We start from the raw sequence: 71,872 nt of genomic DNA, 5'->3' as shown, positions 1-71,872 counted from the left end.
TACAACTCACTTGCTATTCTTTGAATGAAAAGATGGAAATGATGCTATAAAAAAGGAAGTAACATTGCCTTGCCAAGACTAGAACCATCTGATGAGAATTTTTTTCCTCACAGTAAATAAAACTACCAGACACATTGGTTCACTTTCTCTGTTCCTCATTGTCTTCAGCCTTTTTGAGAAAGGACACTTATGGTGTCACCACCATAAATGGCACCATCAGCAAACAATCAAGCTGTTTGAAAACCCATTTTGTGATAGCGCTGCCAGCTCCAGTATTCACTGACTGCATATGCAGAAAAACTGTAAGCACTTCTGATCTGACTATGAGATAGAAAAATCATTCCTGTTACTTTGCAGCATGCAGCCAGAGGAGCAAGTATATTTTCAACAGCTCCTCCCAGCCATCAGAAGTGAAAAATAGAAATTATCATTAAGATCTTTTTGTCTGCTCTCCTTCAAAAGGTCAGGGAAAGATGAGCAATATGAGCTCCTTTCTGCTAAGCACAATAGGAAAGGATCCCGTCTCATAAAAAGAACAGCTGACCACAACCTAAGTTAGACACAGTAGAATTGCTAAACCATTCAAAGTGAGCGGTGGGTTGGTTTGTAATTTTTTCCACTTCCTTATTGTAACTCAAGATACAAAAAAGAACACAGTTAAAAGCAAATCTCCTAATCAAGCCATAGACCATTAACTCAACTGCCTAACTATTAATACTACTGTACACAAAACATGGCCGTGAGAAATATAACAGGTTCTGATTCCCCTGCTACATCAGGTCTCTTGGAGAGAAAGGGTCTACATGCCCAGATCAAGCTGTGGGATGATCAGAGTTGTTCTTTTTCCCTGAATCAGCACTGAGAGGGCAAACAACAGTTTTCTGCCAGCCTATGAGAGCATTCTTGTAAATACAGCAGATACACTGAAGCCATTCATACACTTGGTATGGCACCGCAAGCCAAAACTCATGGTTAAGACAGCAGCCTTGTCCTTTGGCTTAACTGAAAGGAAAGTTGTCAGAAGTTATAAAAAAAAGCCATAGAAAATGTGACAAAGACTTGCAATGTACTACTGGAAAAAACATTAGAAACAAAAGCAGTTAAATAAATACATAGTCTTTTTTCTTCCCCAAAATTATTGCCTTAAAATACTGAAGTATGAAAAATCCAGATTGTAAGTGAAGATAGCTCATAACACTACACTGTGCTTCAAGGGCAAAAACCTACAATAACTGTTTGTAGATGATAAACACATGATTTGATCTAGCAGCTCCCAGAAGAGGAATCAGGGTGATTTAGAAGGCCAGGGCAAGGACAAAAAAAAAAAAAAATCAACCCTTTGTTTTACCGAAAGGATGTCTCATTCAGAGTAGTTGTATCAGATTAAAACATCCGTCATCATACTCATATTTCAATCACAGACGGTTTCTCCCCCTTATGAACAATATACAGACTGTGCAAGAGGATGATGAGACACAATGGCCAGGCTAAAGGAATAAAACTTTGTCATGAAAAAAATCCCATATTTTTCAGGTAATACCTAAGCAAAAGCAAAGATTTCCCCAACACCACCACTCTTTTCTCACTTGATCTTGCTTCTGTTGGGTATTTAACACACTTCAAGTCAGGTCACTTTGACTGATGCCCTAACATTTCGAGTGACTGTCTCCCGGTATTCTCCCACGCTGTGAAGTCCCATCTAAATATAAACAGAGCAGTTTCTTTAAAAGCACCAATCTGCCCCTCAGCACACCACATCCCCACACACCCTTCTCCCCCCCACCCCACCCCTTCACTACATCTCACGTCTACAAGAGACACACACAGAAGCAAAGAGGAAGGCCAGCAGCCCGGAGTTTAACTCAGAACCACTGATGTAATCTCCCCAGTAGCACTCTGCCCAAGAACATCGTAACTTCAGCTGCCGCCACTCCTGGGTCAGCACCGATAAGCTAATGTGAAATGAAGCAATCCATTTCACAATGTAAACAGTTGTTTGGCTACACGGGGAACAATATAAACAAATGGATCTATTTATAAACCATCATTCATACTTGTTGTAGAACAGAGAATAATATGTTCCAGGGCAGAAATGACAGCATTTCCAAGAACACAGTGGAAATTCAAACAGCTTGTATCTTCTTCTACCAGCCTGCCCCATTGACACTCCCTGTCCCCGTTCTTTAGAAGCAATGAAAACAGTGATACATGGCCTGATTTTTCAGGAATAAGGTACCCCTGATTTAAAACGACACTGGGGATCCAGGGTGTGTGTGCGGGGTGAGGGGGCAACCTCATTATCATACATATGGTTTCTTCCAACGTCTCAAAAAAGTCAACAGTAGCATCTCTTAAGCGCAGTGAGGGAAGAAAAAAACAATACAAGCATGAAAAAACCCGAGCCCTACTCCTACTTTTTCCACCCTTGCAACACAAACAAACCAATTTCTCCCCAAACTGCACACTACACTTGTGTCTGAGAGCACTGGCAGTGGATGTCAATCCACACACCCCCTTTATTTCTTATTTTTACCCCCGCGAAGAGTGGCTATTGCACTCCCAGGCACTGAGCTGTTCCAAGCAGCTTTAGCTCATTTATGGAAATCACAGAGCAGAAAGCACGCGAGCCTAAGTAACCGTGTTCGTTACAAGCCCGACAACACCCACTGGAAGCCGCACCGCCGGCAGCACCCTTTCCCCCGAGGCAGCCGGGGACCTGCCGTACCCCCCTCACGGCCGGGTACCGCTCCCGAAACCGAGCCCCCCCGCCTCGTACAGAAACGCCAGCCCGCTGGCGAAGGGACGCCCACCGCAGCGGCTGGCGCAGGATGCCGGGGCAGCCGCCGGGCGCAGCCAGCCTTCGGCAGCAGAAGTAACGTTGTTGCTGCCCTTACAGCACCCCGCGGGGGAGGCCCGCAGCCTCCTCCGGGCGCGGGCGGCTGCCGCCCGGCGCGGGAAGCGGCAGGCAGAGCCCTTTACGTAAGGGGATGTGGGTGCCTCGCGCGGCCCGGCGCCGCCTCCCGCTGCCCCACCGCCGCGGCGGGGAGCGGGGACACCGCCTAACCCCCCCCCCGGGGGGCTCAGCGGAGGTACCCCCGCCTCCCGGGCGCGCCTCTCCTCATGCGCCCGGCTCCCCCCCGCCCGCTGCCCAGGACGCCTTACCCTGCCGCTCCAGCCTCTGCCGGCACGGGGCGGCCCGCGGAAGGTGCGCGGCACCCCGCGCTATCCCGCGGAGCCGCGGCAGGGCGCCGCCGCCCGAGGCATCGTCTCCACCCCCCGCGGCGCCGTCAGCCGCGGAGCCGAAGTGTGCGCGGCGGGCGCCGCTCCCGGGCTTTTCTCCGGCGGGGGCGGAGGAGGAGGGTGGGGTGAGGGAGGCCGGGCGGGGGCGGGGGCGGGGGCGCCCGCAGCTAGGCGGGCGCCATTAACCGCCGCGCTGCCGCCGCCGCCGCCGCCACCCGCTTTGAAGCGGCCGCCCCGCTCCGCCGCGCCAGGCACAGCGGCGCCCCCTGGTGGCGGCAGCAGGCGCCTCCCCGCCCGGCGGGCGCGGGGATCCCGGGATTTCCCACTTGGCAGCGGCGGGCGTGTTCCCTGCGCTCATCCGAGCAGCGGCGGCGGCCTCCGTGGGCGTGCCGCGCTGCCGGTTTTCCCGTGTTTTATTATTTTTTCCTTAAGGAATCGCATCTCGGGTTGCCCTAGTGCGACGCCCCCCGGCCCCGCAGGTGGTTCAGCGGCAGGAGAGGAACAACGGGGGACTGACATTACAAAGGAGGGCACAAGGGTTTGCCTTGCTTGCAAGGAAGGGAAGAAGGGGAATGCGAGGAACCCGTGATGGTCGTGGCAAGCACCGTTTAGCAAAAACAGCTGCTTTCCTGTTGTGGGTTTCGGTAGGGAGCAACGACCGGCTTTCTTCCCTAACGCACGGAGACACCAAAGGAAAAACACGGGGCCGGAGAGACGAATAGGAGCTGCCTGGTCGGTGCAGTAACAGGCAGCTGGCGCCCTTGCCCGAGCCGTGCCAGGGGTGGCACAACGCAGCAGCCCTGGGGGGCACCTTGCGGAGGTCGAGGGGCCGGGGAAGGCAGGCGGGAGGCGTAAAGCATCCCGCTGGAGCTCGGCTCCTGGGCACCTTCGCTCCGCTAGAATATGCTGGAAAAACGCTGGCAAAGGCCAGGGGAAAAAAAAAAAGCAAAGCCTCCCCCCACACACAACCAGTTCCTGTGAAAAGCTCCGTTTCAGGTTGTCTAGTACAAGAGTTTATACTGCAGCCTGAAGATGAGGAGACGAGCTTGAGAAGCCGCTTGTCTTTACTCCCCTGAACTGACTAGCTTTTCTCTCTCATTTACCGTAACAGAAGAGATCTTTTTTCCTCCTCAGATATCTATGGATAGTTGTCTCTCTCATAATGGCTGTCATCTGAACAGCACAAGGTATTTTAACTGTTTTCTCCCAACAAAGCCCAGTCCACTCAAGCATGTAACAAATGCTTCATCACAAGGAGAATCATCGCTATTGTTCTCCATTTTGGCCTAGATGCTGCCCTTGGCAGCGTGCGAGCAGACCCCTGTGCTAAATACAGACCTCACCCAGAATTACCGATCTCTCGTGAACACAGTCACACATTCTGCCATTATGGTTCTGGGTTATATTTTAAAAAAAGAAACTACAGGCAAAATTAAGAAAATAGAAACATTTATTGCAATGTGCAACATACTTATGTGAAATATTTAGCACTAATTATGTGACAGTATCATTTAAAAATTCATCATTTGTAACATTCAAATATATTAAGCATACTTCACACTGAAAAAGAGGGCATCTTAAAATGCATCTTAAATGACAGTTTTAATCATTACCCAAGGTATATTCATGATGATTTTAACTGAAGTAACTCATTCTCCCAAACGCTCATTCTGTACAATTTTTACAAATATGAACAGTTGCGTAACGCTAGTAAACTACAGCCTAAGTTCCTTCCCAGCATCTGTAGCAAGTGCTTAGCTGCAGTACTATGAGGTTACACATGAAAATACAGTTAAGCGTATCTGTGTTTGCAGGACTTAAATTTAAATCCTGACTCTTCAGGGTCACAATGTGCATGTAATCTCTAAGCCTGCAAGTAGCCCTATTGAATTCAGTATTATTTTTCTAGTCTCATGCTGAAAGTTAGACCCAACTACAGAATGAAAGGCTGAAGTCCATTTTTGGTCCAACGTGAACTGTGTTCATATATTAAAAAAAATAAACTAGGTTAATCAAGCTGTAACCAAAAATTTTTTGAGATTTTACACAAAAATTAATTTTGCATATAAAAATACCAATAGCTATTCTTTAACTACAATGATCGTCTGTCCAACTGTGTTACGTCAAATTCTTCATTTGCAATGTACATGACTGGCATTTTCTTTGGAAAAGAGTATCACACACTTTTTCTTAATTATGTATGGTAGCAAGAGGTGATGTAAAATCCTTAAGATTTTAAGAAGATAAGAACTTAGAACCTTCTGGTAGGAGCCATCTTCAATGTCTTTAAATTATTTACTGGATTTTCACATTTTCAGCTCCAGTTTGTTTATCCTGCAGCTTCCTCCATAGGCATAGAGGATCACTTGCAGCAAAAGAATAGCCATTTACAGAGTAAAATGCAAAGCAAAGAATAGCAGGATTTCTGGATCTGAATGGGAGTTTGTGCACCTCACATCTGCGTGCTGTGATACAGCTGGCATTTTCTCCAGAAGCAGCAAGCTGGTAGATTTAGTGGTACACTGATGCACTAAATCTTTCCCCATGCTGGGACTGAGCCAGCAGCAAAGGAAAACGCTTCTTTTCTATCATGCAGTGTAGATGCTGAGGAAGAGGCTAGGTTTAACATTTGAGCAATGGGAACGCAGAGGAAGTCAAACCCCAGAGTTACATAAATTTGCGCTGCCCATAGTTGCTACTCAGGCAGAACTCCAACTGAGGTCAGCAAAACAGCTGCCAAAAGACTGGGGGGGTTAATGTGTGTGGGCCACATTTTAAATGTCACTTAGTATTAACGCAAGAAAAAAAAATACTGAAATTTAGGTCTCTAGGAATTGTTGTGATTGCAAAATGCAAAATACAAAAAGACAAAAGAGCACCACTGAGACAGTATATTTACAGTTAGGATAGTAAAAATCGAAACTGAGGGAATTATAAACGGAAACATTTTCACAGTGTATTCAGAGATACACCTTCCTTTATTCAGAAGTAGCAGCTGCTACTTATGCGCTTTCCCCTTCAACTTTGAAGATGCATTTCTCTTGAAAAACTCTTTAAAAAAATCAATTTGCATTATCAGAAAAAGGAAAGAAAGTGTAATTTTCTCTACATGGTACGTTTAATGCATACTGGCTCCCAACGGCTGCAAATATTTAAATGTGTGAGACAGGCCAGGCATTGAGTTCAGTGGACAGTAAGAATGAGTAGTGCCAGCTCACTTCTGCTTTGTGCAATGCTTATCCCTGTGTCCTTCTTACAGAGCTTCGAGCGGATGGGACTAGTTAAATTTGGAAAACTGTAATTATAAAGCCATAAAAATTGCCAGAAAACCAACACCAAGGGCAGCATATTAGATTACGAGCTTTGCAGGGGTTTTTGACTTTTCTCTATTTTATGTTGATGCTGCCAGCTCTTAAAATCAAAGACAGCTATCACAAAACCCAGATAGTTTCACTTAATACCTGCATGTTTGTAACCAGTGAGTAAGAATGATTACTGAGCCAAGCAACCTTTAAAACAAGGTTACATGATATATGAACTTTGTGTTCCATGGCTCAGCAAAATACGAATCATGAGAATAACACAGCCAGTATGCAACAGAAGATACATGTTAGGCATGCTACACAGTAGTTAATTAATAGCATTAATTAATTTCAGAAGGAATCTTCATCAGAACTGTATGTACAGGGAGAGAAAAAAAAATTAAAAATATTAAATCAATATTTGCAGAGAAAAGGAAAATGAAGGAAGTTATGAATAAAATGCTAACATTGTTTTCACTCTAAATATTTGTTAGAACTAAGGTCATTGCCAATGTGAAATAAGAAGTTGCTCGTCATTGGGTAAAATGCACTTTTATGTTTTAGGAAAAATACAGTATTTTTTCATGACTGAAAATACGTTTTCACAGAAAATTGCATCCCCCAACATTTTTGCAAATATCGTGTGTGTGTATGGAGGAGAGGGAGAAGAATAACAGATGCTTTTACAGTTAAGTCTAAAAGAATGAAAATTGCCAATTTTTTCATCTTGATTTCCTTTTGAATATATATTACAGATAACGATTCCTAGATTCTGCCCCTCTGTTACCCCTGCAAAAGGCAGGGGCTGCTTCCAAAGGCCTGCCAGCTGGCCCTCTTGTCATCGAGTGCGGAACTGCAATCCACCTTCCCGCATGAACGAGGCAGAATACGTTCCCCGGTAAGAGTTTCCACTTACCCATCATTAGAGCTGTTTATAAAGAATTAGAGATTGGGGTGGGTTTTGGTTTATTCTCTGGCATGCACACTTATGTATTATCTTAAAACTGTTTCCTGTGTGACATTACCTTCACAGTTTGCCCTTAAGTCCTTCATACAATGGACTAGAAAGTCAATTTCAGAGATCTATTTATATGAAAGCTCTGTGCCTACTTGGTAATGTTCAACCAAGCAATAGATAAGAACATAATCTACACTCTAAAAACATTTAACACATTCACATGTAGAGTTATACTGAACATCAATCTGTATAATACACCAAGTGTAGTGAAAAGCATTAGAGACACATCTACATGCACATATATACACAGCCATTTTCTTTACATAATGCACCTGCCCTAACTCAGTGTATTGAGTTACCAGTCCAGTTTCATGTCTGCTTTACTCCACACATACTTTCCTCCTCTTTTTAGGAACATCTTCTCATCAAATCCACTGAATTTTATAGCTGCTTCTACCCCAACATCTAGGATGGACCTGGAAGGCTCTTTCCGTCCATTTCTACAGTTTAGAAAACGCATCTGGAACATCAATAGATAAGACATTAAAAAGTCAATTTGTAAAAGCTTAATTTTTCTACAGAATTAAACAATTTGCACTGCAATCCCAAAAAAGCTTATGTAAGTGCATGAACAGTTTCACTGTAGGCCTTAGAAGGCTCAGAAACTCACAGTTAGACACACTGACACATCTTAGCAGGAACAAAGCCATACCATAATTCATGAGGATTAAATGTTTGCTCTTCAGTTATATGTAAACTAAGTAGGCTCTTTGAAACTTAACTTTCAGGACAAGCTCTGTATTTTTAAATTAAAGAAAAACAGCAAAGACATCCTGCAAAGATACACATCTTCACTTTAAGATTCAGGATGCAACAATCATGCATACAACCTGATGGCAACTCCTCCTTACGCCATACTTGAATTTAAGTTCTTGATATGTTTGGTGGGAAAAAAATTACATCTATTCTTTGTACTACATGGTAAAATTATTTTATAGAATGCACAGTAAATAGAACCCGTTATCACTGTTGTATACATACATATATTAGCATACAAATACCAAGTATCAAACAAAGACTTACGTATTCATCCAGAATGAGGTATGAATCCCTCATCTGTAATAGATCAAAAGAAAAAACTAAATTAATATACAAACCAAAATTCCATTCTAGTGAAAAATCAAGGACAAAACAAACAACTAGTCCTTCAAAGCCTGATCCAAATCTTTGAAACAGGTAGTGTCTTCCCACTATTTCAGTGAGCTTGGATCAAATTGATAGAAATAAACAACAGGATTGTTATCATGACTTAATGCATGAATAAACCAGTAATTCTTTGAATATGACCTCTCAAGTGCCTAACTGAAATGTGGGTGCCCAACTGGATGAAGGTGTTTTAAATAATATCCAAGTTTTCTATTAACTTCTACATCAGCAGAACTTACACTGTTTTGCATACTGGAGTGATTATGTCATTTTCCAAACAAATGACATGACCACTTAAGCTGGGGTCTTTAATTATCACTCCAGCAGGCAAAGGTGTTCTCCCAGCTCAAAGGTAATCTCCCAGCTCAAAAAGCTCTCAGGTCTCCACCAGGAAATAGGCCAACAGCTGAAATAAGACATGTTTGCTCAGCTAACTGGGCATCTCCTGTATGACCCTCCCTGAAATTCTCCAGGTAGCTGAGGCTTGCTGCTATGTAGAACGGGAAATCTGTTTGATCAATTTGGTGCCCATCTTTCAGACAGGTTTAACAGAAATCAGAAAGAGTCTTCTAGAACCAAACCTACAGAGGGAAGTCTACTCTTTTTTTGTAGGACTTCTTACATGGAAAAAAATGTAGAAACAGTTCTGGGTTCTCATCTAAATACCTTCTCTGACGAGTGCTCTCTCCCACTGAATGCCTTAAACACTAGACTGCGCTTCTATGTCTTCACAGTAGAAGCAACCAAGTCTGCTCACTTGAGCTCTCTATACATTAAAAAATAAACTGTAAATGGAGAATATTAATCTGTGGAGAAGAAAAGGAAGGTGAGATGGGAGATTTAAGGCATTCCTGAACTTGGTTCAACTTAGTATCTCCTCACTTAGTTCATAAACTTTCTTAACAGGGAGTCTTCTAACTCTCCTCATGCCATGTACAGGGTCTGTAAGCATCTTACAAAACATCCGGAGCTCTACCCTTAGGCCCTTTAGTGCAGCTACATAAGCTGGATGGCAGCTCATCAAGTTAACTGCTGGGCTCTGCAGTAGCACAAGGAGTCTTGTGAATAAAGAGCCTGAATGTGCAGTCCAAAGGAGTTCAGAGAGACAATGTTAAAAATGCAACTTTATTGTGGGAGGGGATACCTAGTAAGATGTGTCAGGCAAAAATACTAGTTCTTGTTCCTCAATACCCAATATAATTCTGACTGGGATGGTATCTTACTTCGTGTAGGTCGATGACAGTGCCAAGCCGTCATGGTGAATCTCTATTAGGAAACTAGGCTTAGCGTATAAAGTGCGTTTACATTAACATTCAACATTTTCAGGATCTCGTGCCTTGGTAAGGAAGAGATATTCAATTCCAAAGGGCTCAGTTGTTGTTTAGAGTTCACCAATCAGCTGTGGAAAACTCAGTTTCTCCAGCTTCTCTGCTGGTACTTTATACATCCATCTCACTGAGCAGAGACCCACACAATGCTGTGAGAGAACTCCTGCTGGTTTCCACAGGATTGGGATCAATGAGTTTTTACTCTTCTGTTAATAACTTTGTGCTCAATAAAAAGCCTTAAAGAAAATTAAAAACCTTGCCTTCCACCATAACAAAACCAGTTGCTGACAAAGTTGTACTGTACCTCTTCTAAGACAATGCTAATAGGGAAAGTGTTAATTGCCATGAAAGCTTCTAGTTCGTTTCCATCTTTACAACTTTATTTCAAAATAAAGTTACAAAAGGTCAGTTTCAATTTTACCTTCTGATTAGATTCTGGTACCAAACAGGAGACATCTTTGTGGCGACCCAGGAATTGTTCAAACTCTTCATCGCTGATAACAAACTTCTCTGCTTCTCTCAGGGCATCCTCACCACTGTTCTCCCCTTCGATGAGCAGGCACTGAAACACCTGAAGACAAAAGGCGCCTAGTTAAGATTTGATGTTTTCACTTGCCTTGAGTATAAGAGACTGTCACCATGGCAAAAACCTTCAGTTGTCTCAGTAGAGATGTCTTTAATTTTTCTGTCAGTGGAGCCACACTGACACAAATTATGATAGGTGAATACTATATGAAGGGCACGGTGCAGATTTATTTTTAGCAAATTAACATTACATAGTTCTAAATGTAATTATACAGTCATGGTTCCTGACCAGGTTTCCACAGAAATCTTAACTGCCTTGGTCTTGCTAGGGGCACAGATAATAAAAGCTCAAATTAACTTTTGATTGAACCTCAAATAGTATGGCTGTATTATAAATGCCAGTAAATACCATGTAAAATGCAGACTATCAAGTCAATCTGTATTTTTTAAGATTTTAACATGATTAGTGACTGTAAGTTTCCCCAGAAACATAATACAATAGTTTGTTTACTTAACAGCCTCCTTCTAATGGCCAAGTCCTCAACCACATTCAGACTTTGAGGGGGGAAAAGGTGCCTTTGCAATCAACATGCTCAGTAATCCCAGTAAGAAAGTAAGCCAGGAAGCTTGATAAAATGTTAAAATGTATGTCATATTTTCCTTACACTCCTTTAGTAGGACCAAGATTTCACAGTGATTTTTTTTTTTTTCTGGGAAATCATGTGTGTACACCAATTTCCATGAAGCAAATGAGAAATTACTCTACAAGATCTCCCATACTTATAAGTCACATTATCTCTACCCGTTTTCAAACTGATAACGTAATGTATTTAATACACTTCTAGTAGAAAATATGTATGCACACTAACCACTAATACTCTATAACAGAACATCGATGTCTAATGTACACTTACATGTTGCTGATATATTAACTCTAATGTGTCATTGTACAGTAACTTTTCCTCATTTTCTCGACACCACGACACATTTTCAAATATTAAAGACCTTCTATCTTACTTTTAACATCATAAAATGTATGCTGAAACATACATCATGAAGCACTGACAAGAAGTCCGCTAATGTTAGCCCAAGCTGGAGCTAGAGATCAGACTGAGGTCATTAGAGATTCAGACAACTCCAGAACTTCATCACTACTTTTCTCTGAACAGGAAACCTATGGTATACACCACTTTCTCACCTTCCAGCGCACAGGGTTGAGTGCCTTGATCTGCTCATTCATATCTTCCTCAACATTAAATCTGTTGATCACTGAATTAATTTTGAAAGCAACAGCATACTCTCGGCACCACTGTCTCAGTTTATGGAGATTTTCCACGTGGTTCTTCTTTCCTTGACCACGGCCAATTAAAACGTTGACATTCTCATCAAAACTATCACATGAAATTGCCAGAATGTCTAAATATTCACCTGAAAACAAGTTTTAAAAATGTATTAATATTCAGTCCCTCAGTTAAAAGCTGCCAGGACTCTGCCCACTTTCACTTCCTCGTCATCTGTCATGAAGTGCCATGTAAACACAGTTCTGTGAAGTCATCACCCGAACCACAAAAGCCGCAGCAGCGGCATCATCAAAACACGTATTTTGTGTGTGTGTCCCCAGCATTATGGAGACAGCCTGAGCTGTTATTTTATCATACTGTCACACCAAAAACTGCCTATGTTCACAACATATAATTGACAGTATTTCACTGGTATTTCCGTTTGGTTCATGTTTACTGTAAATGAACCACTAACAAACCATTCTGCACTTGCACGGAAAACCATCTTTGGTGAGGCTGCCCCGAAGAGGCTCCCAAATCCCGCCCGTGCTTCCGCGCACGGTAGTTTTTCCTTACCGTACTTCGTGAACCACCGCTCCCTGATCAGGCTGCCGTTGCTGACAATGCTGACGCTTGGCAGCTTCAACTCCTGCTTGCAAAACTGGACCAGTTTGCCTACAAATTCGCCTCTGTCCTGAAGAAATGGTTCTCCTCCCGAGAAATTTATTTTCTCCATTCCTAGAAAAGGACGGAAGAAAGGTGCTGTGAACCTCTGCCTGCCCATCGCCCGCTCCTTCACACGCCCTCCGTGCCCGACTGCGGCGATATGAAGAGGGACCCCGGCCGGACAGTTACAGGGATAACTTCTCCGGCGCCACTTGGTCCTGCGGGGACGCGGCCGCCGCGCATCCTCCGCCCCGGCTCCCACCGGCGGCCCCCCCCGACTCACCCGCCTCCTTGAGCATCGCCAGCCCCCGCTTGGCCTCCTCCAGGGGCAGCACGAAGGAGGTCTTGGCCGTGTGGAAGCAGAAGCCGCACTTGTAGTTGCATTGCCGGGTGAAGTGGTAATTGACGCTGGTGGGTGTCGGGGCCGCGTCGTCCCAGTCCCGCTCCCGCCGGGGGCCCGCCGGGGCAACGGGGCTGGGGGCTGAGACCCTCCGCCAGCCGGGCAGGGGCAGGGAGAGGGGCAGGGAGAGGGAGAGGGACGCCAGGCTCCAGCACAGCGCGCCCAGCCGCCTGCACAGCGCCGCCAGCACCGCCAGCGGCAGGCGGCGCAGCACGCCCAGGTGCATGGCTCGGCTCGGCTCGGCTCGGCTCGGCTCGGCTCGGCTCGGCTCGGCGGGATGCGCTGCGGTTCAGTCAGACCCGCCTAGGCACGGTTCGGCTCGACTTGATCCGGCTGGGCTCGACTCGGCTCGGCTCGACTCGAGCCGGCTCGGTTGAGCTCAGCTCAGCTTGGCTCGGTTCGTCCAGGCTCAGCTCGGCTTAGCTCGCAAGCTGCAGCGAGGCGCCCGGTGCTCCGCGCTTAAGAGCGCGGCGGCCCCCTCCCGGCCCGTCCCGCCCCGCCGTGCCGGGGCGCGGGGAAGCGCTCGGTTTCGTTTTCCTTTCTCGCAGAAGGGAAACTTGGCACCGAGCCGCGGGCGCTCGCTCGCTGGTTTTCTTCTCCTGCCCCACCGCAGGCCCCGCACCAACCCCACACCCCGACCCACCTCTCGGCCTTGGAAAGCCATCACGAAACCCGCCGGCTGCCCAGGGTTGGTAGCTGGCTTGAGCGCCTCTGGGCTTGAGCACGTCCAGTACCTGAGGACCCCTTTTGATGTGATGTGTGTGGGCTCAGCAGCTTCAGTTCTTGTGGTCAAATGTGAAGCAGAGGGAAAGCTGAGCTTGTGTAACTGCGCCACGTCCTTCTCAGAGACAGCCATGAGCTCTTCTAGGCTTAAACAGGTTTGCATTGCAGAGCGCTGCAGGTTAGGGAGCCTGATGACCTCAGATTCATGAAAAGAAAATACCTGACAGTTATTTAATTCTTGGTGTCCAATACTGCCTAAAGCACCTCAAGCAAAGCTAGTCCACCAAGCTGAATATAGGGTTAGCCTTAACAGCAGGAAAAGTTGGCAGCTGCCTGAGGTGACACATTGGTGGGGCAGATGGCAGCCCCCTCATGGTAACACCAGGAGAGACCGGGACCAAGCTGCCAATTCCCATATTCCTCACTTCCTTGGTGGCACAACAGCTATTGCTGGAGAGGAGCACCTCCATCATAGCACCAGTTGCTATCTGCAGTCCTCCACTGTGTCTAGACACACCAGGAGGTCTTCCACAGCTTTTCAGCCTCACACTGCCTTCAGTCAGTCTGTCCTCATTCTTGCATGGGCAGTTTAGTGTCACAGCTACTGCCAAGGTATGGAGCCATACTCAAATCTCAACACCTACCAACTCCCTGTTGGTTACAGCAGGCTTAAATTGGAGCTTCACTCACTTCCACTGACCTGCCGCAACTGCCAATGTAGCAGGACAGTCTTGCCCTCCTTTTGACTTCTTCTTTTTTTCCCTTGAAAAGGGGTAGAACTAGCTTGATCCTGTTTGCAAATTTCAGTGGGAAACAGAACCTGCTTGTGAACAAAAAATGTTTCTTTTATGTTAATTAGTACTGTCATTTGCTATCCTTAAATTCCCATCACCTTTCCTTCACCTTCCTGGAGATGATCTACTGGCTCAGTAATGTCTGGATCAGTGAATAACTGCGCTTCAGGTTTTCCCCTTCAGCCAGTATTTATTGTTACCTCTATCAGCTGTTTCTTGCTGGAACAGATTCATGCCAGTAGGGTAGGATGGGAGGCTTCTTGCTGTGTCTAGTCCCAATAATGCCACCTCACAAATGTACCGCTGCAGCATGATAGGGAATATCTCAGTTCCTGAGGCTTTCCAAAATTGTCTCAGAGCTTGTCAGCAGAGGCTATTTCAGCGAATTACCGTAGGAGTAATTATCCATGTGCCCTTCCAGTTCCTTGAGGTTTATATAAGATACAAGCTTAAGGATGAAAGCAGGATTTTCTAATAAAATAAAGGGTTTGTTGATCACAAACTTGAAAATGAAATTGCGAAAGGGCAAAGACAAGACAATGCAAGTTTAGACTGAAACCTGACATTGAAGCTGCTCCTTGGTTGTTTCAGTGTTTCAACTAATTTGGAGAAGTCTGGTACGCTGTTTCCCCCTTGCTCCATACATCCCTTCTGTTTCATGGCCCCAGTTCAAATTCCTTTCCTTTCATTCCTACTTTTGTTCATGTCAAGTTGAGCCAATGCAGATATAGGGAGTACAGCCTTTCTCCCTCCTTTGAGCTGGAAAACTTTTACTAAGAATACTTGTCGTAAGCACAAGATCTCATAGACAATCACAACACTTCAAATCGTGCATCTCAAGAAATATTCTGTGTTATGTGCGTGTGTATATATATATACATGTATGTATGCCACCAGGCTCAAAATCTCTGCATAGAGCTTTGCATAGAGATATTACTGCAGGTGACAAATTATCATTTACACCTTGCCTCAGAAACTTCCCTGACCTTCTGAAATTTTGGGCATCGCAGAAGATCCAGAGGCTGGCACAGTGACCTATTGCAGCCTCAGCCCTGAGCTCGTTGCCTAGTGCCTCGGCTGGTTAGGAAAATTAAGTTCAAAATACTTTATTTCCAAAATCAATAAAAAATCCTTGATGATTACCAATTTCTCTCAATGCAAGACTTACATCTGATACAAACACTCCAACAGCATGTCAGAAGAGTGTTGCTCAGCGACTCAGTAAACTAAAACGTTACCATTTGTGAACTGTTTTTCTTTGAAAGGGAAGATCTCTGTTTCAAGGAACAAAACATGCGGAGAACCTAACACAAGCTTACTGAAGACTTCCTGTTCTCTGTAATTTTATCTATGTGTTCTTAGAAAATGATAATCATAAAAGCTCTCTCTATTTTTTGCCAGATCTAAGTATGTTTTCAGATGACACTCTCTGTATTACTGTCAAGACCCACAAAGTAAACTCATGCTGGGACATGCCCCCTACAGATGTACAAGTCCTAGCAGCAACAAGGCAGACATTCGTATTTTACTTCCCAAACTGTTCTAGTTCACATGCTCTATGGTGAGACCTACAAGAAAACAGAAATGTTCTTTTTTATATGCTAGCTTTGAATCTACAAGAAAAGTTGCAAGCAAGAACTCTAATGAAATTTTCTGTCCTGGAGCCTTCTAGAAGAGGCTCAGAAAAGCATGATGCTCTTTGGAAGTGGTAGGAAGCCTGATTCCTTCCCTTTCTTTCCTATAGAAGTCATCTTACAGTGGCATGATGGAGTCCCAGTACTCAAAATGTTTCCGTTCCGCAAATCTGCACCAAAAAACTTTTAAAAGATAAATTTATTTTTTCCAAAATGATTGAATAATGGTATTAATGGTGCACTGGATGGTACATAGGTACACAACTAGCTTGGAAGAATCCAACTGGATAAACATGGATAATGCTGTTGTGCTCCCTAGTTACTAGGAAAGCAAAACTTTAGAACAATGATATATTATTTATCTAAATAAGCAATCCGGGAAGTTCCTGGAAAGCGTTGATGATAACTTCCTTCTCCAAGTGATAGAGAAGCCAATGAGGAGAGGTGCTGTGCTGGACCTTGTTCTCACCAACAAGGAGGGGCTGGTGGGGAATGTGACACTCAAAAGGGCAGCCTTGGCTGCGGTGACCATGAAATGGTGGAATTTGAGATCCATAGGGCAGCGAGTAGGGTGCATAGGAAGCTCACTACTGTGGACTTCAGGAGAGCAGACTTTGACCTTTTCAGGGATCTGCTTGGTACAGTATCATGGGATAAAGTCCTGGAGGGAAGATGGGCCCAAGAAAGCTGGATAATATTCAAGGATCACCTCCTCCAAGCTCGGGACCAATGCATCCCAGTAATGAGAAAGTCAGGCAAAAATGTCAGGAGGCCTGCATGGATGAACAAGGAGCTCCTGGATAAACTCAGACACACAAAGGAAGCCTACAGAGGGGGGAAGCAAGGACAGGTAGCCTGGGAGGAATACAGAGAAATTGTCCGAGCAGCCAGGGATCAGGAAAGGAACACTAAAGCCCTGATAGAATTGAATCTGGCGGGACATCAAGGGCAACATGAAAAGCTTCTATAGGTACATCAGTGATAAATGGAAGGCTAGGGAAAATGTGGGCCCTCTCCAGAAGGAAATGGGAGACCTGGTTACCCGCGATATGGAGAAGGCTGAAGTACTCAACGACTTTTTTGCCTCAGTCTTCACTGGCAAGTACTCAAGCCACACCGCCCAAGTCACAGAAGGCAAAGGCAGGGACTGGGAGAATGAAGAACTGCCAACTGTAGGAGAGGATCAGGTTTGAGACCATCTAAGGAACCTGAAGGTGCACAAGTCCATGGGACCTGATGAGATGCATCCGTGGGTCCTGAGGGAACTGGCAGATGAAGTTGCTAAACTGCTATCCATCATGTTTGAGAAGTCGTGGCAGTCCAGTGAAGTTCCCACTGACTGGAAAAGGGGAAACATAACCCCCAATTTTAAAAAGGGAAAAAAGGAAGACCCAGGGAACTACAGGAACTACACTTTCACCTCTGTGCCCAGCAACATCATGGAGCAGATCCTCCTGGAAACTATGTTAAGGCACATGGAAACCAAGGAGGTGACTGGGGACAGCCAACATGGCTTGACTAAGGGCAAATCATGCCTGACAAATTTGGTGGCCTTCTACGATGGGGTTACAGCTTTGATGGACAAGGGAAGAGTAACTGATGTCATCTACCTGGACTTGTGCAAAGCATTTGACACTGTCCCGCATGACATCCTTGTCTCTAAATTGGAGAAACATGGATTTGACAGATGGACCACTCGGTGGATAAGGAATTGGCTGGATGGTTGCACTCAAAGGATTGTGGTCAGTGGCTCGATGCCCACGTGGAGACCAGTGATGAGTGGCATTCCTCAGGGATCAGTATTGGAACCGGCACTGTTTAACACCTTTGTCAGTGACATGGACAGTGGGATTGAGTGCACACTCAGCAAGTTTGCCAACAACACCAACCTGTGTGGTGCGGTCGACATGCCATCCAGGCATGTCGACCCCCCATGGGAAGGGATGCCATCCAGAGGGACCTTGACAGGCTGGAGAGATGGGCCCGTGCAAACCTCATGAAGTTCAACAAGGCCAAGTGCAAGGTCCTGCACATGGGTCGGGGCAATCACAAGCACAAATACAGGCTGGGCAGAGAATGGATTGAGAGCAGCCCTGCCGAGGAGGACTTGGTGGTGTTGGTTGACGAGAATCTCAACATGAGCCGGCAGTGCGCACTTGCAGCCCAGAAAGCAATTGTATCCTGGGCTGCATCAAAAGAAGCATGACCAGCAGGTCAAGGGAGGTGATTCTCCCCCTCTACTCTGCTCTCGTGAGACCCCACCTGGAGTACTACATTCAGCTCTGGGGCCCCCAGCATAAGAAGGACATGTACCTCTTGGAGTGAGTCCAGAGGAGGGCCACGAAGATGATCAGAGGGCTGCAGCACCTCTCCTATGAAGACAGGCTGAGAGAGCTGGGGTTGTTCAGCCTGGACAAGAGAAGGCTCCGGGAAGACCTTATAGCAGCCTTCCAGTACCTGAAGGGGGCCTACAAGAAAGCTGGAGAGGGACTTTTTACAAGGGCATGTAGTGATAGGACAAGGGATAAAGGCATTAAGCTGAAAGAGGGTAGAGTTAGATTAGATATTACAAAGAAATTCTCCACCATGAGGGTGGTGAGGCACTGGAACAGGTTGCCCAGAAAAGTTGTGGATGCCCCAACTCTGGAAGTGTTCAAGGCCAGGTTGGACGGGGCTTTGAGCAACCTGGTCTAGTGGAAGGTGTCCTGCCCCATGGCAGGAGGGTTGGAACTACATGATCTTTAAGGTCCCTTCCAACCCAAACCATTCTATGATATGATGAAAATAATGTATTTTTACTTATTTAAATAAAGAGGTTGCTTTCCCCAGTGTGGCTAGTTGGCAGTTCTAGTCAAACAGTATCTTGCTAGGGAAGGCAAATTACTGACATAAACCAGTAACACAAATAAGGTTAAAGGAGGAGCCGTTACCATGTCACCTATGAGGACCAGAAATGGTCCAAGTACAACCAGGCAAGTCATGCAATGGCAGTTGTAGTTTTTAGCATTTGATAAATGTATTACTTTTTGCCTTACTCCCGTCTGGAAATGCTCTCTTCCCCTTTGCATCTGCAGCACCATAAATGGGATTATGTCAAGGACCTTGTACTTGCAGTGACTCAGCCCTCCTCAGGATGCACAAATCCAAGGGGCACCACTGAAATTGCCAAATAGAAAGTTAAAACCCACATGCAATCAAGTTATGAAACATATATGAAACGCAATATAAATATAGACACAGATTAGGCACATTTGAAAGAGGTCCACCATGGGTCCTTAATGGCATGTATGTGATCTGCCCCTCAGGAAGCATTTGAACAGATGACTCCTAGAATCTGGGGCAAGATGTTGGAAGATGGATCTTTCTATGTCCTTTCCATACTTTTCTCCAAACACTTGGCACTGGCCACTGTCATGGGCAGAAGAGGAGGGTCTCTTGGCCTGACGCTATACTAACTTCTGTGTTCTTATGATCTTATCCACAGACCTTTATCTTTACTGGAGGGCCCTTTACTGGTGCCCTTTAAAGTTTATTCTGCATGAAAACAGCTATATTTTATTTGTGTGTTTTATGTATCTATGCATTTTATGGGCCTTCAACTTAAGTAATTCCTGCTGTTGCGTTAAAAGGAATGCAGTTTCGAAATTTGTGTGTCAGAGTCCCAGGACTTTCACTGATTTGTTTATCAGAGCCCCAGCAAAAGGACTTGCACTGAGCAGGTGCACAAAAATCGAAATCAGTTATTTTATTGAGAGTGATAGAAACAGATTAGAGATTGCCATTGATAAATTCACTGACTACAATAGTGCTACTAATTAAGGTTAATATTGCTAGCAAACTTGATAGCAATACAACAGCCCAGGGATAACTTTCACCCAGAGGGTGAGAGGTGCAGCGCTTACCCAGAGAGGCGTCCCTGCCTGGGGTGGAGGAAGAGAACGCAGCCCGTTGACTGGTCCGTCAGGTATCGAGGTTCTTCTCTCCCACTTTAACAATCATTTTCTCCATCTTTTATCCCCAAAAACTAGGAGGTTCCCCCCCCCCCCATATGTGATGTGTAGCATGGTTTGGGTGGAGAGACGAGTGCTATAGTCATGTGTTTAGCATGATCTCTATAATCTTCATTAACATATGCAGGGGTGTGAGTTGTAATATGCATTTCACAGGTAATGAGGCAAAGGTCAGTTATCAGACATGAAGCCTTTTGAAGAAACAAAGAACCCCTCAGATTCCTGTTATTTTACTGTCTTTGCTGACCACAAGCAGGGCTGTCCTGCCTCCACAGGGCCCCCTCCTTATCTGCACCCTGTGTTAGCCGGGCGAGTCTCCACTCTCCGGGTCCCACAAGAAATAGCAAGGTCAGACTTAATGGTTCTTTGAGCACAGGAATCCCACCTCATTATCCAAATCCCACACCTGCCTTGTGTCTCAGACAGCTGTTTGTCTGCATTACAGGACTGTGCACTTAGATATATTTTTAAAGTTACAGGTTGATTAATTTTTAGGGTTTTTTCCTCTTTTTCCACTTTGGGTGGATCAAAAAGTTTTTGAATGGTCATACAGCTTCTTGTTGTCTCTTTATCTCTTCCCTATAGCTACATGCAAGCACAGTGGCCCCTCAAAGATGTGAAGAGGCTCCAGAACAGTGTTTTTCACATAATTAGCACATTTGCTCTTCAACATAATTTCATATTATACAGAAGACAAAATAATAAAGGCTGTTGTAAAGAAATTGAAAAATATTTACCATAAGTTAATTTCCAAAGAGATTCATACTCTCTACACTGATTTTAAATACAAAGATCTGTCTTGGACATAAAATATGAATATGAATATGAATATGAGCTGGCACTGTGCCCAGGTGGCCAAGAAGGCCAATGGCATCCTGGCCTGTATCAGAAATGGTGTGGCCAGCAGGAGTAGGGAGGGGATCGTGCCTCTGTACTCGGCTCTGGTGAGGCTGCACCCCGAATACTGTGTTCAGTTTTGGGCCCCTCACTACAAGAAGGACATTGAGGTGCTGGAGTGTGTCCAGAGAAGGGCAACAAAGCTGGTGAGGGGTCTGGAGCATAAGCCTGGTGAGGAGAGGCTGAGGGAAGTGGGGTTGTTCAGTGTGGAGAAGAGGAGGCTGAGGGGAGACCTTATCGCTCCTGAAAGGGGGTTGCAGAGAGGTGGGTGTTGGTCTCTTCTCCCAAGTGACTAGTGACAGGACGAGATGAAATCGCCTCAAGTTGCGCCAGGGGACGTTTAGGCTGGATATTAGGAAAAATTTCTTTACTGAGAGAGTGGTGAGACACTGGAATAAGCTGCCCAGGGAAGTGGTGGTGTCACCCTCACTGGAGGTGTTCAAGGAATGTGTGGACGTGGCACTGTGGGACACGGTTTAATGGGCATGGTGGTGTTGAGTTGATGGTTGGACTTGATGATCTTACAGGTCTTTTCCAACCTTAATGATTCTGTGATTCTGTAAAAGGCAACTTTTTCCTCCTGTATTTTTACCTGAACTGTTTGTGTATAATCTGATGGGAAAGACCTAAAATCTTGCAAGAAGATACTTTTAAGTAATTAGCCAGGAAGACAGACATCACATGCCTATTATAAATGATCTCATAAGCATATTTTAAATGCGAAAGGAAGCACCACCCACTTGGCTCAGGAATGCTTGTAAATAGGGTTATATCAAAGTGATGGGAAGGGAAAACGAAAGTAAGCTCTTTCCATTCAGTCAGCAGGGAGGGGAATGGCAACAGTTGCACCAGGAAAATGGAAAAACAAAAGAGCAAGGAGCCAGATAGGTCAGTGAGGAACACAGCCATCTTTTCAAGCACTTTTGAAGTGAAACTTGGCTGCAAGTCCATTGGACCTCAAAAAAGTGAACAGAAAAGAGGCAGATAAGCTTCAGTGTAGATAAAGGTAAGGCCGTGAATGTAAGAAAAAATAATCAAAACCTTGTATACCTAATGCTGAGCTCAGTAGTGGCACTTAGATCTCAGGAAAGAGATCTTGGAGTCACTGTTACTAGCCCTCTGAAACCATTGGCACTGTGGGAGGCAGCAGCAAAAAAAGTCAACAAAAAGCTTAGTGTCATCCAGAAAGGTACTGAGAACAAGGCAGATGGCATTATTTTGCTGCTCTGTGAAACCTTGGTACATGTAGCCATGCCTTGACTAGTGGTACAATTCAGGTCTCCACGTCTCAGCAGGACGTCACTGAGTTAAAGAAGTTATCCCTGTATCTAAATGATCAAGGGGATGAAGCAGCTGCCTTACAAGAGATTGAGTCTCTCATTTCTGACATGAAAAATCTGAAGGGGAAATCTGAGTGAGCTTTACAAAATCATGAAGGTGGTAAATAAGCCAAATGTTGAACTGTTATTCACCAAATTCAGTAATATTATTAGAAGGGGCATTTGTTGAAAACAAGTAGGGTATGAGTTCAAATGCAACAGGTGCATTGCTGGAATTTGAGACCACGGAGGTTTGTGGAGGTAGACTATATCGCAGAGTCAAAAAGGGATTTAGACGGATGTTTGATCAAGTGTCCACAAATAGATGCTAAAAGGAAGAGATGAGGATGTGCTGTCTAACATTCCTGCTTCGGTAACTGTGGATGCTGGAGGAGCATAAGGACTAGGAGAAGGGACCACAGATAAGCCAGGCTTATGCAGAGCATGCCATTCTGCCAGACAAAATATTGGGCGAGAAGAGCCATTAGGCTGACTCAGTAGTGCATATTATTATGTTCTTAAAATTACCACCTATGGGCTTCTTGTATAATGGACCATGTTTTACCCTGTGTCTTCTGGCATCCATACCCAGCTGCCATAGCCATGTGTTTGAATGATGTGGAATAATGCAGGAGTTCTCAGGTATGAAAAAGGACATGTTTTGCCTTAAAAAAGCGCCAGTTTTGGTACCTGCTGCTGAGACGGTACTGAAGACCCTCCAAGGCTGTGTTCCCAGTTCCTGCTCTGGCCCAGCCTTCCACCAGCTTCCTCAGCATGGGCAGTTTCCAACTAGTTAGCTGATCTCTAGCTAACCGATACCACCTACCAGCTGCTCCCCTCTCCCTGCAGATACGCTAAGGCAAAGATATTTGTGCAGCATGTTTGAGCTGACTGGATGAAGACATCAAGTTTCTGAGGAATTTCTTGTAGAGTGTACTCGCTTGTAGAGTATATTCCTTCAGAAAATCCATCAGAAGCTTAACTTTGGATACCTCCAAGTGTCAGTTTTCCAACTATTGAAAGGGAGAAATAGGATTCTGCAGAGGTGCATGTTCTCCTACATTTCAAGTTACATTATTTTGAAAACGCAAACATTTTGGGCAACACTGCTCACAGCAGCTGACAGGTAACTAACTGTTACAGCTCTTTCAAGTGCTTCTGGTTCCTGCCCCTGAACTGATGAAAGCTGAAACTGGCCATCACAATGTTATGAAAACACTGCAGGCTTGTGTAAGTCTGTTTTACTTCCCAAATTATTTGAGTCCATTAGCCTTGTTATCTAGGCACTGAGTAACAGAGTAATGGGGGTAAGTTACCAACATGCCCTGACAGTTCGGTGTTACTTGGGCACTGCAACACAGCAAACCAGTTCAGTTTGGTTTACGGCTTGCTTGTCCCTTTGGGCCGCTCCGAAGCAGCAGCGTGTATTTGCGCTTCTTTTTGGTTTTTTTGGGGACCACAGGATGCAGCCACAGGGGTCCCTGGGAATGTGACCCTTTTTTGCCGGGGGGGGAGGGCGGGCAGGCCGGATTCCGAGGCCAAGACCTTATTTTTTACTTTCACTTCCAGCCCATCCACGCACAGAGCCGCTCCCCGCGGGAACCAAGCCCGTTCACTCCCGTGCCCCTGAAGCGGGGGGGAGGCAGAATCCCCGCCCCCCCGCGGAGCAGCCCCCGCCTGCCGGGCTCTTCCCCGCAGTCAGGCGCCTTCCCGCCGGCGCGGCTAGTTTCGTTTCCCGCCGGCTCCGCCGCCGCCTGCCCCTCTCCGAGCTGCCGCCGGCCCCGGCTCTCGGCGGCCATGCTGCGGCGCTGCGCCCCGGCGCCGCCGGGCCCCCAGCCCCTCCGCCGCGCCCTGCCGCCCGCCGCCACCGCCGTCCGCGCCCGCCTGCGGGAGGTGAGCGCCCGCGGGGGTGCGGGGGAGGCGGTTTGGCTCCGCCAGCTTGGCAGGGAGATGCGACGGCGGCCCGTGCGGCGGGGGGGTGCGAAGGCTGACATCTCTCCTTGCAGTGCGCAGCGCGGATCCCGGAGGCCGGAGCGGTACTCGACCTGCTGGAGAAGTGTCCCGAGCACCAGGAGAAGGGGGGTTTTCCCGTCGTAGTTTTTGAGGGGCTGGATGCCACAGGTAAGAGCAATGTGTGGTTGAAGAACCAGCAGATGAGAAGTGGTTGGAAAGAGCAACTGCTATGGCTTTCAGCCAGCCGTAAGGCTTAACAATTAAAAAAATTCTGGAAACCTGTGACAGATTTGAAAGAATTAGTAATTATAAATACCAGTCTGTCTTCTCTTACTTGTAAAAGATCAAACAGTCTATGCTAATTTTCATTCAGTGGATGAATTCCTTATCTATGTAACTGAAAGAATACAAAGAGTGGAGTACTGGAAATTAAATTTCCTGCACAGATGATGAAACGTACTTTCACCATAGAGTTTTCAAATAAGTTGTGGTGGCTTGACCCTGGCTGGAGGCCAGGTGCCCACCGAAGCCCCCTCCTCAGCTGGACAGTGGAGAGAAAATACAACGAAAGGCTCGTGGGTCGAGATGAGGGAGATCACTCACCATTACCTTCATGGGCAAAACAGACTTGACTTGGGGAAATTAGTTTAATTTATTGCCAATCAAAATCAGAGTAGGATAATGACAAGTAAACCCAAATCTTAAAAACACCTTCCCTCTCCCTTCTTCCCAGGCTCAGCTTTGCTCCTGATTTCCTCTGCCTCTCCCCCCAAGCAGCACAGGGGGACGTGGAATGGGGGTTGCGGTCACTTCATCACACATTGTTTCTGCCGCTCCTTCTTCCTCACACTCTTCCCCTGCTCCAGCCTGGGGTCCCTCCCACGGGAGACAGTCCTCCACGAACTTCTCCAACGTGGGTCCTTCCCATGGGCTACAGTTCTTCACGAACTGCTCCAGCATGGGTCCGTTCCACGGGGTGCAGTCCTTCAGGAACAGACTGCTCCAGCCTGGGTCCTCCATGAGTTCACACATCATGCCAGCAAACCTGCTCCAGCGTGGGCTCCTCTCTCCACGGGACCACAGGTCCTGCCAGGACCCTGCTCCAGCACGGGCTTCTCACAGGATCACAGCCTCCTTTGGGCATCCACCTCCTCCGGCGTGGGGCCCTCCATGGGCTGCAGGTGGATATCTGCTCCACCGTGGACCTCCATGGGCTGCACGGGCACAGCCTGCCTCACCATGGTCTTCACCAGGGGCTGCAGGGGAACCTCTGCTCCTGCGCCTGGAGCACCTCCTCCCCTCCTTCTTCACTGACCTTGGTGTCTGCAGAGTTGTTTCTCTCACGTATCCTCACTCCTCTCTTCCCTGGCTGCCGTTGCACAGTTAGTTTTCTCCTTCTTAAATATGTTATCCCAGAGGCACTACCACCGTTCCTGATGGGCTTGTCCTCGGCCAGCGGTGGGTCTGTCTTGGAGCCAGCTGGCATTGGCTCTATCGAACATAGGGGAAGCTTCTAGCAATTTCTCACAGCAGAGAGAAGCCTGTAGCCCCCCCCGCTACCAAAAGTAGTGTTAGCCTGGGAAACTGGCAGCATTTTTTCTCGGAGAGAAATATTAGTTGCCTCTGAAGAACTTTGTTTTCTCTCTTTTCAGTTGAAGAGAACTGAAAATGCCCTCTAAAAAGAGAGTATTGGGTGACAGCACTGCAACATCCACATGAATTGTGACCTGGAAAAGTATTGTATATATAGAGAAATTGCCATTTAATGCATTTAAAGGAGTGAAGACAGAAAGCTGGCAAGAGGGAGGCAAGGAAGGCCCTGACAGTAGGAAGAGGAGTAGTAATTCCTGGAACCAGACTCATAATCATTTTCCACTGAAAACCTTATTACAAGATACTCAGGTTATGTAGTCAGGTGTCAGAACATGTGTTCCAAGTGAAGAGATAGGAGCATTTTTCAGTTTTTAAAACTCAGTTGTATCTGATATGTAATATAACAAATGTTCCCTTCTGTAAATGAAATGCAGGCAAAACCACTGTAACCCAGTCTGTTAAGGACACCCTGAATGGCGTTCTGCTAAGGTCTCCACCAGCTTGCATCAGCCAGTGGAGGACAATATTTGATGATGAGCCAGCACCCATTAAAAGAGCATTTTATGCTGCGGGCAACTACATTCTTGCTTCAGAAATAGCGAAAGCATCCACTCAGGCACCTGTGATCATAGACAGGTTTGTATATTTACAAGTCCTCTTAAATCAGTGCCATCATACAGTTGTTCAGTGTTACAATGAGAAGTTGTCAATGATAGTCTCTGGGTTTCTTTTTTCTTTTTTGCTTTTTTTTGTCAGTGCTACTTTGCAGGTAGTCAGATAAATATTAAATCGTCTAAAGAGTAATACTTATGATAACAGTAAGGTGGGGGACTTCCATCAGTGTCATACTCGTAACTGGCTTTAGCACACACGCAAAGTGTTGTGTCTTCAGTTAGGAATAGCGGAGGCACAGACTGTGCAGCCTGAGCCAAAGCAGGGCTCTGTGACAAACCTGAGAAGAATGAGCGCTGCTGGTCAGGGCTATCTCTTAAGAAAGGTCTGAGATACGGGGTGGATTAGAATGACCGAATTTTGGGTGGACTTACTCTTTGAGGCTGTAAAGCCAGAAATACGCTTCCCACTTTTTTAGTTCTGTTTATGTCACTTCTTGTTTTCACTAATGGTGTAGTTAGCTTTCAGTGTTACTCTTCATAGAGAAAGTCTAGATGGACTTTGAACCCCTGGCTTGTTTCAGTAGATGTACTGTAACTTCCTGTCACAACACAGGTACACAGAAATTGTTTGCATATGTGTGAGTGCCATTTTTAACCAGCCTCAAAACCACCGAAATATATACAGTGCCTCATAGTGGTGGGAATGCTAAGTGCAAGTGAAATGTGTAACCGTTTAAATAAAGTCCGTCTTCATTCACCTGTTGTTGAAGACTGCATGATCTCTACCAGATCTGTTGCATGAAGTAGGATGGGAACCACAAAAAAGGGGCTCTGAGTATTGGATTTTGACATATAATGTAACTCCTCTTTTGACCTTTCATTATATGAGAAGACTTTCTTTTGATAGGAGTATCTGGAACAGTCTTTGCCTAATGTGTAGCTTCTGCCATATGTTGTAATTAATAATTCATAGTAATTTTGAATATTGCATTGAATATTATCTCTCTTGTTAAGAAAAAATGGATGGCACTGTGCTTTACAGTTCCCTTCAAAATCACAGTGTCATCTACCTCGTCAATATTGCACTTGTCATTATATTGACACCTGTCTCCTATATTACTGAAGAATTAGTGTCCTCTTTAAAACTTCTCTCTCCGTTCTGTATTTCCCTGACAGATACTGGCACAGCACAGCTGCCTATACAATTGCCACTGAAATAAATGGGAAAGTCCAGGATCTTCCACCAGTTCATGATGAGGTGTACCAGTGGCCTGAGGATCTGCTTAAACCTGATCTTGTTCTTCTCCTGACTGTTGACCCTGAGGAGCGAGTCCGGAGACTTCAGCGTCGGGGACTGGAGAAAACAAAGGAGGAAGCTGAGCTGGAAGCTAACTGCTTGTTTCGCCAAAGGTACACTTTAATGAGGAATAAGAGGATGGAGGCAATCTTGGCTCCTGTGGGATCAGTAGCAAAATGTCCCAAGGATTCATGGCTGACGAGGAGGGTAAATTCTGTCACTTCTGATTGAAAGTGTTTGAAAGCTGCAGGTGATGATCTTCATTCTCCTGCAAAGGAGGTTTGAGTTAAAATACTTGTATTTTGCCACGTGCTGCTTTTATTGTAGCACCTTTCTTATTGAGGTCATGAGGGAGAGAGACCTTAAACTTCCAGAACTGGGAAGCAAGAAGTTGAAACATATAGCTTCCCCAGAAAAGTCTGGAATTGAGCTCCAGGTTAACAGAACAAAATTTATATCTCCTCTTGTAGATGTCTCTACTTGTGCTCAGTATCTCAGGTCCCAATATAGTCAATACATTCCATGAAGCCTTCGAAGTGATCCAGCTCACCACCCACTTGGAGCTCAGTGATCAAAGCGTAATTATCTAGAGCCATTTGATACGATCTGAGACATTTGCATGAGGCTGGCAGATGTGATGCAGAACCTGTGAACCCTTTCTGGACCAGCAACTGGAAGCTAAATGAGATCGTCCAAGGCATCTCAAGTAGTACAGATACATTTGCTTAGGCAACTGAATTGCACCCTAGGTATCCAACTTCAGGGTGTGCTGAATTGCTGTCTAGGCTCCACCAAAGGTATTGATTAGATTGTCATGTCTACAGTGGAAATGTAAATACCTGGTGCTCATGTAGATACGTCAGTATAGACACCTGAATGTTGTTGTCCGTATCTACAAATTGCAAAGCTGAAATCTACCTCTAGGGTTTTAACATTTCAGGTGATGATATACCTTAAAAATATCCATTGCGTGATTCTGACAGAAATTCTGTGTGGATGCATGGTTCATATAGTGGGACCTGCAGAGGGATGGGTGAGCTAAAGGAACATGCTGCCATTTAAGAATCTTTCATGTTTTAATTCTGTTACTTCTTATTCCCATGAGAAAGTCTTTGGTTATTTCTACGTGTTAATTATGTCAACACGGATGTAAGAACATACAGAATCGTGCTTGATTCGTCTTACAACTTGTGGCCTGAATTTTTGACATTAATTCTTGCATGAACGTAGGAAATTATATTCATATTCTCATCCACATCCTCATAGACTAAATGTGGGAGAGTTCTGCGTTATGAGAAGGCTTATAGTCTAAGCGAGGGGGTTTTCATCCTGTATTTCATCCTGGTATTCATCCAGTTAGCAAAGTTGATCAGAGGAAAGGGTTAAACGATGTGTCAACTCTATAATCCAATTCTCCAGTGACTCAAAGCTGAGATCAGTCAGTGAGCACACCTACACAACACCATGCCATATAGCTCAGAGATACCTTAGTGGGCTCTGAATAAATTAACTCAGGTGTTAGAAGCAGGCTGTGCACTGTACTGCTATACCAAACTGTATCCAGTGCTAAGCTGTAAAGAAGGAAATACTTTAATGACATGCCATGTGAATATGGATAGAGCTCTGGGAATCAGTGTCAAGGAAACTATGCGCTTTGAGGTTGGCGTTGTAATAGTTACTAATGGTTTATTGCTCTTTGCAGTAGATTTCATTCTGCAGTGCGAGCACTTTCTTCCGAGGCTGATGACTAGGGATAGGCAAGGAAGGAGAGGCGGTGAGGTGGCTCTGTACGTCAAGGAGTGCTTTGATTGTATAGAGCTCGATGATTGTCATGACGGCGTTGAATGCTTATGGGTAAGGATGAGGGGGAAGGCCAACAAGGCGGATATCCTGCTGGGGGTCTGTTATAGACCACCCAACCAGGGCGTAGAAGCCGATGAAGCGTTCTACAAGCGACTGGCAGAAGTCTCACAGTCGCAAGCCCTTGTTCTTGTGGGGGACTTCAACTTATCGGATGTCTGCTGGAAGTATAACACAGCTAAGAGGAAACAGTCCCAGAGGTTCCTCGAATGTGTGGAAGATAACTTCCTCACGCAGCTGGTAAGGGAGCCTACCAGGGGAGGTGTCCTGCTTGACCTGCTGTTTACAAACAGAGAGGGTCTGGTGGGAGAAGTGAAGGTCGGAGGCCGTCTTGGGCTTAGCGACCATGAAATGATAGAGTTTTCAATTTTTAGCCAAGTAAGGAGGGGGGTCAGCAAAACCACTACGATGGACTTCTGGAGGGCAGACTTTGGCCTGTTCAGGACACTGGTTGAGAGGGTCCCTTGGGAGATGGTCCTGAAGGGCAAAGGGGCCCAGGAAGGCTGGACTTTCTTCAAGAAGGAAATCTTGAAGGCGCAGGAGCAGGCAGTCCCCATGTGCCGTAAGAAGAGCCGGCGGGGAAGACGACCGACCTGGCTGAACAAGGAGCTTTTGCTGAGGCTCGGGGAAAAAAAGAGAACTTACCACCTCTGGAAGAAGGGGCAGGCAAGTGAAGAAGAATACAAGGACCTCGTTAGGTCATGCAGAGAGGGAATTAGGAAGGCGAAAGCCCAGCTAGAGCTCAACCTGGCCACGGTCGTGAGGGACAACAAAAAAAGCTTCTATAAATACATTAACAACAAAAAGAGAGCCAAGGAGGATCTCCATCCTCTACTGGATGTGGCGGGGAACGTTGTCACGAAGGATGAGGAAAAGGCTGAGGTACTTAATGCCTTCTTTGCCTCAGTCTTTAACAGCCACACCAGGTATCCTCAGGGTATCCATCTCCCTGAGCTGGATGACAGGGATGGAGAGCAAAATAAACTCCCCATGTTCCAGGAGGAAGCAGTTAACGACCTGCTATGCCACCTGGACACTCATAAGTCTATGGGGCCTGATGGCATCCACCCAAGGGTGCTGAGGGAGCTGGCGGAGGAGCTTGCCAAGCTGCTCTCCATCATTTATCAACAGTCCTGGTTCACAGGGGAGGTCCCGGACGACTGGAGGCTTGCCAACGTGACGCCCATCTACAAGAAGAGCCGGAAGGAGGATCCGGGGAACTACAGGCCTGTCAGCCTGACCTCGGTGCCGGGGAAGGTTATGGAGAGGCTCATCTTGAGGGCGCTCACGGGACACGTGCAGGATAACCAAGGGATCAGGCCCAGCCAGCACGGGTTCATGAAAGGCAGGTCCTGCTTAACCAACCTGATCTCCTTCTATGACCAGGTGACCCGCCTAGTGGATGAGGGGAAGGCTGTTGATGTTGTCTACCTGGACTTTAGTACAGCCTTTGACACTGTTCCCCACAGTATTCTCCTGGAGAAGCTGGCGGCCCGTGGTTTAGACAGGTGCACTCTTCCCTGGGTAAAAAACTGGCTGGATGGCCAAGCCCAGAGAGTCGTGGTGAATGGAGTGAAATCCATTTGGTGGCCGGTCACAAGCGGAGTCCCCCAGGGCTCAGTTTTGGGACCAGTCTTGTTTAATGTCTTTATTGATGATCTGGATGAGGGGATAGAGTGCACCCTCAGCAAGTTTGCAGATGACACCAAGTTGGGTGGTAGTGTTGATCTGCTTGAGGGTCGGAAGGCTCTGCAGAGGGATCTGGACAGGCTGGATCAATGGGCTGAAGCCAACCGGATGAAGTTCAATAAGGCCAAGTGCCGGGTTCTACACTTTGGCCACAACAACCCCAGGCAACGCTACAGGCTTGGGGACGAGTGGCTGGAAAGCTGCCCCGCAGAAAAGGACCTGGGGGTGTTGATTGACAGCCGGCTGAAGATGAGCCAGCAGTGTGCCCAGGTGGCCAAGAAGGCCAACGCCATCCTGGCCTGTATCAGAAATGGTGTGGCCAGCAGGAGTAGGGAGGTGATCATGCCTCTGTACTCGGCTCTGGTGAGGCCGCACCTCGAATCCTGTGTTCAGTTTTGGGCCCCTCACTACAAGAAAGACATTGAGGTGCTGGAGTGTGTCCAGAGAAGGGCGACGAAGCTGGTGAGGGGTCTGGAGCACAAGTCTTATGAGGAGCGGCTGAGGGAGCTGGGGTTGTTCAGTCTGGAGAAGAGGAGGCTGAGGGGAGACCTTATCGCTCTCTACAACTACTTGAAAGGGGGTTGCAGAGAGGTGGGTGTTGGTCTCTTCTCCCAAGTGACTAGTGATAGGACAAGAGGAAATGGCCTCAAGTTGTGCCAGGGGAGGTTCAGGCTGGATATTAGGAAAAATTTCTTGCCTGAAAGAGTAGTGAAACATTGGAATAGGCTGCCCAGGGAGGTGGTAGAGTCACCCTCCCTGGAGGTATTCAAGGAGCGTGTGGATGTGGCATTGTGGGATGTGGCTTGATGGGCATGGTGCTGTGTGGTGTTGGGTGGGTTGGTTTTTGGTGTGTTGTGTTGTTTTTGTTTTTGTGTGTTTTTTGTTTTTGTTTTTTGTTTTTGTTTTTTTTGTGTGTGGTTTTTTTTTAGGTTGGACTGGATGATCTTACAGGTCTTTTCCAACCTTAGTGATTCTGTGATTCTGTGATTTCATAGCCCTGCAATTTGTAGTTTCATTTCTCTTGTTTTGTTTTTAAATAGAGTTGAAGAGTCATACAGAAGGATGGTAAATCCTGCGTGCCAAGAGGTCGATGCCAGCCCCTCCAAGGAAGAGGTTCTCAAGACAGTGCTACAACTAATTAATAAACACTGTGCTTTGTGAGAGCAACTTCTGTGTAATAGCACTTAAAAGATAATTCTTAGTGCACTTAAAAGATACTTTTTATTGCCCCTCTGGTTTTGGTACCTGAAAATGCACTGTGATGTGTTTCGTCTCACAAAAGAATGTTCTCTTTCTTCTGTTGACAGTAATCTGTCCAAGTTATCTGTTTCACCGTTGCCTACTGTACTTTATAAGGCAAAATACTGCTCACATGTTATTCAGCATTCTTAGTGAAGCCACAAACATACTACAGTCATGTAGTATGCTCTCTGACACTGTGACATTTCAAGACGCTATCGTGTGGCATCTTCATCACCAGGAGAACCTGTGCCTGCATCCATTGTGTACCAGAATTCACTGGACTGCAGCAGGAGCATTAGGTGCCCAAGGAGAGGCTGAAATGTCATCCAGCAGTAAAGCAATAAAATGATCATAACATTGAGGAACAGAGAATCCAGTGGTCCGGTGTTGCTTACTGGAATAGAGGATGAACAGCTGCTGCTTTGATGTGCATACTGCAAAAAATGTGTTGTAAATGAGGGCCAATAAGCATCTAGGCGTCTAAGTAATAAAGTCCGAGCCTGTCAACATATGCAAATGAAATATCAATTAATTTCACAGGGAAACAGGAGAATGCTGACATATTAGAAACAGAGACCTGAAATTAAAAACATTTGATAAAAGATTGCTAAAATATTTTTCTAAAAACATTTTCTATATCCTATTAATAGCTTTGTTAACGTGAATTTGTGTTCTTTGAGAGAACGTGAAATGAAAACCTGCAGAGAATCTAAGCAATGGGAATGATTGTGCCTTTTCACTTACCTTTTCTTTCTCATGTGGGTTTTTGCACATTTTGAATGTGGAAGCAGGCTACCATCAAGACTTCAGCTCTGCAAAGGCTTATTTTTCTGTACGTTAGTTTCACTATTGTTACTCTGAAGTGTAAAATAAATATATGGATAAGCCTTTGTGGGATCAGAAATGAACTACAGATCCAGAAAGAACACAACTGAAGTGTAAATTTGATTTAAAACACTATTTCTATTTATTTTCCTGTGTTAAGCAAGTGCAATCATCAGTGAATCTGTCCTGTAAATAAAAATGTACTCAGTACTGCAGTTCCTCTATCCAATCTGTATATGCAAGGTGATAGAAAGAAAACCTTCTAAAAATGCATTTTATTCATGCATTGTTTAGTGTTTGTGAATATATGCTATTAATATAATATGTTTACACATACTAGTAATAGACACTGTTGTATTTGGTGTATTATATGTATAACAGTAGCCTTGGGATTTGATGTAGATGCAGACTGGACATACATAGTTGTAGGTGCTCCACTTATTTTAGAAATTATGAAAAATTCAGGTATTCAGTCCTAGATAAAGGAAATTCATGTATAGAGGGCATCACTGCACATGGATTATTAGGATACAAGTAGTGTGCCTACCCTTAATATTTTGTAGCCTTAGCTTTTCCAGGTAAGATGACTTGGCCTGAGGAACACCACCACATGCCTTTTCTCCTTATGCAAACTTAGACATGAAGCCAGACTGCCTGGTTTCTGATACCAAGTTCTTAAAAGTGTAGGTTTGTATTTAGAAGAGTGCTGGTAATACATACGCAACGAGTGGCATCAGACACTATTAATAACACATTTAATAACACACATGCAGTGTATATTCATAGTCCATGTTTTTCTTTAACCCAAAGCTGCTTGGGCAGACTAACAGAACAGCAAGGCAAGGTAGACCAAACCAACATGTCCTTTTCTCATGTCTTTGTTAGAATTAAAGGTCTGCATGAGGCTGTGTGCCACGCGCAGGATACTGATGCACATAATCACTCCCATACTTCCCATTTCTGTGTCATTTTTGCCACATTTTTGTCCACAGTGTTTAAAAAGACTGCACTTTCATTATAGCAATTTGTAACAAATGTAGAGGTTTGTCACTGGCTGCTGAAACACGGGAAGGACTGGGAGAGGAGCAGCAGGAATACACGAACGGCAGCCATCCCGCACCCAGCGAGAGCATCACCTGCTTCATACATTATAGACACTTTTGCCGGGCAGTTTGATGGCCGCAAGAGGTCAGGATTTCTGTTTCGGTCCTCAAAAGACCTGAAGATCTGAATAATTCCATATAGATTCAGAAGCTTAGGCTATGTCTTGTTAGATAAAACTTTTTCTGTGGCTTTGGAGTGTGGTTGTTGTGTAAGCCTGGGAGGTTAGCCCGTGACACAGCGCTGGCCTGTGGCCACCAGCCTCTGCCACGCAGTCCGGAGCACGGTCAGCGCCTGGAGCATCCCTCCTTACCTGCTGCCAGCCCATTCTGGAGGTCAGGCTTTTGCAAGTACAGATGAAGGCTGCTCTCTGTCAGTCATCCTCAGGGCAGAGGACATGCCAAAGCATGTTTCTTTTATTACTACCCCAGTAAATTTAGTAATTTGATAATTTACTGATTTACTAGTACAGACCTAGCCTTAGGGTGTGATCCCACAAAGATTCTGATACTACAGTCCTCAGAGCATCTGGGGGTTGGACCAGTAAAGTACCCACACAGAAACTTAATATCAAGTATCTCAATGGTTCTCTTAACATCACTAAATCCAGTACTTACTGAAAAATAAACACTATTCGTAAAGTTCAGGTGTTTCTTGAAGTACAAAACAATACTTGCATTTGCACAAATTAAATTTTTTGTACTTTTTAGTTGTTGTTAAAAATTCTCCACGAGTTTTATGTGAGAGAATTTTACAAGATATTTTGTTTTATTTTATAGAACTCACCATAGTATTTCAAGCACCTTTGTTCTCATTTTTAATCTCATCTGCTTCCACTTTTTTTGGTCTAGAGGCAAATAGATACTTAGATAAAATGATATTCAGTTGCCTAAACATAGACATCCACAGCCAGTTAGCCTCCCTAAGGTATCGGAGATGTCTGCGTGGGGCTGCCAGATATGACACGAGACATTTGGTTGAGCTGTTGATCTGTAGAGTGGCAGCTGGAGGCCTGCAGGGATACCATATGGTGCCTAAAATGGCACTATTCACCCATTTAAGCAGTGAGAGGGTTAGAAAGCAGCAGTGCAGCCTCTTTGGGCTGTGTCTATATTAGCAGGTGGCCTGGAACAAGCAGGGCAGATCTGTAGCGCAGAGAAGCTGCTGCAGAGGACCCAGTGTGTGCCCTCCGTGTATTTCAGAGATTTATTCCAGACCAGCTTAAACCTGGTCGCACGGGCTGGTCTCTCTGTAGTGCAGTAAGTGTGCTTCTACACCAGATCTTTTGGCTTAGCCTTGTTTGGATGGAGTCCAGTTCACCGACGCCAGGACTGTTCCACGACATGAAGCAAAGCGTGGTGAGGAGGGGTGGTCAGGAGGAAGGCTTCAAAAGTGCGTTGCTGATCCAAGCTGAAATGCTAATGTGGATGTATTACATAGATGTAATGTAGAAGCAACACATACCTCTTGGAAAGGTTTCCTTGGAGCCAAAACAGACTTCGGGTCCGGTTTCGTCAGTGTCCAGATTGCGGGCTCACCTGGAACATGCTACAGCTCCCTTTGGTCCATGTTGCAGGTTTCCTGCAGAGCCTAACCACAGGATGGGAGCAGGGAAGAGTGGATTTTGGTGTGTGCTTGGCCCCATCCTGCTGTAGCATAGAGTGTAGCCATGGTGCTCATCCAGTGTTGGGAGTAGTAAGTGCTGCTGTCAGCCTGAGAGGCAAGGAAACCACTTGTAAGCAAATACCAAACTTCAGCAGTGAAATGTAAGGCTGGTATTCAGCCATTTCTGTCCCCTCACCCCCCCCCCAAAAAAGTAAAAGTTTGCAAGACAAAGACTAATTCCCCAAAGTCAGAGGCTTAGAAGATGACATGCAGGCTCTTTCAGAAGACATGAAATATCTATCTCCATTACAGATACAGTTTCATAGTCATGATTTTTACCGTTATTTTCTGTAGAGATAATGAGCAACTTTATATGCAAACTGATGTTTTATCAAGTAGGAGTTCACTGTGCTGAGTGCCTGGAACTAACACGTGACACCTAGAGAGGCCAGTTCTCCACCAGGTTTTCTCCACTGCTCCACATTTTGTGTCATCTCCCCATAGCATTACTAGCTTCTAGAAATTTGCCTAAAAATGTGCATGCTGCCTCCACTATCAACTCCTGACAGTTTCAGAGGCAGGAGAGTCAGGACACTCCACGGGACTTTGATGGAAGGAAAAATGTCTCTCTTCAAGCTCAGGATAAAGAAAGGCCCCAAAGAGTTTTTATTTTTATTTTCCTTTTTTCTTTTTTACCTTTTTTTTTTTAAAGGAATGAATAATTGCTAGTTGACTGTTAAAATTCATTAGCTTTTTCAGCCCCAGTTCCCCTATTTTCTTAATTTGAATATTTGAAGAAATACATAAGACAATTGTTGCTGCAGGGTGCTGCACTGACTTTGATCTTTTAAATGGAAAGCTATGTTCAATAAAATTAAATCAGCTCTTTTGTAAAGACAAAGATCATCACCCTCTGGCTTAATTTAACTGAACAGATGTAGGGTTTATGTAAATATGCAGTCATTGTAATGTGACACAAAAGCTAGAATACCCTGCCATTAGTGTAAAAATGCATTCTGTGTTACCAGCTGGTCAGTCATGACCTTTTATTCAGCCATAGAGACAGTGCACGTCATGTACGCCAAAGCAGGGGAAATATGACAAAAAATGTTCTTATGTCCTCAAACTCATTGCTTATGCAGAGAGCCAGCCAGATAAAGCCCCAGTTTAAGCACGTGGCAGGTACAGAATGAGCTCCAGTGGGGTAATTTACTTTTTCTGCTTCTCTCCCCCTCCCCAGGGCCAGCTGTACAGGTGAAAGGTTAGTGCAGGCTGCGTATTTGCTTGGGCTTTCAGTTTGCTTTTGTGAAAGATGCTGTAATCAAGCAGGCACATCTTTTCTTGAGAGGACAGAAGACACGGCTTCTGCAGAGGATCTAGACCACCTCCCACAGCTGCGAGTCTCCTGGGCCAGAGACTCTGAGGCTTTTGGTGGTGACACAAATACTCTTGTAGAGGACCATTTGCAAATAAGTCTTCCTTGACTCTAGTGGTATCGGTCAGACTTGCACGAGGTTGGAGCAGTAATGATGCACCACGCTAATGAGCCTCACCTGCTGATGCAATCAGATTTTGGTGTACTGACACACAGAAGATACTGCTCTGCTGCCGTCTATGACGTTTGGTCTGTATCCAGCTGCATGTACTCCCCGTTCCCAGCCTGGAAGCTTTCAGGGTGAATGCTCCGGTCTGTGACTGAAGCTCCCAGAAACCTCCCTTTCCCTCCTGCAGTCCAAAGTGCTGGCAACACAGGCTTCAGGCACCCCTGATACCCAACTTGCCCCTCCAGAAAAGAAATCCTCAAACATCTTGAGACTATTTTTAGTTTTCACTCCGAAATGGGATGCAATGCTTTGGGGTCAGGTTGGTGAAAAAGTCTCTGTGCTAATATTTTCGTTTGAGCTTTCTCACTCTACAACAATATTTTGCTGAAGCTGATTACCTAAGTATGTCTGTTCTCATAAAAGCTATATAGGCATTCCTTAATAATGTAGTTCATGTACTATTTTTGTGTACTACCTATGTGTATTGCCCAAATACCATGCGCTTTGCTCTGCTTTTGCATTTTCCACATGAGCTTTGTTTGGTAAATGGAATACAGGCTGTTTTAGTGAAGGGAAAGCACTTGCAGTTAGCTTTTATTTAGCAGTTCCCAGCTTCTGCACTGCCGTTGGGTTTAATGGTGACATTTCTGATCAGACGCCTTTAACTGGGTCTGACTCTGCTTCCCCACAGCAGCACAGCTCCTCAGCTACCAGCAGCATTCGCATATGACTCTTGTAACCCAGCAAAGAGTTCAGCTCTAGAGTTCATCTACTTTACAATCACAGCTGCCTCCCTTGGAGGATGCATCATGTGTGCAACAAACTGCTCTCAAGGTACCGTAAAAAGCCTCTCCTCTCTCTGTGTGGGAGTTTCACCGAGCAGACAGCTAGGAAATGATCTGAATGCAGGCTCTGCATAGGAAATTAAAACTTATTTATCTGCAGCTGCAATTCAAAGGAAGCACCTATATGTAGCATTGCCAGCGATCACCAAAAATAGATTCACTTTCTCAAAGTGTTTGATCTTAGGAAGAAATTGCTTGGCATTTCACAAAGGTTTTCCTATAAATCTGAATCTGTTGGGACAAAACCTGTTGCTCATGTAAGTCTCCAGAGACACTGGATCTACAGGGTGTTTTTTCAGGATGATTTCCCAATATTCAGAAGGGACAGGGGTTGCTACCCTCATCTTCTTTTCCAAAGAAGTTCTTTGGGCAGTTCTTTTCAGGGCAAAACAAAAGAGCATCTGCAGTACTGTCCTGGAGAAGGGGAGCAGAATGGTCTGCAGCCACTTGTACACACAAATTCACTGGCCAGAACAGTCCCTGATGTCCACCCTGACCACAGAGCCCTGGGACGCTGCACATGGCTCAGAAACCTGATCAAACAAAATTGCAGGAGGCTGCAGAAAGCCACTTGGGGAGGGGAAAGGAAAACAAGAAAGTCTTCCAACACAAACAAAACAACCTGGGAGCTGCTCCGAATTTGCAGCCCACCAGGCAGAGGGGAGATCTGAGTCAGATGGGATTCAGTGAGAGCTCTGCTCAGCCCATGCTGTAATAAAGAATGAGACAGGAAAAATGGGGGATATTCAAACAAAAGGCAGGCTCAGAGGAATACGCGTTTCCCTCATGCCACAAAAAGCACAGTAAGTATTCCATACAAAATCAGCAATGGAAAAAATGTAGAAAATGCAAAGAGTAGAGCCATTTCTGTTTCAAAACCTGATCATCTATGGTAGAATCACACTGATGCAAGATTGCAAGGATGCTGGACTGGATGCACACCATCCTGAACTGTGCATATGTGTATGTGCATGTGTGTGTATGTGTGCACATCCATGCTGGGGGAAGGCATAGGGAATTAAATCTGTCTCTGAATACATAGCTTAGTTGTACAACAAGGGCTTTTTTTTTTTTCAAATGCCTCCTGGAAATAGGAAAGACAAGTGTGGTGATTTCCTAATCTTTTCCCCACAGGGCTACAAGAGTAAGAACATTCTTATTCCCAAAGCAATTTTATCCTGATTCTAACCGGAGAAAAGAGACATGGGATTGAACCTCTGAAGGCAGAGTAAGGATCTGACCCCTGGTTATGTCTTCCTGGAATGTATTTTGTCAATCTGTTGTGCAAAGGAAGAGCATTTCTGTCCCTGTGTTCTCAAGGTTGGTGGGTGAGCCCTGGCCAGTCTTTTCACTGGAAAGGTACCGCCAAGGTGAGGTGGCACTCCTGGGCAGACCTGAGGAATGCATCTGGTAGGGAGGAGGATTTAATATGGACCTTCTGCTCAGCCTTTCCACTTTGGTACTTTTGGAGACCTTTAAACTGTGTGTAATTGCTGTAACGAGTTCCTCGATGAAAGTTTGCATTCTGCATGTAAAATGCAGGTACCTCATTCAGACTTCTGATTCATCTTTGGCAGACAGACAGCAAAAAAATGATGTGTTGATCAATTTTTAGAAAACATCAGCAATAAGGATGAGAAGAGTGTTTTGGATATGATTAAAACTCTTAAACCAAACCTAGCAGCCCAGGAAATGGCTCAATAAGCTTCTGAAGCGCAACTTCTCTTGTACATATCCCTCTCCCTGCCTTCACCCAGGACTACAAATGCTGAAGCGATGAGAAATCCTGCTCTCATAGGGGTCTGTATCAATATAACCACAGCAGGCTTGAAAGCTTTGCAGGAGGCTTGTTCTCACCATTGTTTCACCTCTCTGTTTGAGGGTTTGTTTTTGTTTTGTTCTCTTCCTCAGCAGCTGTACTCACTGAGAGAGAAATGAGTATATTGTAGATGGTGTTGGTTCATATCCTGCAGGAAAAATAGTAAAGGTGAGTGATTTTAGCATTTCCCATTGCCAAGTTAAAGAGCAGAAAATAGTAGCAGAATTGGAGCTATTGACATAAGAGGGGGTGAAGAGATGACCAGTGGGAAGGAGGAGTTGAAAGATTTCTGTAATCAAGCTCTTTATTCTAGTTCCCACCCTACAGAGAAACAGCTTTTTCATAAATATCAAACCTTGCTTTACCTTGGTTTACAGCATCGGGGGGGATAATAGGCAGGAACGTATCACCACACTGCAGAGGAAAAGCAAATAATGTCCTTTGCTTCCAGCCATGCCAGTGGTATGGCCGGTTGTGATAGGGAAAGCCCTGAATCCAGTTTCTGTAAATCAAGCATAGCTGGGGCATCCACAAGGCTGTGGTTTGCTTTTGTCTCCTGGGATTGGGGTCGCGTTAATGTTGCAGGCACAGCCTGTGGAGCTGGGGTAAGTCACAGAGGTCTGGATCTGGGTCTGAAATCCTTCAGAGGTCACAGCTGCTTCGGCTAGGGATTTTGGGTTAGGTCCATTACGGATTATCACTCTGAGCTCTGGTATTCTCTCTCAGTGTGGAATTAACAGGATCCACATGGTGGATTTGGAGTCTAATATTCAGATGTGGAGAGCCCTGGGCACTAAGCCGCCGGTCTTTAACAGGAGCTGTGCACATGCTGAGGCTCAGAATAGCAGGTCCTGTATGTTAGTCAGTGGTGAGAAAGCATCTCACCCTGTTTCAGGCGGTGGAAGAGGTTTACAGTCTCAAGATACACTCATTTTCAATTGCTTCAATAAGAAGAATCAAATATTTCAAGCAATGGAGTTGTATGGGAAATATTTAAAGAGACCTTTTAAAAGACCTCCCTGTCCTCATAATCTGTTCTAAAGCATAAAAGGGCATGGAAGGAATGGCATTTCGTTTAGACAAATATCTCTTATTTCTTTTGTCACATGTTTTCTTTTGTAGGAGCTGTCTGCCCATCCCAGACAGAAGCAGGGATCTCGGATTGCATGTTTTTTCCATCACCGGCTGTCTGCCAGCGTGCATGACCTATGGATGTCCCTGGTGATCTATGCAGAGACTCGTGCAGAAAGGAGCGCCGCCTCTTGACATTAAGATCCTCTTTTTTGACCTCCAGAAAAAGGATTTGGCGTGTGAATTTGGGGAGTGAATTTTGGCTCCTGTACTGTGAAATCCTCCCCTTGCAGGACCACAGGGGCCCGAAGGGAGATGCAGGGAGCTGGGCTGGGGGAGGCAGGGAGGTGGGGAGGGAGGGCAGAGCCCCAGCGACCCAAGGGAGGTGACTCTGGTTTTTGGCAGGCTCCCTCAGAGATCTACAGACCCTGGGGCTTTATCTGCAGGGTGGCCAACATCTGACAAAAAAATCTGCTGGAAGCCTCGTTGAGGGAACCTCGCAGACTTCCCTGCCACTTGCCCAGATTTCCCCACACAGGGAGCGGATCTGGCACGGGCGATGTGAACAGTCTGATTTCAAAACGCACCGTGCCATAAATTCCATCAAAGGGGGAAGCGCTGCGGATCAGACGGCAGGCTCCGACCCACCCACCTCGCTCCATTTGCGTGCCTAGATCTATTGGGATGCCAGTTCCTTGTCTTTTAAGTTTCTATTCTTTTACTCCTTCTGTTAATCCAGTGTATCAGGCACGCTCGCGCATAAAGGGAAATCTGCAGCACATTAGATTAACTCACTCTCTTCTGAAGTTGTTTGCAATTGTTCTGCAAACCATCCTTTAGAGTCAGTGCATAGATAATATAGAGCCACGAGAGGGAGTGAGAGTACTAAATATGGCAGTTTGCGATTTAAGAGGGGGTTATAACTCTGGATAAACACAGTCAGCTTTAGAGTGATATAAACACATAAAACACAAAGAGCTGGAAGAACAGGGGGGTTGGCTCAGAAGGTACGTGGTTGTATTAAAAGGTGGAAAACCAAAAGATAGTTTAAAGCCATTTTGATACATGTGGTAGGCGTTTTTTTCAAGTCTTGATTTCTTTTTATAGAGAACACTGGCTAAACTGCCTAAGCTGCCGACTGGCATAAAGATGTAGCTTTTACAAGTACCTTTATACCATCCCTCTAAGAGAAAGGGAAAAGGGGAATATTAAATAAGGTGGTTAATATGACCCTCAGCTGCACAGAACTTAAACACAATACTTCATCTTTACAACAGCACTGCTAAAGCAAGGTTTGCCTTTTCTGTCACTGCTCTCTCGTGTGTCTGTGAGAAAATCACCCAAAACCAGATCCTCAGGGATAGTTAGGTAATTAATACTCAAAGATTGCAGAACTGAAGTACCTAAATAATACTGTAGTCCTATTTCCCCTATGCCACATTTGCTCTGTAAGGCTGAAATGAGTGCATTACCACTTCATCCCCTCACAGAGGAACTGAATATGCTCAATACACTGAAGAGTGTAAGAAGATTGTATGTTGCAGGTACCTGGGGCTCAGGGGCTTTGATTGTTACAACTAGCATAAAATAACTGGATCTTTTTTAACGATGCTGCTTTTTGTTCAAGTGCATCCTGGGCTGGTTTTCCATGCAGCCATCCAAGAAGAGGTGTTGCTGAGGCTGCAAGCCAGGTATTCTGATTAAAAAGTCAAGATCCCCAGAGCTCTGCAGTGGTGCACGCATGGCATTGATCCGGCTTCCTATCACAGGCCTGTCTTGTGTGTCTCCCGAGTTTTATCAGTTTGCTTTATTGTAATGGGTTCGTTCAGGCTGCAATAATTAAGGGTGTGTTACATTTTTCCATAATATGATCTTATATTTCAATGAGGTATAAAATTTCACTCTTGGCTGCAACTTGACATATGTAGTTGAGAACCTGCTGCTTTTAAAGCATTTTTAAATGCCTTGAAGCATTCTTTGAAGCAAATTGGGCCATTAAGAAAAAGGGGACTGCACTCCATAATATGCTGGTTCTAAAAACCTCTTTCAAGACAGTAGGAATTCCTCCCCCTCCTTCTCCTGATATCGTTCAGGCCACAAATAATGTCAGGAATCATATGAATTACTGGTGTTAAAGATATTACATGCTAGCTCCAGAGTTAAGGTTGTATTGAGTTTTGATTTTAAAGCAGGGGAAAAATTTACTGTTGAAAAATTGATTGCAGTGCCTCAAAAATTAGATGTACTGTGGAAGTCCATGCCTTATAAGCATAAGTAGTGGTATTTATGGTGAAAGCTGCCTGAAATGTGTCCTTTTAAGACTCCATTTTTAGTTTCTCCTAACTTTGCCAATCTTTCTGAGTTGAAATATCCCCTGCAGAGTGCTTGCTCCAGGGTGAATGCTTTTGGAAAACTTAGCAAAACATCCAGGAAAAACATTGCAAAAATGGTGCACTGATTCCCCAGCATGGCACGAAGGAAAAGACGAGCTGCTTCACTCATTTTAGAAAGTTTCAGCCACCATTTAGTTGAAGGACTCTAGCATCTCCATGGTTTGCAGTGCATCTGAAATCTGAGTCGTGGGCAACTCCGAGTAGGTGTCAGAAACATTCTTGTAGTGTTCACCAAAAAAAAGCTATCAACATCTGGCCAAGTTATAAGCCTCTGCAGCCTTTCAATTCACTGCAGCTCAGAGGAGGCTTGTTAAAGAGACCCGTCGATGAGCATGGTCTGACGGGGCTGAGCAGAGCTCTCCCTACAGCTTCATCACCCGCATCCAGCGCTGGGCATCGGGCACGATGGCACAGGACTGCCTCTGCCAGCTCTCCCAGCTTGCCGCCGGGGCTGCTGGGCAGTTTGAAGAAGAGCTCCGTGATATCAGCCTAAGGATCAAAAAAATTGTGATGAGCCAAAAGCAAGGAGCTACGTACTCGAATGTGCACAATGGAGGACCACTCTCTGTATGGAGCCACGGGGCAGAGCTTGTCGTCGTTTGAGGCTCAAGCTTCTGGTGAATGAGATGGGCCTCACCAGGTTCAGTTCAACAAAACATTTTCTTCTATATCCCCAACTCACACACTACATGAGATAGATGGGGTTCAGGAAATGGACCAAGAGAGCGCTGTAGCGAAGCCTTGTTAAAAAGGACCCTCATCTCACTATAAAAATGGAAAGCAGTGAAGGACTTGCAGCCACCGGAAGGCTAGACGGGTCATTAAGGCAGAAAGCGATACCCAGTCCTGCCCTCTGACTGTGAAGCGCTATGCATTGATAACAATTTCCTCCACAGCCCCTCCAAAGAAACAGTCTGACAGCAGATCCAATGTGGGGCCAATTTTTTCAAATCAGAAAATAGATATCAAATTCAGAGCAGTCTGCCTGGACAACGCTCGGTCCCCAGAGCTGTTCCCTGAGGAGCCACCTCCTTCCTGAAACACACGGCTTGTCCCCTGCCAGTCGCCTCCGTCCTTCCCTTTGCGCGGGCAGATGGGCCAAGGCTGGGGCAGGTCCAGCCGAGCCCCAGGGCTCATGCAGGGTCAGGTCACCCTACATCCCTGGGCAAGCAGCATAAATCACTTTTTTTTCACAGGTGGTAACTAAATGTGTGTGTTCCTCATTGTAGTGCCTGCCAGGGGACATCTGGTGTCTGGTCTGCAGCAACACTGAGCTTTCGGGGTGACAACCAGAGTCAGTGGGAATCATGCTCCCAGTAAATGAAGTGCCCTATGATAAATAAAGGGCCGTAAAACATTAGCTGAAAAATCTGGGGCTTGGCATTTCAAATCAGGATTTAACGAATGAGGAGAAGGTTTTGATGTGAATATTTGTGCCTTTTTCCTCAGCCATATCAGGAGAAGGGTGAGAACTATTCATGTCATAAGGATGCTATCAGGACAAATCCATTTGGGAAGCATTCGCATACTATCCTGGTAAAACTTTCTCAATATTTTTCATCAATATTTTTGCTACAAGCTGAAAAAAAATGGTTTTAATTTGCTCAAAAATGGCAACTTGGCTTTACCCAGGATTTTTATCTCAGAATTAATTAAAAAAAATAATATGTTTTTGCTTCAGTTTGGGTGGAAACAGTTTGAAATGTCAGAAGCTTTGCCTAATTGGAAAAAACAAAACAAAACAAACAACCAAATAATTCTCCAAGAGATCTATTATTTTGAGAAAGATCTAGGAGCTCTTTCTGTCAATGGCTACCTTCAGATGACTTCAGTGGTGCTAGAATTTCCTTCTTTGATCTTGGAAATGCATCCAAGGCAGTAAAGTGTGTGAGGTCCTTAGTAACCGCATTTCTGCTTTCAGATTTGCATAAATCCAGGAAAGATGGTAGCATTAGAGCTCAGTGTCAGAGATTAACCAGGTACCATGTTTAAGCAAAGTGTGATTATTGCTGACCAAAGTGGATAAAGGAATACATGTGAATAAATCAAAGGAATATAAATATTAATAGTGGTAAAAATAATAATAAAGCATAATTCTGACAGCTTCTGAGGAATGAGGATCTGTGATTCTGCTTGAGATGAAAATGAGGATTAAGTCAAATAAATTAAAATGGTATGGATGACAAGGGCATCAGACCCAGGTTTTTCCAGACGGGCAAGAAGCAGCTTGTAGCAGGTTTCATTTCAAGTCAGTACTTCAAAATGGGACAACAAATTTGAGTAAATTCTTGTATGAAACATAAGTGTAAATCTAGGCAGCAAGAATGAAAACACAGTTTAGAATGGACAGTAGTTTGGACAGGGTGATTTTCTTCAGCTATCTTGCTCTGGCATATATTGTTGTTTTATTTAAAAGAATACACACGGTTTGAAATCATTGTGTCTTTCATTGAAGATGGATCAGGCAAAATTCCTTATAAAAATATTTCATATCTTTTCATTTTCTGAACGCTTTACTGCTGCCAGAATCGGCAAGGGTGCATTATCTAGAGTGCAATCAAATGTCATGCTAGAAAAGCACTAAAGCCTTTTTAATTAAAAATTTCATAAAAGCTTAAGTAAAATTATAACTGCTGGTTACTGTAATCTTCTCAGAGGGGTACTCGTGTGTGTATATCTGTGCTTGTGCCTGTGCGAGCAGGGGTATGCAAGTGTGCTGGAGTGCAGTAGAAAATGAACCCTGTGCAAACAGTGAAGCACAATGTCTGCAGAGGTTCATCTGAACTTACAGCTGCGCGTACGCTCCAGCCGGACTCTTAACCCTTTCATGCTCCTGTGTGAATGCTGCACGGCGTCGCAGGCTGACGTGTGCAGCAAATGCTGTGAGCACGGTGAGTACAACCATTAAACAGGATGTGAGTTTTGCAATGAATGTGTGATTTAAAAACTCACAAGTGGCCATTCCCGTTGGCACCCTGCTGCACGTGCAGTGTGCCTTCGCCCCTCTTGCTGCCGGGGTTGACAGAAGAGAGGGAAGAGGTGGCACTCCAAAGTCAGTGGAGTTCCAGCTGTTTGTGAGAGCCGGAATCTGAGGCAGGACATCTCAAAATTGCACAAGGCAGGGTCAGAGCAGGCATCTGCCCTGAGACAGGCTATTCTACCTTATATACTCGCCAGGTCCAGCCTCCCCACAGGAGTATATGGGATGGTTACTACTTGAAGGCATACACTGCTCCCACCCAGATAGAATTGCTGCCCCTATGTCCATCCCAGCAGTAGCAGGAAAGGAAAGCATTTCTGTCTATAGCTCTCTGCTGCTTTTCCTTTCTGCCACAATTTTTCCTTCAACGCCCTCTTACCTAAGCTCCCTTCATTGAAAATTTTGCCCCTTTCAACCTTCCTGTCCCCTTTTCCACTTCCTCTCCCCCAACACCAATGCAGACTCTGCCACCACTCTGCCACCACCAGCAATGCCAAATTTTGCCTTGAAAAGCTATGTTAAGTTATAAACATCCTGCTGCAATATTCAGAATTCTCACTTTACATGTGCTTGGCCATTATATCAACCAGCAACACCACGTAACATCCAAAACTAACCGTTGGCATGTTAAAGCTGACAATTCAGGCATAATACAACTATGGAGATTTATTCTTTAAAGGCCAAACTGTGGCTTTGCTGTGAGACCCATGCAAAGGGCTGGATAATATTGCATTGCCCCAGCAGCAGACTGCAAGGCAAGCTGAGACACCAAGCACCCTGCTTTAGCAGCCACTCACAGTATAATTTTTTATGGGGTGTCTGAGTCCTGTTGTTCCCTTGTGTGGCTCTGGAAGTTGCACCACAATTTGGCCCCGGGGATGTTTACATATTTTGAGAAACAAATTGCTGGAGTGGCCTGTCCTTTTGTTACAAATTCACTGAAACAAACAGTTTGATGTGTCCGCACACAACTAATCACACAGAGCCTCGTACTCTCTGGCGTGTGTATTCTGGAAGCAGTGAGATAGAAAAAGTGCACCTTGTCATCCTTCTGCTCTTGCACTTACTTGTATAACCTTTTACTTTTCTCATTTTGAAAAAAAAACATTGGTCAGGTTGACTTCATTCAGGTGCCTCACTGGCATGCTCCCCTCAATGCATTCTCTGGCTGCACTATCAGACATTCAAAGTAGAAGATTCAAATAAATAAAAAAAAATAGAGGAGATCTTTTCCTAACTGTACATTCTCTGCTGCTCCATCACAAATACAACTGGTGGCCAAAATGAGTGAATGAGACAGATTGCACCTACTACTGTGAGGTAAGTATTGTTTCTGAAGCAGTGATATCTTCCCTTCTACAGTCAACCGGTTCTTGTTGTGCCACCAAAGTAATTTTAAATAATTTTGATTCGTTAAGGTGAGAATATAATGGACATAAAAACACCGTGGCACTTATGTTCAGGTTCCTCACCTATTACAGGTCTGTTTATTGCAATTCATGAATTAAAAATTTTGAACTCCTTGTACTAAACACTTGCACTGAAGCTCTTGTTTCATTTTTTCTCATCTTATGAAGGTAAGTCCAAGATGCCATCATGCTTGGTTTCAATGCATGGACTAGCAACATTTGAATAGCTCTTAAGGGGCAATATAGCTCAGATTTGTAGTCAAACTATGACATCTGTTTGTGCCTTGATAAGCAGGAGATTCAGCAGCCTAGAAAGGCTGGAGAACAGGAGAAACCTTGCACAAGAAGACTTGTGATATCCCAGCTGATTCAGCCCAGCTTGCAAAGAAAATGCACAACTGTTGGAGGAACTGAGGCAGAAATTGCATCCAGGTGTTGCAATGGTTGAAAGATCTGTCTATAGCTTGTACTATTTCAAACAAACAGTCACAGTTTAGGAGCCTTTGCAAAGCCCCTGAGTTATGGGTTGAAAATACAGAATATTGGTTAATAGTGGTGACTGGTAACAGCCAGAAGGTGGGGTCTCTACAGCTTCTTGAGTCATCTGCTCTTGTCCTGGAAACAGAGACATCTGTATTAATTCACTAAACATTCTCAGGACTGTGCTAATAGTTTAATTGTATAGATGTCCCAGCACCAGTGCTCAGCTGAACATGCAGATGTATCTGAGACCTGTAGCCTATTCTGGGGTAGCAGTGTCTGCTCAAGGTGTCTTCCCAAGAGGCCCATGGAAAAGATCTGAGTTCAGCATTTTGGGACACAAAGCCTCTGCCAGTCAAAATAAGAATGTGCTTTGGATTATCTCAAGTAATTTAAATTACTTAATTTAAAATCCAGATTTATAAATCTCACATCACTGTCAGGTCTATCAATTAATGAAAACACCCTTGAATTTTATAGGAAATGGAGGGGGACTAGAAATAAAACCTGTAAAATTTTTCTGTACACGATTAAATTGAAACATCTATACAGTCTCTGTCATCAGAGATATCTGACCACTTCCTAGTCACTGCAGCATTGAGAGCCAACCCCATTCCACAGGTTGGAAGCGAGTGTCTTGTGTAGATTCAGTTACCTCATTTAAGAATTATTTTAAGGAATTAGCAATACTTAAAGTCTTCATCTTAATAAATGAAGATAATTTCTGCTTTCTGCTCCGGTGAGACTACAGTCCATATTGCACTGTTTCATTACAGTAAGCCATCACAGCATCATAAATAAAACAACAAATCTTCAGCATATGGAAGACACTTCTCAGTTTGACAGGACTGAAACAACTTCACTATTACAGGTAGTTGCCCCCCAGAGACAAAGACCATCCTCAGGCTGCTTTGGCTGATGCATGCAGAAGGGCAGCGTCAATGTCTCTGAGCCTCCGTGGGCTGATGGACTTCCTCACTTGCCAGCTGTCTCCTTGGAAATTGCATGGCAGCAGGTGAAGCTCACATGCTGGTTGTAGGCTAGACATTGCCCGAGCATCTGAACCATTTCCAAAACAGTTTACCTAGACCTTGGATTTCTGCCGACAGTGGCCGATCCGACGCAGACACCTACCTTGGCAGAGTCTTTGTGCATTTTTTTAAAGTCTTTTCTGGTGAAAGATGGAGTTTTGTAGTACAAAGGCTTTTGAGGAGCTGCGTCAGCAGAACCATGCAGTAGTAAATACAAGTGTGACATTTGGTACCTGCTGTTGAAATGGAGGCACAAGCATATGATAAAGGGGCTGGCTGATAGATGGGGACATGTTGGGTGCACTATAGTGATAAATTGTTTCCCTGTTATGCCTAGGAGACAGAAGTGATGCACATATGGCATACTGGCATACTGTCACTTCTGTGTTTCCAACGTAGTAGAAATCTGTGACTCTAAAAACTCCTCTTAATTGATTACACCAGTGCCGGTCAATATTAAAATGACAAAAAGAAATAATGCCTTTGCTCTCCATTGTCAGTGATTTTTAGACTGGGCCCAATTTCATATTATGACACTCTCTCTTTCTACCAGCTTAAAACTTTCTAGTCATAGATAACTCAGAATTACTTTCTAGGCATTATACATCCTGAAAATACATATCTGATTAGAACCTGGTACTGCAGGGAGCCTGCAGGGAAATGCAGTGATCATTTTATAAGAAGAATCTGTAAATTTGAGGTTTACCTATGCTGAAAGAGTAAAGTGCCCCTTCCACCTTACATCAAGCAGGTATCAACATCTGAGGTTATGAGGTGGATAGGACTGCATTTGACTGCCTCTAACTTCACACCCTGAATCACAATGTAGCATTTGATTAGTCTTTAACGTGAGACTCACAATATACTGTATCATCATTACCTTCTCGTCTGTGACATTACAGAATATTAATAATATTCCTTTTTATATGATAATTCAGCACAGAGCATGGATGATTTTCTGTATAAGTAATTATATGTTCAGAAGCTGCCTTCCAGTTACATGATTAGACTATAACCAGTATTGCTATCCATACTTAATCAATATCCCAGATACTGTCTGGCTGTGGAACAAATACCACCGATGCTCAGAGTAAAAAACAATGTCGCTGCCTCCCTGCCCGCTGCTAACTCATCAACCAAGATGTATTATTACTCCTGTACCATAACTCACCTTTGTTCTTCACACTACTAATCAAAAAGCTCTGGTTCTTCATATACATTCTGAACAAAATAATAATGCTTTTGCTTCCCTCTTCTCTCTCACACATTCCAGTGCAGTATCAATGAGGCAGAAATATTTAGCATATTTCTGGTGCTAGGCTGTAATTTTAATTTTTGTGCAGCACACACAGCGCTAGACAGGTGTTTTGAAATGTAAATAAAAAGCAGTGTAGTGTGGGACACGGTACACAAACTGCTGCAGAAGACCCCAGCAGAATGAGAAGCGCAACATCTATCTGTTTAATAGGGCAGCAGGCTTGTGTAATGAGCAGAAACCGCTCATTTAAAATCTTTACTACAGCTCTCCAACTAAAATATAAAACACATTCCGAGAAGGCAGGAGGTGGAATAGCAGAGCTCCAGCATAATGTGGAGGGTAGCGCACAACAGCTCAGTAAAAACCCCTCTGTAATGCGTATAGGAAGGGTACGACAGGCCTCTTAAGGAAGGCAGGAGTCAGCAAATAGCAGCGGGCAGTGTTTGCTCTAACAGGCGTGATGCCGAGCAGCCAAAAGTCTGTGTATGTGTCTTAAATGCGTATGCTCTGAGCAGGTTTCTAAGCAAGTTATCCATTTGCAACATTATGTGCCTGTGGTTAAAGGGATTAGCCAGTGGTAATCCAGTTCTGGAGGAGATTATCTTTCAAAAATAAGAGAAAGCTTCTGCAGTGGACACATTTTTGGCTCTGCCAACTTGGGTGGAGTGTTAGGCTGAGTGGGGGAGGGAGAAGAATGAATAACCTCCACCCTCTGTTTATCTCCCCACTAGAGGCCTCTACACAACTGTCAAAAAAAGCTTTTATTGTCAGCATATTTTTAGGCCACTTAAGATGACAAAGTGCAGAACCAGTTAGGCAGCCTTCTATGGAAGGCGAAGCCCTGTGCGAACAGAGCTCCAGGCACAAAACTGCCCCTTAGGTAATGAGGATTTCCACCATTGTCCGGTAGCTGTCCTAGAGTTAGTAATATATTTATATTTAAAGCTTGATCCGGACTTCACATCAGACAGGTTTATGCAACGTGATCCCACTGCCTCCAGTGATGCTATTTTAGTTGATATTGGTGCAAGCGAAGTGAAAAGCAAGGAAAAAAGCAAGGAGAAAAGCAAGGAGGTACCATGTTATAACACATAACGTAAACAGCACATTTGACTGTTGTTATCTCTTTCAGCTACCGTTGTCTTGAAAGCTACATCTGAGCTATGCTACGTGAGCTCTTTGGCTTCCCATTAAAACATTATTTCAAATAGCTCTTACTTTTAGAAGCTGCTTTTCAGTGCTTCAGCCTTTTCAAGCAGAACCAGTGCTGATGCTAATAACATCAGCATCGATGTCTATCCCACAGACCACAGCAGGTCTCTAATTCCATCAAGAGAAAGACTTGAGGGGTTGGCTAATGTCACCAGAAACCCTCAATGGAATTACAGCCGCAATTGTGAGGGTCTGGAGTATTTCACTTGCTGCAGTATGGGACAGCAGTATGATCACTCTGCTGCCTCTCTGCTGCTCTCTGAAGCACAGTCTTATTGAATTGTCTGGAGCAGTGTGGAGATATTAGGGAGAGGATACGTCTGTTCCCCCTCGGTGTCAATGGAGGTGTCTTCTTGGGTTTTGTAAGCCCAAGCGAATCAGGGGATCTCCACCCCAGCAGCCTGCAGCCTGGGCGAGCGTTGGTTCGGTTGTGAAGGACTGGCTTCCCACAACCACAGAAAGAGTCGTGTTTAGAGGCCCTTCGCTTTAGGAATGGGAGGTTCAATTAATTGTATTGCCTTGGACATTGGGTTTAACCCTGTATGTGCCCACAGTTATATTGTCCATATACTGTCAATATTTTTTTAAGACTTTCTGCAGTTCAGGTTGCTTTTTGCCTGTTTCAGCTTCTGTGAACTTACTTTTTCTCTCCCCATCTCTTAATGTGAAGCTTTCTATGCGCTACTGTTTGGATGGCTGAAGACTTTACTGCATGAAGTCACTGGCACCCTTCTCCTGCTTCTTTCTTCTTGTAGGCTGGAAAACTTATTTCATTTGAAACCAGAACATATGTGTGTGTACATATGCTTTGCCATGTGACAGCTGCAGCTATACACACCTGTGCAAACCCTGCCAAAAACATAAGGAAACAAAAAAACCCCACACCCAGTAACAAAAACCTCCAAACCAAACAGTGGGTTAAAAAAAAAGCCATCAGTGTTATATAGTTCCATTAAAATCAGAATACAAAGACATATGAGCAGCACCTGGATCTGTAGCTGTGACCCCACTTCCCTCCCTCCCCCAAGAACATACAGCTTTCTCTTCCTGCTGTAGGCAGAGGTCAGTGATAATATTCTGCTTATGCTTCTGAAGGTCACCTTCATATAAAACCTGCCGCCTTCCTCCAGATTCTCAACACACGTTCTCCAAAACTATCTTAGCAATGTTACCTTTTGAGGTGCATTATAATACCTCCTCCACCCCCGCCAGCACCCAGTTGCACTTAGACTGGCAGAGATGCTATCACACATGCTCTCCTTTTCTTCCATTGCATGCTCTTGCAGAAATTGCTCTTCAACCTGAGTTATGCTTCCAGGCTCCTTAAAATATCATAGATTTTCAGCACAAACTGAAACCTAATAACGCTAATGAACAGAGAGCTTTTATCTTGCTTTTTTTGCCAAGTTCAAGTATTATGGCTCAAACCTTCATAATTACCCCATCATTTTATCTGTGATTGCTTAGCATGATGATTTCATGTGCTTTGCTGGGGAAGAGGTAATCTAGCCAAGGAACATTTTCAGGCTATCTGGCAGCCTTTCTTTTCAAACAATGTATTGTTCCTATTGGAGTTTACTCTACTATTTCATCCAATTCATCTTGACACTTTGCTGCTTGCATGGTGAGCTCTTAAGGAAAAAGTCTTTGTCCTCTTTATCTCTACCCTCATCTTATTTGTTGTTAGCCTTGAAAGCAGAAGCAATGGCTATCTATATGCCAAAAGAAAAGACAACTGACTTCCTTCTAGGTTTATCTGGCCTGCTTCAAGCTGATTTAAAGAAGTAGTCCTGGCAGGCCATATAAATGAGGATATAAATGGTCATAACCTGTCTAGGGAGACTTTTAAATGCACCTAGCAGATTTAAGAGCACATATCTAATTGTGCCTAAATCGCTTATGTTCTTTTATAAAATTCCTTATCTCCAGTGCTCTCCTGCAGTAAAATAGAGAGGCTGCATGGACAAAAGGAGGGAGAGGGGCCTTGGACCCTGGGACTGTTGAATTTTTTGCAAGGTTCCATTCAAGGGAAAGGAAAATCAAGCCTTTGAAAAGGATGGTATCTCTCACAAAAAAAAAAAATAAAATTCTTTAGTCATAAAGATGGCCTCTCTTAGGCTGTCCTTTAGGTTTTATTTTTCCCTGGCAGCATCTTCTTCTTGCAAAAAACCCCATAAATATTGAGATTAATATACCTTTTTCAAAGTGATCACATGCAGTCCTTTAACAACTTATACAGAAAGTGTTACATTCCATGAGGAGCTGCACCTTTTCCCATCTGGAAAACTCTTGCAACTAGCCTTGAGAAGATAGAACTGTTTTCCCATGGAATTTTTTTTTAAACCATCTTATGACAAAGTAAAATGGAAATTTTGAATTTTATGACAGACTGGATTTTTTTTTAAATTATGTCCTTAGGTTTGAAAACATCAGAGCATTTATTGCATTTTATTTTGAAAATGTCAGAAAGTTTCAGTTCAGTAATATTAAAGGATCTCATTTAGACCATGGAAAATCACAGTGTAAAATATTAAATACTGTAGATATGTTATATAGAGAGTAAAATTAATATTTAATCCTTAGTTCAGAGGAAAATGTATGAAAACAATAAAGCCAAATCAATTTATTTTCATAGTATCATAAAACCATAGAATGGTTTGGGTTGGAAGGGACCTTAAAGATCATCTAGTTCCAACCCCCCTGCCATGGGCCAGGACACCTTCCACTAGATCAGGTTGCTCAAAGCCCCATTCAACCTGGCCTTGAACACTTCCAGAGTTGGGGCATCCACAACTTTTCTGGGCAACCTGTTCCAGTGCCTCACCACCCTCATGGTGGAGAATTTCTTCCAAATATCTAATCTAAATCTGCCCTCTTTCAGCTTAAAGCCATTACCCCTTCTACTGTCACTACCTGCCCTTGTAAAAAGTCCCTCTCCAGCTTTCTTGTAGGCCCCCTTCAGGTACTGGAAGGCTGCTATAAGGTCTCCCCGGAGCCTTCTCTTGTCCAGGCTGAACAACCCCAGCTCTCTCAGCCTGTCTTCATAGGAGAGGTGCTGCAGCCCTCTGATCATCTTCATGGCCCTCCTCTGGACTCACTCCAACAGGTTCATATCCTTCTTATGTTGGGGGCCCCAGAGCTGAATGCAGCACTCCAGGTGGGGTCTCACGAGAGCAGAGTAGAGGGAGAGAATCACCTCCCTCGACCTGCTGGTCATGCTTCTTTTGATGCAGCCCAGGATACGGTTGGATCATGTTGAGCTTCTCATTAGCCAACACCGCCAAGTCCTCCTCGGCAGGGCTGCTCTCAATCCATTCTCCACCCAGCCTGTATTTGTGCTTGTGATTGCCCCAACCCATATGCAGGACCTTGCACTTGGCCTTGTTGAACTTCATGAGGTTTGCATGGGCCCACCTTTCAAGCCTGTCAAGGTCCTTCTGGATGGCATCCCTTCCCTCAGGTATTTCAACCGCACCACACAGGTTGGTGTCATCTGCAAACTTGCTGAGTGTGCACTCAATCCCACTGTCCATGTCACTGACAAAGGTGTTAAACAGTGCCGGTTCCAATACTGATCCCTGAGGAATGCCACTCATCACTGGTCTCCACTTGGGCATCGAGCCACTGACCGCAACACTTTGAGTGTGACCATCCAGCCAATTCCTTATCCACCGAGTGGTCCATCTGTCAAATCCATGTTAATCTGATTTAGAGACAAGGATGTCATGCGGGACAGTGTCAAATGCTTTGCACAAGTCCAGGTAGATGACATCAGTTACTCTTCCCTTGTCCATCAAAGCTGTAACCCCGTCGTAGAAGGCCACCAAATTTGTCAGGCATGATTTGCCCTTAGTGAAGCCACGTTGGCTGTCCCCAGTCACCTCCTTGGTTTCCATGTGCCTTAACATAGTTTCCAGGAGGATCTGCTCCATGATGTTGCTGGGCACAGAGGTGAAAGTGTAGTTCCTGTAGTTCCCTGGGTCTTCCTTTTTTCCCTTTTTAAAATTGGGGGTTGTGTTTCCCCTTTTCCAGTCAGTGGGAACTTCACTGGACTGCCACGACTTCTCAAATATGATGGATAGCAGTTTAGCAACTTCATCCGCCAGTTCCCTCAGGACCCACGGATGCATCTCATCAGGTCCCATGGACTTATGCACCTTCAGGTTCCTTAGATGGTCTCAAACCTGATCCTCTCCTACAGTTGGCAGTTCTTCATTCTCCCAGTCCCTGCCTTTGCCTTCTGTGACTTGGGCGGTGTGGCTTGAGTACTTGCCAGTGAAGACTGAGGCAAAAAAGTCATTGAGTACCTTAGCCTTCTCCATATCCCAGGTAACCAGGTCTCCCATTTCCTTCTGGAGAGGGCCCACATTTTCCCTAGCCTTCCATTTATCACTGATGTACCTATAGAAGCTTTTCATGTTGCCCTTGACGTCCCTGGCCAGATTCAATTCTATCAAGGCTTTAGTTTTCCTTTCCTGATCCCTGGCTGTATTATTAATTTTGACTTTCTTTTATTGAAAGTGAAATTAAGCTCCAGCTTTGCCAAAAATGCCATCTTTAATCTTGTATATTATCTGCAGTCATGTCTCTCTGTCTCAAAAAGGATATTGTAGAGCTGGTAATGGCACAGAGAAGGTCAAAGAAGCTCAAAGATGTGGAGTGGCTGCTGCAATCAAGTACAGGTCTGGTGGCTGGAAAGAGGTGATTGAAGGGGGATCTGGCACCATGATGGCCTAGAGAAATTGCATTGGGATAGAATATTCATTTCCTCTTTCAGCATAAGAAGGAGAAAGGACTGGTGGCAGAATCAAAACAGATGAAAGAAGCTGTTTCTCTGCAGAAGTGCATATAAGCCAGGACACTCCTTGCTTGTGGAAAGATCAAAGTTTTACCAAGTAACTGGACAAACTGCAGGGTGAAAATCTATGGCAGGCTGCTGAACACGGAGGTGCTGCCTCTGGTTCAGGAAGCCCCTGGGCTGCAAATGCTGGAGTCCGAGGGAGGTTAGCAAAGTGTCTCTCTGTAGCATCATGAGGTCCTCCTCGCCTGGTCCTCCCTTGGGCTAGCTGGACTTCTGGGCAGTCTTCTTAAAGGGCTTTCCAGAGTCATATCCTAAAAACAGCCATTGAAGTGGCCTTGACCACAACGTTTTAAGAGCTGCAAATTCTCCTTGCTTGCATCAGGCCGAAGTGAAATGATTGCTCAGTGCACCTCGTCCACAAAAGGTCAACCGCTGACAGGTTCCTTGTAGAACCCGTTCTCCCTCCCCTGGCATTGACTCTGCAGAAAGCCATTCTCTTACCTGAAATATTGCTTAAGGATGTGATGAAGAGGGAAGTTGTTCATGCCAACTCATTTTCAGGCTGTCATCTCTCAAGCACTGCGGCAAGCTTGGGATGCACACTTTGGAGAATCTGGAGGGAAGAAAAGTGTGTGGTTAGCCAGCTAACCACTGGATGACACTGTTGTTCCACACAGCTACAGCTGAAAGGCTTCATCTGGCAGTGAAAATGTGCCATGTAAAAGAAAATTGCAGATGTGGGGTTTTAAGTGTTTAGTGTATTCTGTGTCTTAGTGCAAGGGGCAAATTCATTGCATTTGCCTTTGTGTATGTCCTCACAATTAAATGCTGGCTTTCATTCCTTGGCGTTTAGGTTAAACAGCCTGATTCAATCTGGGTTTAGCCACTACTGCCTGAGTTCCCCAGATCCATCGCAATGAAGAAAATAGTAACTTCATATGTCACACAGGGCGGCTTTACTTACAACATCACTTAGAAGATTAAAAATAAATTGAAGCATATGTCACTTCAAAGGGGGCAAAAAAAGGACATCTGCATTATTTGATGCATTAATGAGAAAGTTCTGCCGAGTCTTGATTTGAACTGTATGGGAAATGATGTGATTGGTAAGCTTGCAAGTTAAATGTATTTCAAATGAAATTGTTTCTGAAATTTGTATTTAAGCTAGGTTAAGGGATGCTTGCATTTTATACTTCGCCTTCTGACATCTTGTTCGTAAATTGAGCTTTACCCTTTTAACTCGAGGAGTTTACAATAAAAAAAATCAAAGCAATTTAGCTACAGATATCTAAGGCTGCATTTCAGTAGAATAAGCAAGAACAGCTCTCCTGCCTGAGGCAAATCTTATCATCCATGACCATCTGTGCAGCTACAAACTAACTACCTCCGGCACTGCATGATTCTGTAGACATTGGGCTATGAACTAACAAACTAACATCCATCCATCCTGATTCCCACCCCCAGTTCCAAATACTCCTCCCTGATAGCCTCAATTCCTTTTAAAGAGAAAAGCAGCATCTTTGTTTTCCTTATGTATCAAATAACCCTAAAAATGTGGAGGACCGGATCATTTTTACCTTTTCCATCCTTGCCATGGCGGTAAGGATAAGTAAAGGTCAGTAAAGTACAGCTGGATGTTAGAGATGCATAGGCAGAAACACTCATGAAAAATTCACGAGGAACTATATGAGTTTCTCCACGCCATCTTGGTGCTCCTGGTTTGTACAGCTCGACTGAGAAAGGCTTCTTTCCTTCTGAAGGAAATACGACTTCCAGGAGGCTAATGTTCTGTGTTTAATGCATTAGCTTTTCCCCTTGGGGCTCAGTTACAAATGCAGCTCAGGCCAAATTGATGAAATATCAGTTAATATGCAAGTCTGACAGCTTGGAGAGGACACAGCTGCAGTGAGCTAGGACAGTCTTGGGGTGACAGAGAAAAATGTAAGTACATGAAGGCCAGTATTTGGATATGTGGGTCTTTTAGAGGGAGACACTGACAGCTTATTAATGAAACTAAGTATATTCTGTTTTTCCAGAGATAATTTCGCTGGTGTTCATCCTGCAGGGGAATTTGGCATAGTACAAAAAACCCAGGCCTAAACCATAGCCCATTTGTTTTATTATTAGGATGACATTTGTGCTGCATAAAGACTTCAGATATGTCAACTTTTTCGGCATATGTGTATCATGACTTTATGAAAAATTGGAGCATGGAGACTTGCCAGAGCTTAAACAAAATGCCTTCCATTTGGTTTAGCCTGAAACCATAGGGAATGTTCCAGTAGAATGGAAGAAGGTCCAGTTTCAAATCATCTCCCACATAGCTATGTTCACAAACATATTTTAAACTCATGTCAAGACGCCAACAAAAATTTGTCTTTATGTATGAAATAGCCAATGCAGGTGGCTAAATAACATATGCAATCAGATTTAAAAATGTTTCCAAATGTCGTTCTTAAAAATGCATTTGTGTAAAAGCTATACACCTATAATCAGGTGACGTTCTGGGTCTCTGTGAGATCCTAGGCCAAGTCTTCCCATCAGTCCATGAAATGGTAGCAGGAGCACAAACCAGTCATGTGAGTTATACTGGTCCCCATCTGCTGCGGTTTATTAGCATGGTCATTTGCTGTGGTCTCCCCGTGGCTCCTTCAGTGCTGCAGCGTGACTTGGAATTAGGATTCAACCAGCTGTGCTTGGACTCAGCGTCCCTGGGGAGGCAGCGACTGTGGGGACATCCCACCCGTGAGAAGAGCCTGGCGCTGAAAGGAGCCCTGCTAAGAGCCTGCTGTGGCAGGGACTGCTGTGCCTATCTATGCCGTGGGAGGCAAGGTACGGATGCGTATTCCTCACTGATAACCCGGTGTGCTCGTATAGGTCTCTATCAGGTTACGTGTTGGCCCAGAAAACAGCTGAGAGGTCTATAACATATCTTGAGGTTACACCCTGCAGATGGAAGCATTTAGCTCTTTGTAGCCTGAATATGCACTACAGGGACTAAGAGAGGCCAGGAAGAGAAAATCCCTCAGACCTGGAAACTGCCTGTGTCCCTTTGGAGAGGTGAGAAAAAAATCAGAAATGTCCTCTCTCCTGTCAGTGTTTCACACATATTATATAATGGTATATGAATTAATTAATGGAGTATTGAAGAGAATTTGAAGGCATTCAAGTTCCACAGAAGATCTTCCAAAAGTTAGCTTTTTTCACAGAGGATGTGATGGAATGAAACAAGAATAGGTGGAAAAAGAGAGGATGGAATCAGGCTTAAATAGAGATTTAAATATCTCCCTTCTTTGAGGTATGTGGAGAAAGGCAGGAAAAAGTCCATAGATAAACTTTTAAAGTAAATGCCATGCTTACAAGTACCTGAGAATTTTATTCACTGATTTGTGTCTGAAATGGCTTATACAGCTTTAACATTTTCAGATTCAAACCTCAAACCAATGTTTACCCTGATTTCCCTAAAGTTTACAGATACTTTAAAATGACTGGATAAATTGCCAGCCCTAAGGACCCCCTGCTCTTTATAAACTGTCGCGAAGAACTATCAGAAATTGCAAGCAAGATGGCATTGGTGAGATGAAAGAAAAGGAAGTATTTATGGGACAAGTCATTTGATGAGAAGAAAATTGAAACACGAGCCCAAACAATAGGATTTATAAAGTCAGGCTAATTGTGTTTAACTTTTTTAAAGCCCTATTTAGAGAAGTTAGCAATTATTTGTTATTTGATGAAAAAACCTTCTCCGACTGCCTCTGTCTTTCAAAAATAAACGTTTTGAAGGCAAGGTTTCCACAAAATGTCTTCAAACAAAGGGATTTCTAAGGTCAGAGTTGCTAGAAAACACAAGCCAGGCCTTCAGTCAATGTAAACGGGTATCATTTGAAGCTAGCTGGAAGGAGTGCAATTCATACCAGCCAAGGAGCTCACCTTCGGTACCCAAGGTAAAGCACGAACAGCAGAGCTGCTCTTTTTAATACAGTAACATATTTTCCATTCTCATCTCCAGGTTTTGGTTGTTCATTTCCCTTTAAAAGTTTAAGCTTCTGCCTGCAGGCTGTCTGAGTAGAGAGTTAATAGGAAAGAAAATAGTTCCTTCAGATTGGGTCATGCTTTCAGAACAACCAGTAAGTGTGCAAGAATTTATTTTCACTACAATCCTGTAAAATAAATCTTGGTTTTCCATTGCACATACGGAGATACTGAAAACCAGGGTCAGGTGGTTTTCCATGGCCAGTAAACAAATCACTGTTACAATCACCCTGGTCCTCAGGAGACAATCAGTGTTTGCCTCGGTTGGTGATTTCAAGCAAGAGTAAAGCAGAAGCCTACACTTAAGAAATGAGAGTTTGCTTTTTAATCCCCTTCTGCAGAGGCATAAATCATCGTTGTAGACTATATATTCTATTCCATTTGCATTGAAATAGAAGAAATTAGTTTCTGTTTTTGAGCAGTGGGTACATATTTACAAATGATTCTTAAAGCACTCTTTCACCTGTGTCAAAAAAGAGGCCCAGTGTCAATATTTTGAAATCTCTTCCAGTTTAGTTATTTTATGTCCCCGTTTTAGTCTGTACTCAGAAAGGAGGAGAATGAGAGTTACTTTGAGCTTTTGCTAGATGGTGCCAGAGTACAGTCCTGTTTTGGCCTGTTCACAGAACTGGCTGGAGCAAAAATCTAGCTGTTTATTAGAAAATCCTGCACTCAAGTGTAATCTGTATGGTGCTGCTGATCTGCACTGGTGACTGGGCACAGCAAAATGCAAAAGCTTAGTTGTGTGTAGAAGAGAGACTGGTTTCTGTTAGCAAGTTGAGCGAGTAAGCAGAACTACTTTTCTGTGTTTGAAATCTGAAGGAAGAAAGATGTACTAGATAATTCTGATACATTAGTTAATGTTATGAAACTAGCAATCTAACTAAGCAAATATGTGTAAAAACAATGCAAGCAACATCTATGTGTCTATAAATTGATACACATATAGCACACTACTGATGTTGTTAAGTCATTTCCATCAGGGACTCCTAACTTGACAGGGTTGTTTTGCCTTCTCCCCTCTCTCCTTTTATGCTTCTATTGCCTTTTCCACAGGTCTGCAAGCAATTAGCATGGGTGAAGAACTGCCAGAATACGCTTTTTTCTTGATGTGCATATGTCACTGCCATAATATTGCTGGAAATGTAATAATTTAAATAGTGAAACTAATTGCCTAGAAAGTGACAGTGCTGAATGTCCTCTTTCATGGACGGTTCATTGTTGACAGTGGCCCATTAGATACGACATTGTGTCAGTTATAGCAGATCTACAAGAGAAACAGCATCGTTATTACTGCTCTGTATTGTAAAAAATCATTCCTTGCAGCTGTGAGTGCTGAACCTGTGTTTGAAAGGTAAGTGCAGTGGACAAAATATAGATCTCAGATATAAGGTGGTAAGTACATTGCTATACTGACACACGTTTGCATTGATGGAGCAGAATGAAACATTTTTTTTGTTCAAATGAAAATAACCAAAGAGGAAAGCCTGTTCTGAAAATACTATTCTTTTGGACCAGCATCTTTTTTTGAAGAGTGCTTGGCACAGTTTGGGAACAGAGTACAAAAAAAAGCTTTTATAGGATTGCTTTTTTTGTAATCTGTGAAGGTGCTCCCAAGATTTTCAAAGAAATTGGAGAAAGTGCCTTCTTTCTCATGGCCTTGTCAGCCTCAGAGGGAGGGAATAGAATTGGAACAATTAAGTTCTCCTAAACACCATAACAAAATCCACCAGCAGGAAGATGACCCCTACATTCTTAGATATTCTGTGCATGATATACATGGAGAGATGGATGAAGAGTGAACACAACACACCTTGGAATTGAAGCCTGTATTAAAACAGTTAATGAACTGCACAAAGGGAAGCAAACCAGGCAGGCACTATGTACAGGGCTAATACATTCTTACTGCATTATAAATATTTGTGTTTATGAAGATTAATGAACTGAAACATTTTAGAATGAAGTCCGTTGTTTATCCATGAGCTGCAAACACGAGAGATAGCTGCAGTGTGAGTTTCCCCACACTGTCCTGTTAATGACCTCAACTCTAACCTTGGAAGTCCTCTTGAGAGAAAAGGGAAAATTTAGTCCAGATCATTTATGGCCATTTCCTGTGTAGAGCCATGCAAGACACTCATTGCTGACATTGCAATGTGAACTACTAGCAACTGCATGGTCACAAATTTCTTAGTGCTTGAGGCCTTAGACATACTAGGAACTGTTGAGTTAAAAGCTCAGAAGTTTTCAAACGAAATGCTAATCCTTGCAGCAGTACGAACACTGGCTCATCCTTAATGATCTGAGAAATATGCTATGTAGCTTAACCTGAACTGAATTAACGTTTGACTGTACCTGTATGCGTAACTGTGCTGCAGTGATTTGTTTCCTTGTCTTAAACATTCTGTCAAGAATTTTATACTAAGGTGTAGTCCAAAGCAAGATGTGTAGTTCAGGGAGACGAACAGCGATGGGAGAAGGTTAGGTCTAGTCTACTGCAGGGAGATGCCAAAGAAGGGATTTGGTTACTGATTGTAGATTGTGACTTGTAGTTCGTCCAGGTGGGAAGACTAAATACAAGCAAACCCAATCAATACATTTCACTGCTATCTAAATATGTGTGAAATCCCAGCCTGCCTCACTCAGAAATTAAATGCATCTACTTCATCCCCTTTATGGCTTTTTTTTTTAATTGTGGTAAACATAGTCATGTACCCTGACTTGGCCAACAAGCAATAGTTCATTAAGTGGTGGTAATTTAATTGATTTTCCTCACTAATGCATATCTTAAGATAGACTACCATTACAGAAAGGGTTCAGGAGGTGGTTGATCCCCATTAAAACCATGTGATTATGCTCCCTGTTTCATAGTTTTGCAGCCTGACCCCAGCCACTGCTGGATTCAGTCATGGTGAATCAGTGTATGTTATGCAAACAAAGAAGCAAGCTGAGATGGAGGAATATTTGTAATGATTCCCAGAGGGTGGTGGGACTAAGGAATATAAAAAAGTTGTAAGGAAATAAAGAAAATACAAAGATACAAAAAGCTCTTGCTATGGTCCTCAACACTGTAATATCCAAGTCTGCATAACCATTAATAGATTTGCACTTCCTATAACCCTTTGGGAGAGGCAATAATTTTTCATGTTTTTGAGGTAAGGAACTATGGCACAGGGTGGATTAACTCATGTTTCCAGTGCCTCCTTTGATTGACCCAGGAATTCAGCCTACATGTATGCAACCTGCCTAATGAACTCTAATGGCAAAATAGATCCATGTTTTGTCCTGCCTGCATAGAAGTTATCTCAGGACCAGAAATTTTCTAGCTGGAATGTTTATAATATACACTCTATTGCTCTGTTGTGACTTTAATTTTATGATTTATAGAGTGTAAAGCACTAATGAAAGAAGACTGTGTATTTGTGTGAATTATTTTAATTTAAATAATATCCAAAGTACAAAAATAGTACCATAGCTGCAACTATGCATGAACACATAATTGTAATTTGTGTAATAACTTTCAAGAAAATTGGATATTTCAGCAGAGGTGACTTTTCAAGCAGAGGTTCATATATAACTAGGCTTTGCTCTCCGAGTGAATGTAACCATGGAGAGAGTACACAAAGAGACGGTGACTGATGCTGTCTTGGTGGGCAGAGGAGAATGGGGCACAGTTGCAGAGATCCATTGCAGCTTTCCTGTGTACTCTCCCTAACCAGAGTTATTTTTTCCGGTTATCGCTGCAAAGACTGGTCCTGGTACATCTTGATTTACCTGATCTTATTTGACAAGATGGGGGTAAACCACATTACCTGCAGATATCTAGCATCTGCATTTGACTCTCTTGAAATGTCAAGGCAAGAAAGACACTCTGTAAAGAAGCAGTTCCTTGGTTTCCTCCTTCTCACTTTAGAAGATGTGTGATGCTTACAAAGATCATTGCATCAATAAGAGAAGGGTTTTGTGTCAGGATCAATAAATAGACACAAAGAAATTACTAATCTCACAATGACTTTTAGGGCATGGTCAAATATAACAGTAAAAATAGTATGTTTTATTATTAAAACAATAAAATCAAACAGCAAGCCAAATATTTCCTCATCAATATTTTAGCCATGAACTTGATCGAGTGAAATGTTGAATGCTTTGGAGGGGCTGCAATGAGGGTTGATAAGGTCAGGGCAAAGAGATTGCAGTTTTCTAATTCTTTTGAATTTCAATATTTAGGGAGTATTTTTAAAACGTTTCTGTCTTGGTATATGAATTAAAAAATAGTAAAAGAAAAAAGAAAAAAGAAAAAGTAGGAGACTTTCCTCCTCTTGCCACAAAACATTCTTCCTGACCCTGAAAAAATAAGTATTTATGGAGCCAGAAAAAGGAAGAGGAGGCAGAAAGGAAAAGAGGGGGAAAAAAAGGAATAAGGAATGAAATTCATCAGTGAATATTTCTTTGGGCAGATTTGGTAGGGGGTTTTAATACTTACTTCTACTTCCTTGTTTTCCTGAATAAGAGAGTGAATGTATTAGATACGTGCCTGGATCCCTGAAAAATGTGTTTTAATGTTAAGTTAGAACAGGTTTTCAATTCTTTAATATTTACACATGTGGTAAATAACATACCTGACATATTTCAGTGCCACAAAATTGTTCTGCACCGTGGATTTTACAATAGCAGATTTCCTAACCTCTTCAATAAAGCATGGCCTTTTATATAAAAAGAAGAAGAATCCCATGGTATTTAAAATATCTTTCTTCTGACCTTTCTTAAGGGTACATCCGATTTGCAGCACTGTATAATGTGTTAGCAGCAGGCAAGACTACATCTTGAAAATCGTTCAGAATTGATAACGTGTTCCTATGCACATGATCCTCATACACAATTTCTCTTTTCAAAGGAGCCTGCTAGGAATCCGAGTTTGCCATTTTAAAAATGACAATAGTGGTGCTGTTTGGGCTTTTTATTTTGTTCTGAGGCTTTTTAAAGATTTCAGTGGTCAAAGTATTTATCAAATAAGAAATTAAGAAGATAATACCACTTTGGGCTACTCAGAACAATGCAGGGGCCAGCGTTGCCAAAGCATAAAAGATTCTCTAATCTCTGTATATCTGAGCCTAGTGCCTCCATGACTATATCTGATAGGCAATATATACTGCCTCTCCTTTTCCTTTCTTTTTTAAAGAATTTCAATACTCTCTTAAGCTTTCATATGAAAAACGCAGAAGCAGGGCATATATCAAGATGAAAGGATATGGTCGAAAAAAGACACCTTTCCATTTTTATTGCTGGCATTTCTTTTTTCCTTTGTAAACTTTCTCTGTCACAGGCAGTTACATGAATATACTGGCAGTCCAGTTCTTTTCAATAGCGTTCATTTGAACTGATGCGTGATAGATTTATATGGTCATAGATTCTTCATGCTGAATTTATTCTTTATATTTCTATAAATTAATGCCATTGCTATCAGAGACGGCTCCTGACAATAGGCTTCCCTGTTCAGGACCAGCATTTAATGTTTTGTGTGTACTAGTGAATTCCCCATAAAAGAACTCCACTCTATACAATATAAGAGCTCAATCCAATACCGAGTTTTCTTCTTTAAAAAAAATCACTAGAAGGAACAATTCTTGATAGAAAAACGACTAGCTCGACAGCACATAAGATTGTTTTATGAAAACATTTTAGCACTGATAACCACATCTTAGATGCAATCCACAGCTGATGGCAAGCCATCCTTGTATCTGTTCCCACTGCATGTAATTAGCTTCTAACACATATCCACATCACGCGTTTTAAATCTTCCTTTCATCTTTCTGCTGGAATACTGATGTCTCCAACAACGGATTCTTAAGCAAGCATTTTATGACAGATGCTCTACATAGTCATTTTATATCTGTGGCATCAATAAAGCAATAAAACTTAATTGGTTACTTCACCAGCAAGAAGCTTATTTCTGACACCTTGAAGCTGCAGATTGACGGGCAGGTTCACTGAGGGGGAGAGGAGGGAAGAGAGGATGGGTCAAAGCCAATATTGCTTTATGAATTACTTCTTAGGGTGCTGGCTTGGCAATCATTCTGCTGCTAGAGTTCTCAGTTCGGTGGCGGTGATACCTGTGACGTGCCCAGCTAGACCAGCACAGTTGAGCACAGCTGGCGTAGAGGTTCAGAGTTTTTGGTTCTGGTTCTCTTTGTATAGTCACAGAGTCCCAGAAAAACAGTTAAGCACTTAAGCACATTAAAAAACTTGTTAATATAGATGAGTCAGTGGGACTCCTGTCCTGAAGTGCAGCATCCTGCAGCTGATGGTAAGCAGCAGATTAATTTAATGGTTGATCCTAAAGCCCCCAAACCCTTTGGTTCTGGTGTTTGATGAAGCTAAGAGCCTTCCATAGCTCTCTAAAAAGGGCCTGTGTTCCTTCATGTGATGCTCACGTTGATACGGAAGAGCAGTCCTGGCTGTTCAAACAACTATCAGGAAGATGCTTACAGGCAAAAATAGTATTCAAAGGCATGCTCTGAATTCCTTCAGATGGCAGAATGCAGCATTGCTGTTTATACTTCTGTAACACTTGAAAGAGCTTTCTTATATAATTCTTAAAAGGGTAGTACAGGTGTCTTCTATATGCTATTAAAGTAAAAGTCTTGCTATAATTTTGCAAATATCCATAGCATGCTCTCTGATTGAAACCAAACCAAAGCAAACAAAACCCAGGAAATGTATTTTCTGAATCATGGAAGAAAATGAGTCTTTTGATAAATGTATATCATCCCATCCTCAACTTTTGTTCTTATGTTAGTATATTACCAGGATTTTATTATTTCCTGTTCCTTTCTTGAGAAAGAAGATGAAGAAGAAAATGTGGACAGAACCAAGCTGTTTTAGAGACAGTGATCGGAAAGTTCAATATGCATTGATTTATGACTAAAGTTTATGGCAATTTCATGTCTCCATTAATCTGTTAATTTAAGTCACGTATTATGCAGCAGTGTTACTTGGATTATGATGGGGCTTCTGCAAAGGTTGAGGTTGGAGGTAGAATTTTCACACTAAGTTAACACATATCGCATTGCTGCTGAATACAGACTTTTTTTTGGCAAACTGTGCAGCTGGGAAAATTGCTCAAATAGTCCTGAACTTCTATGACACTTAATCCATCTCTGACCTCAAGTGTCATCTGTTTTCATGACCCTCTCACTACTTTTGTTTATTGATGGGTGCATTCAGTGGACTTGAGCAAAGCCAGAGTGATTGAGCTCTGGGCAAGAAGACCCAGAAGGAAACAACTGTCCTCTTTAGCCTGGCAGCTAAGCATGGGCTGGAAGTGCAATAACTCTCTTCCCTGCTGCTTGCACAGGCCATGGGAACTACAGAGGGAGACTGAACACCTAGAAGCCCCGCCACCGCTGTGGCCAACATGATTGTCTTCTTCACTCATTTCTCTCACGTCTCTCCCCAGCCCTTCCTCCCACCAGCCCAGGCTACCACCTGCTCTGCAACAGAGCGTTGGATGATAAAGCAGACCCTCAACCACTGCTGGAGCTGCTGCAAGCCCATGGCTCTCCTGGAGGGCCCAGAAGTTCAGCAGATGTTCCCAGCACCGTGGGCTTCCTGCAGTCCCTGGATGGGAATGGATGGCAGCAGTTGGCTTGATGCCCATTCTTGATGGCAAGGGCTTAAGGCTCTTTGCACCAGCTAAATTTTTTGTGCATGCCCGTGTGATGCTCGGTGAAATGACACTGATAGGATGGTGTCTATTACTCTATAAACCTCTGAAAATAGAAATAGAAGTAAATTAAAAAAAAGTTTAAAATATTGTATAAATATATTTAAATAAAAAAATATAAAAAATATTTATTTTTGTGAGGCTTGCTGGTGGAAAAGGCACATACGTGAGAAAGTATTAAAAAGCATGTAGATCTCTATGTAGATCTTTCAATTAGAAATATAAAAGTGTTTTGGTCAATAGCTTGTGACCATCTATATTCTTATCTTGCTCCTCAACACTCCAAAACAAGTGCTTTCTTCAGCTGGGCAGTTCTTCCAAAGCAAAACCTTTAAAATCAGAAAGCACAGGCCAGGACTTGATTTCATTACTGTGAATGGGACCAGGGGCTGTGATGTTATTCACCAACCATCTGAATAACTAGATAAAATTGATGGTTTCCTTATGGTTTGATTAGATTTTGTGTCAGTTCTTACAGTGACAGATTTAGAGAAAAGTAATAAAAAGACAATGTAATTTAAAAATCAATAATGTGGAGGGGAGGGAATGCAGAATGGGAAGTTTTGCATAGCAGGTAACATTGTATTGTGATGTTGAGTTTCTTCTTTTATCCTTTTACATTTATTAACATTTAAACAGATTTCTAGGGATTTTTATCTTTTATAATGACTACAGACCTTTTGCTGAGCTCATTTCCATTACACAATATTATTTCAGCTGCTAGGCAAGGAGATAATGTGCCCTTCATTAAAAATAGCTAGGAAGAGGAGAGTAGCATACCCCCCCTTAACAAGCATTTTTTGTCCCTTATCTTTTTTTTCACTCTCTCTTTTTTTTTTCCTTAACGTGCTACTCAGATCTTTTGTCCGTGGAGAAGTTTGATTATGCCTTAATCCAAGTGGCCAGTTCAATCTATTTTAATCCAATTAACCAATTCAAACTATGCTGGGTGTCATAATCCATTTCTTAATCCAATTAGCTGTTGTCGTTCTGACTGCGGGTGAGGACTTTGCAGAGCAGAAGCTGTTGTTTGTTTTCAATTTCAGAATGCAACATAATGTTGCAAGCTAGTTTAGACTCTTTCCCTGGTAGCCCAAACAAGGAATGAAAGCAAAAGATGTCAGCAGCGTTTGCATCCTTCCTGGGTTTGATCTATTTTATCAATAATTAAAGTTAGTAGGACTTGATTCTCATGATCAAATTGGATTTGTCTCTTTGATTTTTTTTTTCATGAAACTGAATTTAAATATACCACTTGCCAGAGACTGGCAAAAATGACTTGTAAATTTAGCTGCTTTAGCTTGGGGTGCTCAGCTTGAGATGGTTCAAGGCTTCTCTGTATTTTATGAAAATCAGGCCCCTTTTAAGGAAATGCAAAGTGACTCTGTCAGTTCCATAATCAGTCGTGAAAATCTTGCCCTTTGTATTTTCCCTTTTCAAGCTAGTAGGCCGAGCACTTTATCCAGGGAAATGCAAGCTTGGATCTCATGGAAACATTTCAATTACTTTCCTGTCTGACTGAGTCTAGAATATTTATAAACATATCTGGTAATTTCAGCGCTATAATCAATTCTCAGTATTGAATAATAAGTTTCAAAGTAATACGGTTTAATTTTTGCTTTTACCCAACAGGGTCAAAAAGATGAGATTTTCAGAGTTCACGTTTTATGGAGCTCAGAGAGATACTTGCTTCATTCTCTAATGCAAGTTTCTAGGAAGACACTGTTGACTCTGTGATCTATAGTCAAAGATATCACAGTGGACACACGGTCTTTCCCAGAGCTTCTTGCTTTATTAAAATCATATTCACCTTTAAGGCAACTACACTTTCCAGTTTGATTTTCCTTTAGACAAGTCATACAATCTGATCTGAAAAGGATTTCTATGAAAAATCAGAGGAAGAGTTAAGTTGCTACTGGACTGTTAAAAACTCTTCTCCACGGACTGAATTTATGGTGTAAATCTGTACTTGAAACATGAATCAAAAACTGTGTGAAGTGTACACCTCAGCAATATATGCTTCTTTTACAAACATTTCCCTGATTCTGGCACCTGGCATAAGAATATATGCCTTAACTTCGCTACAGTGAGATTTTAAAAATAAATTTGAATCTTCTTTTTTTCCCCAGCATAAAAAGCGCAATATTTTATATATAAAATATGTATACTCCAAAGTAAAAAAAAAAAAAAACAAAAAACAAAAAACCAAACCAAAAAAACCTTTAGCAAAGAAGAAAGGGATTACTATAAGCAAGCAAAACAAAAATTCCCTCTCAGAACTTCAACAGACAGACTGCTTTTCTGTCTTATTTTCATACTTTCTATAGATATGACATTGGTATTTTCTCATCATGAATCTCAGTCATGTAGAAGGGCTGGAGATATGGAACATTCAATCACACAAAGCTGGCCATGAGACTCATGGGGAGTCACAGGGGAAAACACTACATGAAATCATCAACTTGCAAATAAAAATACACTGTTTCATCAAAATGGTTTTGATGTTAATATAGAAATGATTTGGTCCTGGTGTCTAAATCAAGGGATTCTCCAAGGAGATGAAGGCGGTAACATGCCAGGCACCTCCATGGATCCTGACTAGTGCTCATGTTTCTTGAGGATCATACCGCTGGGCTGCAAGGATACTGGAAGCTTACCAGGGGGATAAAGGTGGAGTTCAGCTCCAGATTAAGATTCATAAATTAGGTATATGTCTATGGGCTATGGACCTGCATCTGCCTGTAGTCTGGTCTCAACATATATGGCAGAGATGATCACAAATGCTGTTGGACATAATCACAACGTGCAAGTAAGAAGCTGAAGCCCACACAGGGAATGTGCCTTTTGGCCACTGCTTTGCAGTGATGTTAACATGAAGCTCCTCCATTTCCTTCAGATCATACAGTATCCTTCTGCACTGTTGAAGCTTCATAAACAAGTTATTTTCAAGAAGAATGTACAAGGACACAGTAATGGAGGTTAGCTGCAGCTATGAATTTTATGAACAGTTTGATGGAAACCACATTAAATGGCAACATCAGCCCACAAATCAGTTTTGCAATGCTCTTACTCCAATCTGGTGTTGAGGGTGATTCACTGTGAATTTGCTTTTCATGGCCACCATTTCATGCAGTATCATTTATCAGCATACCAGCCACTTGTGCTGCAGAAAACTCTGGCGTTATGTTTTAGCAGTGTTAACAACTAGCATTTTTA

The 71,872-nt window shown here is 43.6% G+C and overlaps 2 protein-coding genes across 2 annotated transcripts; one reads left to right on the top strand and one right to left on the bottom strand.

The window, feature by feature from the left end:
- Positions 1 to 7,855: 7,855 nt before the first annotated feature.
- RSAD2 (radical S-adenosyl methionine domain containing 2) lies at positions 7,856 to 13,131 on the bottom strand. The gene is made up of 6 exons (XM_059835733.1): positions 12,789 to 13,131; positions 12,416 to 12,577; positions 11,758 to 11,987; positions 10,456 to 10,605; positions 8,584 to 8,616; positions 7,856 to 8,020 (listed from the first exon to the last, which is right to left on the bottom strand). Exons 1-6 carry the CDS (start codon positions 13,129 to 13,131, stop codon positions 7,856 to 7,858), a joined length of 1,083 nt encoding a protein of 360 aa, XP_059691716.1.
- Positions 13,132 to 23,583: 10,452 nt separating this feature from the next.
- On the top strand, positions 23,584 to 33,528 carry CMPK2 (cytidine/uridine monophosphate kinase 2). Its single transcript, XM_059831790.1, has 5 exons — positions 23,584 to 23,589; positions 24,289 to 24,403; positions 26,263 to 26,464; positions 27,619 to 27,852; positions 32,329 to 33,528. Exons 1-5 carry the CDS (start codon positions 23,584 to 23,586, stop codon positions 32,447 to 32,449), a joined length of 678 nt encoding a protein of 225 aa, XP_059687773.1. The 3' UTR covers positions 32,450 to 33,528.
- Positions 33,529 to 71,872: the final 38,344 nt, after the last annotated feature.

This window comes from Gavia stellata, chromosome 2, assembly GCF_030936135.1.
Source record: "Gavia stellata isolate bGavSte3 chromosome 2, bGavSte3.hap2, whole genome shotgun sequence".
Taxonomy (NCBI): Eukaryota; Metazoa; Chordata; class Aves; order Gaviiformes; family Gaviidae; genus Gavia; species Gavia stellata.
Note: the sequence above shows the minus strand (reverse complement) of the source record. Positions and strands in the feature narration are given on the sequence as shown.

Coding starts and splice junctions, on each gene's coding strand:
- RSAD2 (XM_059835733.1), bottom strand. CDS start 13,131: ATGCACCTGGGCGTGCTGCGCCGCCTGCCGCTGGCGGTGCTGGCGGCG. Junction 12,578..12,788: donor GGCGATGCTCAAGGAGGCGG/GTGAGTCGGGGG, acceptor GTCCTTTTCTAG/GAATGGAGAAAATAAATTTC. Junction 8,617..10,455: donor TACCAGAATCTAATCAGAAG/GTAAAATTGAAA, acceptor GATCTATTACAG/ATGAGGGATTCATACCTCAT.
- CMPK2 (XM_059831790.1), top strand. Junction 24,404..26,262: donor TGAGGGGCTGGATGCCACAG/GTAAGAGCAATG, acceptor AATGAAATGCAG/GCAAAACCACTGTAACCCAG. Junction 26,465..27,618: donor GCACCTGTGATCATAGACAG/GTTTGTATATTT, acceptor TTTCCCTGACAG/ATACTGGCACAGCACAGCTG.